At 40.9% G+C, this 66,900-nt stretch overlaps 1 protein-coding gene across 1 annotated transcript; it reads right to left on the bottom strand.

Moving 5' to 3' along the window:
- Positions 1–6,765: 6,765 nt before the first annotated feature.
- LOC146714013 (short transient receptor potential channel 5-like) lies at positions 6,766–56,835 on the bottom strand. The gene is made up of 10 exons (XM_085439543.1): positions 56,715–56,835; positions 53,716–53,914; positions 47,059–47,198; positions 41,497–41,697; positions 35,517–35,638; positions 23,308–23,503; positions 22,659–22,868; positions 13,651–13,692; positions 11,511–11,600; positions 6,766–8,666 (listed from the first exon to the last, which is right to left on the bottom strand). Exons 2-10 carry the CDS (start codon positions 53,768–53,770, stop codon positions 7,638–7,640), a joined length of 2,085 nt encoding a protein of 694 aa, XP_085295669.1. The 5' UTR covers positions 53,771–53,914; positions 56,715–56,835; the 3' UTR covers positions 6,766–7,637.
- Between the last annotated feature and the right edge of the window lie 10,065 nt (positions 56,836–66,900).

Genomic DNA, 66,900 nt, shown 5'->3' with positions numbered 1-66,900 from the left:
TGTGTGTGTGCAGTCATTTGCACACCCGGCAGACAAATAGCAAGTTTTTCTACCAATAACTACACAATTCAAATTGCACAGTCATTCCTATTAACTGGTGTAGCTTTAAGACTTTGTGAGCATGAGGGCAGACTCAAAGATTTTAAATTTGTCATTTGCACAATTAACACCAATAAATTGAAGAAAAGTGTAACACGCCCCAAGTGTGCAGTGGTCTGAAATGAAAATACTGGATATCAACACAAACACATACACTTGACAGCCCTCATAGAATATGTAAGCAATGAAGGTTATCTTTATAGCGCAAATGTTGTTGGTTGATACAGATGATATGATACAGACAAGGTTAAAGATGGAAATCATTTCAAAACAAAGAGCTAAAAGAAGCAAAAAATTGTCTGAAATGTGAAGCAACTATCTTCGCAGTCTTAGATCGGCATTCTTTTTGATCACCAGCAGGGGGCGATACTACAAAAAAAATCTTCAACCCTATAGAAGCCAATGGGGTAAACAGTCCTTGTTCTTGACTTCTGCAAACCTTTCCTGATGAATCATGATGTGCTCACTGACTTCAGGTCATACTAGATAAAACATTACGTGCATTTTGTAAGTTCTGGGGAACCTAAGTTTCAAAGGGAGGGATTATGCATGGTAGTATAAGACATGTCAATCAGCCAATAAGCAGCCAGTTTCAGTGGGATTTCTATATTGCTTGTGACACCTGGTTCCAAATTATATAATGTCGTCTGGGATTAATAAAGTATTCTTATTCAAAACAGGACTTCAGACACTGGTGTGTGATGTCAGGTTAGCTATGTCCATCTTTTCCTGCCTCCCATATCATCTGCAATAATAACAGAATTCGTTTTCACATGTCATATTGTATCATTTCAACAACGAGACAATTGGCAGTTTTAAGTTATTTTAATTTTTGTTACACTAAAATATTAAATAGTTATTTTGTACTTTTACTTCAAATTTCCAAGGAAATAACACTTTTTTACTGATATTTCACTATACTGTGAAGTTTGTCATCAATGACATCAGCTCACTGGAAAAGAAAATGCCCTTCATTAACTTTTATAGATGCCTGCAAACAAAACATAATAGTCAGTATTTTTTTTCTATATTGTCGGAAACATTGTTATCACAAATGAAATAATTTTGAGGCTATGTCACCTAACTGTCTTTGCTCTGACTGAAGGCCAGGTACTAGTTTGCTCTTTGTCACCGGCCTTTGAAGTGTGTACTTTAACAAAAAATGACACAACATTTAGCATATTTAACATTTAAATATGCTAGACATCTCAGGTAAACAACAAATTCTAAATTAGAAGCTGTACTTATTTTATCAGTGGTGTTTCTACGATACTCCCCCTTTCAGTTCAGATCGCTGAGGGTCTTTTAAAGTAGTTTAGTCCAGCCTCTCAAGTGACCACACAGTTAAATCAAGATGTTTACTGGTGTATATTTTGCTCAGTCTCACCACCCTGGTGTTTGCTTTGGGCTTTGCTGGTCCCTTGTATATTTTTAACTGGCCTGAGACAAAGCTCAAAGCAGTCTACATCGGCACAAATAATTATGATTAGTAACTAAAGTTTAAAATTAAATTGTGTGGTAAAGTAGAGAAGGCCGCTGTCAGCTTGTAGCAAAGATGAAAGACTTAAAGATCGCTATATCGCTGTTTGTCTGCAGTGCTGGAATCAGTTTTACAAACCACTTTTGGAAGTGAGCAGGAAAAATGTTGCTCTTCTTCATGTTTAAGGTGTCATGAGGAAGGACTCCTTGAAAAGCTTCTGATTATGATTACATGATTACAGTAAGTATCACTGCTGTTGTCAGCCTTATAAAAAATAAAAAAATGCTGTCGCTCCCCCTGGGTTCACGGTCTCTGTGCTGCCTCTCTGTTGCTTGCTTTGAGTTTATCAGAGAGGAGAGTTCTGCCATAAATTACAGCCCTGCGTGGCAACTTCACTGACATTCATCTTCACTTGCTGTGTTTGCAAGCTTTTCATTGAGAAAAATAACGGCGATCTGGGCTGTATCCTACAATATGAATCCACTAAGAACTATGTCTCTTTCATGGGCTTCATGCACTTTCTTTAATGTGCAGATTTAAAGCCTAACTGTTGGTGAGGTGAGGCTGGAGCTGATGGGTGGAAACTCATTCACCTGCCCTGCTACTGAATCAGCTTCCAAAACACTTCTATTTTTTTAAAGAGGCTCTGTGATATATGTATATATCACATATATACTGTAAAATAGTGTAAAAACAGCATAGTTGGCAAACATAGGAACTACTACAACTCATAGTGGGGCTGCTAACTTGTGCTGCTTTCTGGTGAAGCAGCGGAAACACTGATGTTGGTGGCGATACTCAATATGAATATTACGTTAGTGTGATTAAAAACATGGATGCATCATTTCCATGTATATCACTAGTCTGCATTCAGCCCAGTGTGTGTGAATGTTAGATAGAAAGCACTTGCATAGAAAAACCATAAAAAAGCGCTTGTATGAATGGGTGAATGAGGAATGTTATGTAAAGCGCACTGAGTGCAATTACTAAAACTAAATTTCTGCCATGCTTTAAAGTGGCAACAGACAAATCCTCTTTTTTAATTTATCATTACAAGCTGACATTTTCATCTATTGGGCAGTAAAACATGACGGTGAAACACCATGGGTCCATTTTGCAACACTGCAGTCTGAAGATTGGTATTTCCATCTGCAGTCATTTGTATTTGTATTTGCTCTGTTCTCAGACCAGCACAGAACAGAGCAGGTATCAGTAACAAACAATATGACATTGATTACATCAGACTAGGGCTGGGCGAGATATCGAGTTTTTTTAAAATATCGATATATTTTCATACGAGATATAAGATGTGACAATATCGTTTATATCGATATAGTCTATGTTACGTTGTGGAGCCGCAGGTTTGCCTCTCTTTCGTCCACTTTTGTCTCTACGAAACGTTACTCGGCCTCGCCTCTCCTTCACTGAACACAACTCCGCCTCCCCCATAGCTTCACCTGCAGGCAATGACAAGATGAAAGCGGAAAATCTCCGTTAGCGAGTTACCGCGGATCGCCCCGTGCGTGGGGCTGGACGGCGTCAACGTGTTAGCGAGCTAACCGCGCTAACGACATGCAGCCCGAAGGGGCTGCACGGCCTAAAATCCTTTCATTTTCTCAAAACTCGACAGTGCGCCTTATGTATGAATTCTGGTTGTGCTTACTGACCGCGAACCGATTTTATGTGGTGCACAGCGCTCAGCAATCTGTCAAAAAATGTTTTAATATGACTTTGCTAAGCTAAGGAGCTGCACCGCTTGATGGAGCCGCCTCGCGGAGTGATACGTACTGTGCTTCAACGTAATATTACCGTACTGTGCGTGTATAAGGACCACAAATGGCACCTGTTCAGAGACGTGGTGCAGCTGTGAAATCTGTCTCTTTGTTATTATGCTCAGCTTCTATTAGTTTACATTTTGACTGCACAATTGTGAGCTTTTTGTTATGCACAAAAACAACATTGTTTTCTTTTATTTATGGAGCATTATTATTTAATAAATGCTGATAATTTATTTATGAGTAATTTCTTCATGTACATCTACGCTGTATGTAAAGAAAATGCCCGTGTGACATCTGGGACACAGTGTGACTAAGAACTCTCTTTTTGTTCTTAACTTATGGCTTTTTAAAAAAAAATATTGAGATATATATCTTATATCGCCATGCAGCTAAAAAATATCGAGATATGAATTTTGGGTCATATCGCCCAGCCCTACATCAGACACATCAATTTAAGGAGGGGTTATGAGTGGACAGGGTTGCAAAGCAGCTTGCAGATGTGCAGCAACTGTAGCCAGGCTAAAGCAGCTTAAATAGCACACACTACATAAGATCTGCCAATGGCATGCATAGCAAGGTATCAGCTGAACCACCAGCTGATGTGGCCTGACATTAAGACGAGCTGGTCTGCTGGGGTTGTGGTTGAGCCTGACTTCATGTTGTGCCTGAGTTTACTCTACCAAACAAAAAAATTAGTCTCCTTCAAAAACAACCAAAAAAGGGAAAGAGTGAGAGTGATTAAAAAACAAAACTGACAAAACTAAACAAAAATATCCATCAAATAATGGATTTAGCATAATAGAAGGTGCTGCAGCAGTCTAAAAGACAAACAAAGGCAATGCAAAGCAGAGGAGGATTTAGACTTCGTAGGCATGTAGAGCCTACGATGTAACCATGGCTGACGTGCTTGTGTGCTGCTGCATTATGTGTTGATTACAGCGTGGCCGTGTCCAGATGTTTCAGTGCCAGCAGATAGAAAAAAAGGAACATTTTTTCCCTCCTGTCTTTGTTGCACTTTTTTTTATTCGTTCGAAGGGAAATCATTTTTGTCCCACTCCTTTGTACATTCCCTCACGTCTACTCTGATTGTTTCAACAATCTACCTCCAGGAATCTGCTGTCATTTGTGAATCCTTATATTGATGCTATGTTCATTGTTCCTTATACTAAGAGGATGACTGCTATTCTCTCACTGACAAATTCAAAAACTGCCGTGAAAAAGTAGCCGGAAATGCACGGGAGGAATCGATGGTACTGAACAGGCCAATCACAGTAGGAGCTTCAGAGGTTACTCCTAGCAGACCTTGACGGGCTAAAGAGTTAATGTGAAAACATATCCAAATCCCAAATTGTGAAATGTTTGCTAATTCAAATGAAAAATAAAACATCCTTGTACTTTTAAGATCTAAATGACCAACTGTGTCTTAATTTCTCACAATTACTAAAATCAAACAGTATTAAAACAGTTGTCATGTCATCCTCTGTTACTGGAATGTAAAGTAAGAAGACATTGATTTTTAAATACTAAATTGATGGGCTGGCACTGCTAAGCACTTAACTGTGCACCTGCTGTCCGAGCTCTGGCCGTGACATTATGATTACAGGATGCACAGCGGTTGACGTCGTGACATTTTGGAATGCTGATTTATTGCTGCTCTGAGGCTTTCTACTGCCAGGACAGCTGCCTAACCAGAGGGCTTTTTTATGAAAAAAAGAGGACAAGGACGGACAAAATGAATAAAACAGTCAAATAAGAAATAAGAGGAGGTGATGTCATCCTGCTGAGAGACCAACAAAAACAAGACCAATACTTTTAGCTGGCAGCTATTCATCACACAAGCTGATTTTTAAGTGCGTGAATGTGTGTGTGCTTGCATGTGTGTGTTGCAGGTAACGGTGTTTTTTCTTTTTTTCTTTTTTGATCAAACATGCATAATTTCTCTACTTCACCGCTGACAGTCGTATATTAACCAGAGTAAAATTCAACAGCCTCTGCTCATGCCAACCCTTTGAAGTCGCCTCACCAAGCGACTTCAAGAGAAAAAAAAATCATGATGAAATTCTGGTGAAATTTCCCTTTTAAATAGATTTCCCAGATAGATAGAAAGGGAAACTCATCCCCATTTTAGTCCATCTGTTCCTCATTCAAGCATATCTATGTGCCTTCACTTATTTGCCTCATTTCCTCTCCCTCCATTCGTCCAATCATTCCTCCTGCCTTTATTTCCCCTGACCTTGTTCTTCCTTCCTTAAAACGTCCCGCGTTTCTTAAGCTCTCTCTCCCACCCCCATTTATCCATCCCTCCTCCCTCTTCCACACAATAAATATCTTATTATTCACCAGGTTAAAGTGTACTTATTAAGGAAGAGCTGAACGAGAAGCCAGGATATCGTAGGCAACTCAAATAGAAGCAAAGACAGTGTATAGAAACCAGAATAGTCCTCATTATTATTAATAGAAGTCTCTTATTATTATTACCGTTATTATTATTACTAGTATAATTGTTATTAGGATAAAATAAAGTTCCTTGGCCCTTGTTGGTGCAGAGAGAGAGGGTGCAGGCTATTGACAGCAGAGCAAAGGTTCCATGCTGCTTCTGTTCATCCCAGTGATTCGGTCAAATTTAAATCCATTGTTCCATGGTTAAAGGGGACGTTATTCCGTGTGCCATCTCCTTCCATTCAGCTGAATGTAAAAGCATAGTTCAATTCAAATTCCACTGGTTTTAAGATGATTTAATTCCATTTTTATTCCGATACAGATTCGAAGTTTGGTTAAAGGGAAAGAAACCATTATGTGAAACTTTCCAAACAGGGATATTTCCTTTTTGAAAAGTCACTTTGAATCCTTGTAATCCCATAATAATGATGTGTGTTTTAATCTTTCGGAAAAAAATAAAATGAACTCCTTTGGTCTCATGGTGGCATGTGTGGAAAATGGCAGATGTATATAAAGACAGTTTGGCTTTTTGAAGGTTGTGAAGATCAGACAAAAAGACGGGGACTGCCATCGAGAGGGAAAAATAACTCCTAACAGACCTTCATCACAAAACAAGAAATCAATGTAATTTGTCCAAGAGCTTACACTTAAGTTCAGTTAAGTTCAGTATTTTAGTAGCTCAGGTATACTTAGCTCCATTTGGCAAAGTACTTATTTGGGATGATTGTAACCATCATCCTCCCCAACCCCTTTAATGCGGACCCCAGCATGTCAAAGCACCACAAAATTTTCAATGCAAAACCTGCCTCAAACTTTTCCTGTAATTTACTTTGTCCTCATTTACATCCTCATATTTTTAATTAGATACTTTTACCCCGATATGAAATTCATATTTCCTTCTCTTGTGTTTTATTCACAATTATTCATGAATAATTCATGAATATATATATATATATATATATATAGCCAATTTTAAATATGACATTGTGATATAATTTGGAAACTGTAATAGCGACAGTGAGAAAATGCTATCATCTTACATAGTTTATATTTTGGCAGTTAAACATCTGCGGAATTGGATTCTAGCAATGAATGTTTCTTATGTATCCATGGATGAACGGACATGGATTTCTGTGACACTGAAGAAAACTTGATGATAAATGACATTTATCTGTGTTTAGCTAGGTAGCTAGGCTCTCTTGGAAATTCACTCAATGGTGAACTTGCGTGTTTCCATCTTAAAAAATCCCAGACAATGTCAAACTGGTGATACTTCAAATTACTGGAATGTTCTCCAAACAGGTTTTATTGAGTTCTCGCAAGCAAGGTAAGTCAGCTCAATTAATTAGCGACTTAACTCCAAAACTTTTAAGCAATGAGGTTCATGCGATAGCGAAAGGTGTGTGTCTGAACCCTGAAAAATCCCAGACAACGTCAAACTTGAGATACTTTGATTGTCTGGAATAAGTTTTCCAAATAGATATTTATGGACTTTTAACTGAGTTCTAGCAATTTATCTCCAGAACCTTCCAACAATAAAGTCCACATAATAGTGAAAGTGTCTGTTTAAACCCTGAAATATACCAGACAAACTGTCTCTATGAACATCTGCCACTTTAGGATGCCCTCTGTGGTGTTACCATGACGATCAAGTCAATCCTTAGAACCTGCTCCATTCTCGGGTGTGCTGCATTCTAGAATTCCAGAATCCCAAATCCATCCAGGTAAGTTCTAGAACGGATTCCACCAAATTCTCCGCCCTCTCTCTCTGTCTCTCTCCATCTCTGTATATATTCAGCCATTTTGCAAACAAACAAAAACAGTTTGGTAGTCCCTTTCTTCTATAGCTGTGTAGTGACGGAGTCCTCTATGACCTCGCAGCTGTCCTCAATGACATCATCGCAAGGTCCCACCCAACCGCCCATCATCATCACCCCTCCTCCTCCCCCTCCTCCATCCACGCTGCCATCACCCGATCCTCCCATGCCTCCACCCTGGAAAACGTCCTCACTGGAGTCCAGGAGGCGCGAGCTGGACTCAGACATGTTGGAAGCACAGTGCAGGGATTGGCAGGGGCAGGGGGGCGGGAGGGGCAGTGTCAAAAGCGAGTCTCGCCCATTCGTTCTCCGAGGAGAGAACGACGGGTTACTGATGTCAACAGAATGGCCCATCTCGTTCAGGTGAGTCTCGCTTCTGGTCACGTTGCTGAGTCCGAAGTCGGAGCGGCTGTGGCTCCCCAAGGGGCGGAGCAACCCGTCAGAGATGGTGTAGGAGACTGGGGACTGAACAGGGACAGGCATGGGTGGGGCTTTGCGTTTGGAGCGGGAGAACAGGTAGGAGAGGCGTTTGAAAGAGTCCGTCTTTGCACTTGGACCTGATAGGCGCTGCAGACGGCTCCTTGTACGAGCGAGTGATGATGAGAGTGCTGAAGAGAATGATGAAGATGACGACGGGACAACAGAGGTGGAGGATGGAGAGATGACGGTCGTCTTCAGCCCATTGCTCTTTGGTTTTCCCTCCTCTTCCTCCTCCTCTGTCCCCCATTCAATACCTTCCTCCAGCTCCTCCCCACCTACCCCCCTTTCTACCTGGGTCATTCCAGAAATAGAACGCACCAGTGCAGACACGCCGAGCGTTGGTGTCGGCTTTGTGTCGTCTTCTGCTGGAGTCATGAAGGTCACGCTCTTTGATCTCTGGACTCCCAAGCCTCCTCCGGTGCCTTCACCTGACTCGCTGTCGTCCTCAGATGCCATGGCACCATCATCTTTCGTTGTCTCACTGGAGGAGGAGTAGTTACGCCGAGGAGGACGCCGGTTCCCAAGGAGATCTAGGACCTCGTAGCGGAAACTGGAGATGTCTTGCTTCAGCTCCTAAAGATAGACATGAATTCATAATGTAAATCCTAAGGATATAACATTTCTTGCTATGAGAAGCTAAAATTGAGGTTTAAAAAAAGTAGCACTTCTACTTTTCATTCGGAGGGATGTACTGTTAATTCTAAATCCCTATATCAAAAAATATCTAATATCCAGAGGAAAACCAAGAAGTAAAAACCACAGAAAGGGAAGGCGAGGGTGAGGGTGAGGAGGGTAAGTGGGAGAGATGAGGCTGATGACTGGCTGAGAGAGGGGAGGTGAACCATTAGTTTGTAGAAGCAGAGGGTGAAGAGGAGGGTGATGAAGAGAGGAAGATCAAGGTCAAGAGACATGCAAAAAGAGAGGAAAACAGAGTGGATAAATCCTGAAAGTGAGTGTAAAGAGACTGGGGTCGGTGGAGGGGAAATGACGAGAAGCAAACATTTATTCTCAGTTTAGTTGGCATCAATGAAACTTGTAGGTTTAGTCTCAACTGCTTAACATAAAAGAAGAGAAAATAAAGGTTTAACATGGACAAAATGAGTAAGTCTGTTAACCCAACAGTATTAAAATATCAGAAGCTTCAGGGTTTACTCAAAGTTTCTTAAACTGTATAGCCACACATCTGACACCAAGTACTTCTGTACTGAAGATGACAGTGTAACAAGTATTTATGGCAATGCTAATAGCTAGATAGCCTGCTAGCATTGGTACTGTACTGTACTAATGATATAGCTTCCTCCTGCTGATGGAAAATTTGTTGGTAAAACTGATGATGAAGTGACCAGCGTTCCAAACTCAACTTTTTTGACTGTTATGAATACATCATCTTGGGCAGTAAGATTGCAAGTCAGCAACAACATAGTGCGACCCAACTTTGGGAGACACGAGTGGCAAGAAAGGGGTGAGATAAACTCACTGATGTCTCACACCCTGTACCCGATATCACCTTTGCAAATATCCTATGACCAGAGGTGTGTTATATCTTGCAATACAATTGTAAAGAACAATTCCAGGTGGTATGGTCCAAAGTGTCACTTAGCACTGAGTTGTATTTGATTTTGGGGAATGATACTAGAGCACTTTCTTGTGGTTTTTGTCTTTAATGTCTGTAATTGCCATTGTGTGGCATTGTCAGCAAAATATAATGCTAGATCAATGGAGCAGCTAACTTTCGTTTCGGAAACGTTATTCTTCACGGTCTTTAATGGGTCAAACCCTTAAAACCCTGGTTCTTCCACTTCCTACAAGGTACTCAGTAACTTGAGACCATGAAATCATGATTTATTCTCCACACTTCCAATTTCCAAAGGACCTTGAGAGCCCTAGGACATACCCTCGTGTTTATTTGAACTGTCATTTCTTCTAAAAATTGGTTTACAGTACAATCTAAATCTGTATAGCGACCCAGACATTATGCGATATCTATATTTCTGTGTATTTTCATGGAACAGAGACAAATTAGATCAGTTTCTTCTGACTGAGAGTTCCATCATGTTGTTTGTTTGTATTTTTTTGCTTCAGGCCATCTTTACTTTAAAACAACTGTTAACAGTTTCCATTTGTTTATACTCCAAATCTTTTGCTTATTTGTTTTACAAACAATCTGCATTCGAATTGCTTTGAATTTCTCTTCATCATCCGTATGATGTGGGTCTTCGTACCCAGTTTTCTTACATAATAGCTAGAGGCTGTGGATGGGCGGGGCCAAGCAATTATTTGTAGCTGTTTATTTAGTGTGTATATTATGTAATGTTGCTTTGTTCTTTTTAAATTGAGACCTTTAGGACATTTTTGGAAAATGGGATTCTACATCTAAAAAGATTAGCCTTTTAATCATTTCATCACAGATTAAACGAATTATATTCCTTAAATCAGTTGGTTTCTAGAAATGGATAAGCATTGAAGGGAAGGAATTGCCTCTCCCTTTTCCCCCCAAGAAGAAAGTAAAACAACTATTGGAAGATTTTCACTGTGTTGCTTAGCTCTGAAGCATCCACCAGGGAGGAGGGCTGATGTTTATTCCCATTCAGATCACGTGCATCATGAATTTAGCCTGTAGCTTTAATACAGAAAATTACCATAAATGCCTGCATAAACATGCACTCTGTTTACTGTAACTCGCTGCTTGCTGCATTTTTCTCCTGCAAAACTGAGAGCAACAAGACCCAAATAACTCTGCTAAAAAAAAAATCCTTTTTGTCTGTCTCACCATATGGGATCCAAATGCTTCACTGGGGAGAGTAAAAACTGACTTCAGCATGCACCTGATCTTAGCTATGTGTTTTTAAGCACACAAACGCGCACTTTCTGCACAATTACAACTCCCGTATTCTACATTAGTACACACAGAAGTACACGAGCACACTCGGGGTGTGAACATTGATTGAGTATGATGTGCACCTGATGTTGTTTTTGCATTGAAAAACCCAGAGGAACTTTCCACTTCAAAGCCCAGGCTGGGCTCCAAGGGCTTCATGAGAAACAGACTCGGGAGGTAAAAGCAGCTCAGAATAATTTATGGCCCAGAATATTTTGGAAAGGCAAAGAAGCTCTCTTCAAGGGTTATTGACTTAATGGCTGGTATTGATGAGAGCTGTAGATTTGGGCAGGAGGTGGTTATTAAAAATCTTTTGATAAATCTCAGTAGAGACGAAGAGCAGCTCTGCATCTGGTATCAATGAAACCTGCACTATTATCACAGCACTAACATACATAAACAGTTGCTGTGCTCTGTTTCTGCAGACTGGCCTGTGAAGCTTTTAATTACAGATTTGCTGCAAACCTGAAGAAAGATGGATTTTACACTCATTACTTACAGCATGTGAGAGGTGTTCTGTCTTTATTCTGATCACCCACCTTAAAGTTTTCCTCTGTCAGTCCCTCGTCTGTCTTGGCACTGCGTATCATTGCTGCCACGTACCTCTTCACCAGGTTCCGGATCACTTCCTGTTGGAGACAGGTGCCATAATTTCATTGCTAGCATGTGGTTGTGTTTTTGTGATGGACCTGTCCAGTCTATGCTAACACCTGCTGATAGCTTCACACTCCACCCTCTCTGTACTCTCAACTGCTCTTTCGTTGGTTACAGCCAGTTCACAGGTCATTGTTGTTAATATCAAATCAACCAATCACATGAATTTAGGGCATGTAGAGATTGTCAAAAATCAACAAAGAACTGGGGTGCAAGGCAGGAGGACAATCAACCCCCACCCCTAGGGGAGGAAGCAAGAGTTACTGAGAGTGAGGGGCAAACGCACACTACCTTAAAAGGATTTGGGGGTCAGGGTGTCAGCACCCTTGGCCACTGTACTAGTGTATTTCTATTGTGGGGGGGAGGAGACCAGAGGTTATAACTGTAACTGTTGTGTGGAGTTCTTTAGATCAGCCTTTAGCATAGGACTGCATAGGAGTGCAGTGTGCTGATCTCCAGATGCATCTGTAAGAATAATGGGTAATAAAAGGATTGTGTAAAACATGGAAACATCTCAGCGTGATCTCTATCAGGACCAAAAGAATTGCAGAGACCGGCGTTGTCTCAACAGTTTCCAGCAGCTTGTTGAATCTGTGCCATGAAGAATTAAGTTAAAATGCTAAATTGGGGTTTTTAAAAAGCCGCGAGAGTGTCTTGTAGTTCTTGGACGTTTAAGCTTGTATGTATCTTCTCTGTAAATCCCTCCAAACAAATCGCCTCCAAATCAAGGATGTGCTCCTACTGAAAAAATAATCCCTACAAAGAGAAACTTCACAAACTTACTAAGTACTTACTATACTGGCTAAATCCATCTCCATGATACACTGACTTTTACTGATTTCTAATGTACTGAAAACCCACTGAATCTTTATTCATTCAGATATTATATTGTTGTGCTCTGTGTCTGTCTGAGCTGTGTGAACATTGCAATGCAGCACAATTCAACCCTGTGTAGGAATTTAAATGTTATTGTCTCATTAAGTAATCAGCCAATGAGGCGGGTCACCCTCATTGATTTACAGACCAAAGACAAATTTCACAAGCATTTGGTGCTCAGTGGGTGGCAATTCAAACCCTGACACACTGCAACAGTGCGCGCACACACTAACACACTGCATCCTCCCACAGTCAACACCTGTGCCTGCCAAACAGGACGGTCTGGCATGCTGTCACTCTCCGCCTCTGCCAAGACACACCACACACTCTTGTTAAAATGCAGGACAGATTCCTGCAGCAAACCTTAAAAAACATGGACGGATATCAAAGTAACAATCAGCACTGCCAAATACAAAGTACTGGCGTTCCTGCGTTTGTAGTCCCTGCCAGTGCTGAGGTGTCAAAATAAAAGAGCTCAGTTTTGGTTGATTTGCTCTACTAATACTGAAAAAAATCCCCTTAAAGCTGGACATCAAACGGAGGGTTACAGCTGCCAACAACAATACACGGTTTCGTTTACTGAAAAAGGTGCTCACTGTCTTTGTAACTCAAAGTAGAGCAAAACTCTCAAAACACAAATTCACTTGGATTCACAGTAATCAGACCTTTTGCTATTCACGAGATGAAAAGCACACAAGCTTTTCTCTAGTGATTTTTAAGGCCAAGGGGGTTAAAAAATTCTCAGGTGATAATAGTTACCTGACGTTCAAGAGAAACAGTGAAGATGTTTCAGAGAATCTGGATTACATTGGCCTTATCAGCGAGCCTTTACTGAACCCTACAGCACCCTTGAATCATACACTTTAGAATCACAGATTCACTGGTTTTCAATGTTGAAGCCTCAACATTTGCATTATGGCAGCCAGATGGAAGTACTGGCTTTCTGAAGCCACATGTGGCCATCTTTGGACAAGAGTCAAACAAATGGAAGCGAGACCGAGTAGTAATACAAAGTGGGGACTTTACATATAACTCAGTGACTATAAACCTGAAGGCACTGAGTTTGCTGGCAAAGCAGTGTGGGGAAAAGTAGTAAGGACACTCCTACTGTATGTCAGTAAAGATGAAGACTGTGCAGGAACTACACACCTGGTAGTGCTGATTCTGCCTCAGACTGTCGGCATGACGCTCCTGCAAAGAGAAGAAACGTTGTGTTAATACATGGTTTTCCACATTTAGCAAAAAGTTCTTTTACTCCTGTATCTCCAAAAATGTGCACTCCCTTACAACTAAACTGTACCCTCACTTATGAGCGCAGGGAACGCCCTCTCGCCACCAAAGACCAACAAAGCCTACATAAGGAGGCAAGGAGGCAACAATGACAGGGATAGCTCAGTAGGTAAAGTGGTCGCCCCATGATCGGAAGGTTGGCGGTTCGAATCCACTTAACGGCTACCCTGAGGTACCCCTGAGCAAGGTACCGTCCCTACACACTGCTCCCCGGGCGCCTGCTTAGTGGGCTGCCCACTGCTTCACTGAGTGAATGGGTCAAATGCAGAGAAAAACAAGTAATTTCCCCATGGGGATCAATAAAGTATCCATTATTATTATTATGACACTTTCATCTGGTATATTTGGGGTCAACTCCTCTATGGGACCATTTTTATTAAGGTTTGGCTCTTCTTCTTGCTGCTGTACCCTTTTAAGGGTTACTGCAGCAGATCACCTGCCTTTATCTTACCCTATTCCCTAGCATCCTCTGTCACTTAACCCTTTGCATGTCCTCCTTCACTACACCCATGAATCTTCTCTGTAATTTGGTAGATTGTGTTAAACAGTCTGGTCACTGCCCTCTCTAATTGACTCCATACCTCCACAGGATTGTCATGAAGCATAAAAAGTTGTACAAAATGCTTTGAGTGCCCAGGTAGAGTAGAGAGGCACTATATAAGACCCAGTCCTTTTACCAACCACTCTTCAACATCTTCAAAGCTGCCCTCACTTCCTCCTCACTAATCCTCTGCACCTTTTTATTCACCAACTTTCCTCTTTTCTCCCTCTCATTTTCTTATTTTTCATAAAAAAAAAACACCTGCAAGGTTTTGTTTAGAGTGTACCCTTTAACCAGATTACCCTTCTTAGAAGTTTCACATCCAATTTTTTGGGTTGTCAAAGCAGTTTGGGGAAGCTCTGGCTACAATATTTCGACTTAGCTTCTGACAACAAAACCCAATTTGGAGCGGGTGGGCAAACGTTTCTGCCTGTCACTGTTTCAAATACAGGTAAACTGAAAGAAAATAAACTTTGCTGAATCAAAGGATGACAGCTGGTGAACTGAGCCCGGAAATTTGCTAATGTGTCCCCTCTTTTTGCTCTCCACATAGACTGTTTACCTTTGAGCTAGTCGAGCCTGTTCAAACGCGATTGTGCCACAGAAACGAGACTACAAACAGAAACCACAAATATGCATATTCATATCGGTTTATAGAGATCATCATCAGGATGATAAATCTGACATTTTTATAGAGAGTTTATCTGTCTTCTAGTGCCAAACTGAACCAAAAGCAGCCAGGTAACAAATTGATTTTGGGAATTTCATAAGAAAATTAAGCTTTTACAATCCTTCATACTAGAGAGGTGCCGAATAATGAATTTCATTTAATCATTTTTTTCCACTCAAAACTATTATATATGTAACAGTTTAAAGGGCCAAGTTATGCCCTTCATTCACATTTCAGTGCTGTCATCCAGAATCACAATCATTACAGTGGCAGAAACGAGCAGAAATGTGAATCTCTCCTCTATAAAAGGCTTTTCTCACCTTATCCAATGATAAATTAAATCGAGGCGAGCATGCTGGGAGCATGAAGGTTATTTTTAGCGGGCTACAGCAAACCAAACCTAAGACACAGGACTTGTCACTCTGCTGCAGACTTTGCTGAACTCAAGAAGACAAACAGACATGAATACGTGCAGATTTCGCAATACGATATCACATATAGAATAATAGATAAATCGAGGTGAAACCGTTAAAGGAGTTCAGAAAAAAGTAGAGAAAACATCTGTTTTCACATCAAACCCATACAAGTAACCACTGCACTAAAGTGACAACAGGTTTAAAAAAAAAAAAAAAGCTCAGAAAACACAATAAAATATATGATCGAATTTTTCCTTTTTATTATGAGTCATTTTACTTTATGTGTATTGTGTGCTGATGTTCTTGTAGCTAAGGATTTTAAATGCAGGATCTAGACAGTTATCTGATCACAACAAATTAAATAATATTAATAAAAAACAATAAATCTGCAGTTGGCAAAACACCTCCCACCTCCACCACGACAGCTCCTCACTTTCCTGCTGTGTGACTTCATGTAACATCTACTGTCACATATGTCTGCGCTGCTGTTCTTCCTGCCTCTGGCTTTCCACGTTTGCCTGCTCGGTCCCACAGCAAAACATGAACTAGTCATAAAAAACAATCTGTGTTTGTGATTCAGATGAGTTTGAAAAGAATGCATTTCAAATGGAAATATATTTGTTATCTGCAGCACGTGCACTCAGTGGCCCTTTTTTGGGTACAACTGCTCAATGCAAAACAGCATGGGCATCACATTGAGGAGGAAAGGAGATTAATTAATTAATTCTCTGCTTGGATTTTCCCACACAACCATCTTTAGAGTTTAATGAAAAACTATCCAGTGAGCAGCAGTTCTCTGGGAAAACAGAGCAGAACGGCCAGACTGCTTTGAGCTGATAGGAGCATAAACTCAAACAACCACTCGCTACAACCAAGGTATGCAGAAAAGCATCTCTGAATGCATAGCATGTCAGACCTTGAACCAGATGAGCTATAGCAGCAGAAGACCGGACGCCACTCCTGTCAGCTAGAAACAGGAAACTTAGTCTATTACTGTTATTTCTACCACCTCAGTGAAACTGGACAGAAGACTGGATAATAGCTTCCTGTCTGGTGAGTCTTGATTTCTGCTGAAACGCTGAGATTGTAGCGTCAGAAGTTGGTTTAAACAACATGAAAGCAGTGGATCCATCATGGTTCAGGCGGCTGATACTGTGATAGCATTGGGAATATTTTCTTGGCACGCTTTAGGTCCGTTAGAGCTTTGTTTAACCCATTAAAACCGCTGTGAGCACAAACTACTGTAACTCCTGAACCAATTGAAAAATTTCAGCAGTTCCTGAAAGCAGCAAGTCTGTGCTTTTCAGTGATATGAGAGTCACGGTAAACCCATGCAAGGTGCCTCCTTCCAAATCTCGGCAAATAACACAGGACACAGTAAAAATAATGGTACAAAGAACCCAAAGTCTGTCTCATCGGTCAACAAACCTTTGTCTTCTTGGGGCTGCTGTGACGCCATGACTGGGATTACTGTATTCACCCTAATATCATTGAAAAGTGCAGAGTTGCTGCTTTCAGGAAGCACTGGAATTACTTTAATTGTGCAAATGGTTCAGGAGTTCTGGGAGTTTCGGATGTTTAAAAAAATGTTGCAAAAACCTCTCTGACACCAGCAACAGGTTAGGCTTTAGAGGGTTAAATGCCACAGTTTGCATGAGTTGTATTGTTGCTGATCATTTCCATCCATTTATGACCACAGTGTACCAGGCCTCTGATGGCAGTTACCAGCAGGATAATGCACCGTGTCCCAAAGCTCAAACCGAATCCACAAATCTGGTTTCTTGAACATGACAATGAGTTCACTGAACTCAAATGGCCTCCACAGTCACCAGATCTCAATGTGATGCAGCACCAAACAGTTTAACCCAAACTACGACTTTCCAAAACATGTAGTTTTAATGCTCAAATCATTTTAAATAAAAAAAAAAAGTAAAGTGTTTCACATCCAAATGTAGACTTTTTCTCCTTTTTAAAAGTGGAAAACACTGATTTCACGTAAATGCACACAAATCAGTATCTGACATACGAGAGCGTGGTGTTCAGGGACACGACAAAAGCTGAAAAACTGTGTTCAGAAACATAACTCAACTGGTCATAGGTTGGGAGGATTTTGAACATGGAGGAGCTGTGGTGAGATCCACAAGTTCATTTTACATGGTAATGTAAAGGCTTTATGGGGCAAAGTATCATTTTTTTAACCTCACACATCAACTTTATCACAATCCTAGACACACGAGAAACAGAGAGCTCATTCAAACCAATTTGCTCCTTTTAAAATCTCAACAATATCAGAAAACAGACGAATATTTGGCCGGATATTTGTCAGCCGCAGATGCACGTCAGCCGTAACTCGATGTTTCATTGGCGTCGAGACGACTAAAGGCTCGTCGTCCTTATCAGCATTCCTTCATTTCTGCATCTGTCACACAAACATCCATCATCTCTCTCCTGTTTCGTATCTCGCATTTTTTCATTTTGTTTTCATCTCGGCCCAATCACGGCCGTTTCACCTCTCCGTCTCCACTTCATCTTCGTCATGTTCTACACTTGTCTAACTCGACCCCCTTCGAAACTGTCTCCCTCTCTTTCTCTCACTGCTTGCTGCTAATGCAAAAAACCCGACACATAAAAAACTTCACTCAACCCCGTCCCTTTCTTCAGAGCAATCATTATTCTTCATATCTCACGCTGTTTTTGTGTTTACTCTTAATACACACACACACACACACACACACACACACACACACGCACACAGGCTCTCTCCCTCAATCAGATCTCTGCAGTGCTGTGTGTGTCTCTGTGAACCTATGTGGGCTGGTTGGCTTATATAACTCAGCTGACTTCAGTTGAGGTGAGCATGCCAGCTGCAGTGTGTGTGTGTGTGTGTGTGTATGTGAATTATCGCTCTGCGCCGCGTGCTCGCCGGCTCTCTCCAGCTGACTGGGCTGTTAAATGTGTTTATCTGCCGATGTTCCTTCTGTGATTATAGAAACGCAGCTGATGTTCGTCCACGTGCGGTGCGATTGTATTTGTTAGGCTTTTTCTGTGTTCGGCTCTTTCTTTGCCTCTTTAATCCACCCTCACTGCGAGCAGACCGAGTCCTTCTGCTTTGATCAGGTGGGCGACTGCTCAGAGGTCAAAAAAGCCACATTCACTGCAGATCATTTGGATCTCCATGATTTTATTAATCACAAAAAGAACATCAGCTGACAAGTCCTTCCTCCGCCTCCCCACTCACTTTTTGTACTAACTCTGCTGCTTTATGCTGCTTCTATTTCAGTCGGTACTTCACAGCAAACCAAACCATCAACCCGAAATGTTCAGTCATAAGAAGAAAAAGCCTGGATTTCTGTCAGGTTTCACAAATCTCTGTTACTCTAGTGTATGTAGGCTGATCACAGTTGTCTGTGTAATAAACCCCCAAAATTCAGAGTCAGCAGAAGACAAATACAGTATGTCAAAGTTTAAAAGAGAAATACTGCTGTAAATATTGTGGCTTTTATATTGGGACTACTGTCAAATCAATTTTGGCTAAAAAACCCCCCAAACCAAACCCAAATACATTATTTTAATGGGAGCTTTTTAAATACATGAGGCATAAACTCCTCACAAGCAGCTGTTCAGCTTTTCTCAGCTAATGGAAATGGACTGTTATTATTATCATTATTATTATTATTTAAATTAGTTTTGTTTCTTCTGTGATTCAGTCACACTCGAGCTGGGATGTCAAACTAATTTTACACCGTGGGCCGGACCAGTGAAGCTAATTAATCCCTGACATATCATAATATAAGAAAAACAAGTGCAATCTCAAGAATAAGTCCCTGATTTCTAAATGGCAAATGTGCAAAATAAAAATTCCTGGTAGCTTACTGCCCAGACTGTCCTGTATTTATAGTGGAAAATTCCTATGTTTGACACCCCACTAGAGAACCTAAAAATAGGTTAGTGACCTGATCGCTACTAGGAAAGATTGGTTGTCACTAGGGGTGGGTTTTAATAATCGATTCATCGATTAAAATCGATTCTGGCTTGGATAACGTGACATCGATTCATTAAAATCCTGAATTGATTTTTTAATATAAATGTATTTTGCCCAAAATTCCAGAATCTCAGGTGAAACCTCACAAAATTTCAACAACCACCAAACATTTAAAACTGTAAATGAGAGCAGGAACACGGCTTCTTCACAAAGATGTAAACACAAAGCGCCGACCCGCGGATCAGAATCAGTGAGATGTGACTGCACCTGACGGCACGCACACGGTCGGGGCTGAAAGCCGACAGCTCGCCGATTCTGATGTTTCGGCGGGTCGGCGCTTTGTGTTTACGTCCTTTTTGCGCCGATTCTAAAGCTGTTAGTTTGATCTCTCTCCAAACAATATTGACCGAACCAGCAGCAAAAGAAGATCCAAACTACGCTTCACAAAAACATCGTCATGAATTCACTCTGACTTTTACTGTTTTGCTTCCACCACAATAAAATCACACTTCATGCACAGCTCTCTCTCTCTCTCTGTACTTCAAGAACAGTTTCAGTCTAAAAATCTGTTTTCTGCATTATTCGCTTGCTTGTTACGCACAAGTCTACTGTTGTTTACAGCGCTGTCGGCCGATGTTTTTTTTACTTACTTCCGAAAAGAAAACCTCATTTCTGCCGTTCAACAGGCTTCTGAACAAATGTAAACTTTTTAAAATACAAAATGCCTGTTAGCCGTGTCTCTAATAAAACCGCTGTAACTTCAGAGGTAATGTTCATATGCTGATTAATGGTTTTCTTTCGTTTCTGATGTACTGCAGAATACTTATATAAAATCCCAGGCCAGGAAAATCACCTTCATGTTTTTCTGTTTTATCTTCAGCTACTTTGACACAAAGGCCTCTGCTGTGATGCTTACACCTTTGATAAAGTCTGGAAAGTGTCAGCTTCCTTTTTATAGATACAAAAATATGTAAATGTACTGATCTGAATTATATTATTTCTGACTGTCTGAGGCAAAATTTCCCAGATTCGAATCGAATCGAATCGTGGATCAAATCGATTCAGGACATTGTGAATCGGAATCGAATCGATTCTAGAAATCAGTGACGATACCCAGCCACGCAGTGATTGCACTGAATTTGCTTTTAGAGGCCGATTAGTTGACTAAGTAGTTGATTGATCAAGCATTTTCAATTATAAGGCGATTACACATGAAGACACGGTGCTGTCCGACTCGGGCTGACTGCATTTACTCTCAGACAGACTGGCAAGTCAGTCTGGCGCAGACAGATTGTCAACACATAGCAATCAATGGGAGTCAGTCTGTGCAGGTTAGCAAAACGTACACACAGTGTGCCTTTTTGCAATAGTGAAGATGATTCAGCTGTTTTCAATCTGGTTATATTCCTATATAAATCAAGCACCGGTGTCATTTTGCAGGTAAATAACTGTCCTGCAGCGACTACGTCACTATTTGTGGACAAATTTCTGTCTCGGACATAAGAGGCAGATGTAAGATGGCCTATGCATGCAGCTGGCGACAGATCTGCAAGTTCCCATTTCAACTCTAACAGACAGAGAGTTGAAATCATTGCTGTTTTGCTCCTGCACACAAGTAATTTCAAAGGGAACAATCACAAGTTTATTGGACAAGGTTGCAATAATCTGTCTTCCTTAGTGTGACAGCAGCATAAAAGTCCCCTAAGGAGCCTTTCTGAAGATTTTAGTTGCATCAAAGACCTTTGTAGTACAGTTTGGCTTTTAAGCTTTTCATTCTGATTTACAAGCTAAAGAAGATCCATCTTTTCATTTTCAGAGTCATGGAGGTGTTTTCCACCCATCACAGGGCAAGAGATGAGGTCCACCAGTCATTCAGCCATCCACTCTCACATTCGCACATATGGCCAATTTAGAGTCATCGGTCAACCTATCAGACACGTCTTTGGATGTCAGAAAGAAGGGAATACACACACGGACAGGTAGAATGTGCAAACTCCACACAGAAAAGCCCAAGATTCACTCCATAGCAGTCTGTTGAAGTTTACCACAGTCATTCTTCAGGTCTTTGCCCCTGAAACCGTTGTTTCTCTTTTCTGAACTCAGTGGTTTCTGTCATATTTCAGACAGATTTCCAGTGAGAGTAGTCTCTGCCTCTACAGCTACCTGTAGAAAAACCCAGGAATGATTCCAATGGTCATCAAACCACGACTTTACTGACATACACTGAGGTGTCAAAACTTGTCATTAAGGGTATAGAGAAGATCATCGAATGTAGTCTTTATGAGGGAAGAGTTCAAACCTCCAGCTAAGTTTCCATTTATGGCCTGTAAATTCTTCAGTCTTCAGCCCAGGACAGTTTGTAGGCTTTGCGCACACATAGCATATTAGTTCACACATTAGCAGCGACTCCAGTTTTTTCTCAACGTTGTGAACTTTAAAGGTTTCGTCTGCAGCTGCTGTTCTGAGTGTCTCATAACTGCAGAGTTTTGATCCTGGCAGCTGCATCTTGTTCTGTCACCATCAGTCATTTTCAAAATTCATCTCCATCTTTCCAAATACAAACAGACTAAACCACATTCCTGTCTGGGACTGGAGTGCAGAAGGCAACAAGGATGACACAAAGAATAAAGGAAATAAAACAATACATGTGCTTCAGTACAAACAGTCCATCCTTCCCATCAAATATTTTGTACTTCACTTTTGCAAGAAAACAGGGAAATAGTTATAATTTCCATCTTCCCGTTCATATCCTCAACAAATACTGAACATAACGCAGAGAGGGACTTGTCCAGGGTGGGTGTCTCTCACCCAGTGTCAGAGTTATAATCTATAACTACCGCTTGTCCTCGACATCGTCAGCAAGATTATGAAACAACTTCCAGGTTGAATTTAATTAAACAATGTGTAATATTTCTATCTCTATATTTCTATAAATACATCAAATCTTTGGTTTTGAAATTGTGTCTAGAGAGCAGATTGTGTAGGTTTTTTGGGCTCTTGTTTTATCTGTCTTTTATAGTGTCCTTTTCAATTTACAATTGAAACCTTGCACCACCACAAGGTTGTGAAACCCTGCCCAAGAGTTAAACTCAGAAAAAGCAAATTAGAAAGATGCTGTGCAAACATCTGAACAGACTGTTGATGCTTTCAGTGACAAAATAATAATTTAAGAGGGAACCATTATGGTTAAGCTCAACAAGAATGTCGCAAACAGAATCCAGATACTGTGAGCCTCTACCTTATTCTGCCTCCACTTACCGTGAACTCCCGCAGGTTTTCACATTTGTGCGTCTCCTCCCCGGGCGGCTGCCCTGTCCTGCACAGCTTGTTGTGGAGCCACATGAGCAGGTACCAGAAGGACTTGGGGCTTGGAATGATGTTGAACGGAGGCGGCAGCGTGCCGCCCTCGTCAAAGTAACTCATCCACAGCTTGGTGCGTGCAAACTTCCACTCAATGTCAGCATGGTCCTGCAGCAGGAGAAGGAGGCACCTGAATTTACAAGCTCAAGTGACAAGGACAGACATCTGAAATCTCTGAATTCCTCTTCATTAATGGTTGATAACGTCCACTGAACTTAAATATTTGACTTCAATATTTAACATATCAAATTCTCTTTGCAGGGAGCAGTTCACACCATAGCATGAAATCTTAACTTCTTATAAAAGTAATTTGATGAAATTCATAATTATCATTGATCTTTCAGATTATGGAGAAAACTTGTAGTGTTTTGTAATTTAACATGCAGTGACGGTCGCATCCTGATTAAAACAGAAAGCACACTAACCCTAAACAAACAAACTTCTCACGGTATAGGAACTGAGATCAAGAGTGTTCACTGGACAAATGACACCAAACAAGCTTCCCCTCACTCATTAATCCTTTCAGCACACTCGTGCTTTCACTCACAGCAATGAGTTGGTAGGAGTTGTTCATCATGGCGATCAGCATGTTGAGCAGAACCACCAGTGAGATAACGTTGTACGTCCCGAACATAGTTGCCCCGACAAACTCCGTAAACTCGTGGCGAGCCTTCACGTTGGTGACGTACAGATTTAACAGCCCAAATATGGACCAGAAGAGAGACTGGAGAGTCTCAAATAACCTGAGGACAGAGAGAGGAAACTTCATAAGGTTCTTCAAAAGATCACAACAACAAACTGCTTTTAAACAAAAAGGATAATGCAACAAACCAGAGAGACAACGCATAAATAGCTTTTATCTATATAAACCTGTCTCTAACTCCAAGCTTTAATTTGCGCATTATTTAGACACTCACTCAGTTTAAACCACTCGTCTCCCAGTTATGTGTGTTTTCAAATGCAGCTGACAAGCAAAACAAATTTAGACTGATTTGCAATTTAATAGAAATTCAAATCCAAACTGAACACTCAGCTAATGTTGTCAGCATGATTGATATGAGATTTAAACCACCCACAGGAAATGTCTTTTTGGGTAGAAGCAAATGTTATAAGCTGACAGATGTAAGTTCATTATGACTGGGCTAAGCAAAACTGCTCTCACATCGCTAAAGCTGCAGTGAGTGGAGACTAAAACTTTACCTGCATATGAGTTTAACATTTAAATGCACAAATCTGCAATTGTTATCAGAAAATGGCCACAGATCAGAGTTAGTAATATCAGTGCTGAGTTAAACCGAGTCGGCATTTGTTGGCACAGAACCTGCATCCAGATGGCAACACATTACATGCTGCAGCAGGAGAAAGATGAGCATCAAATACACAGTGAAGCAGTTTTTTCCTGCACTGAGACAATACGGCGATGTGTCCTTCCTAAGGGTAGATTACTGACCCGCCGTCACTCCAATGACCCTGAAAATGATGTCTTCACACATTTCATTTTTGGGTAATTAGACATTTGTTCGAAATCTGTTTGCTTAGTTACAAAATGCACAACCACATTTCCATCTTGGCTCTGAATAAAAACATGAACAGAGAAAGATAACACTGCAATCCTAGAGAACTGGTTCAACGAACATTTACAGGTCAATCCTTTTCTTGGATAATTGACTGACTTTGTACCCCTTCCTGATGCAACCTTCCCATTAATCTAGGCTTGTGACAGCCTGAGGCTTGTTCTGTTTACCCCAAAGCTACTACCTAAAATGTTTTAGCATCCACAGGCCAGACCAGAGCGAATTTCTAAAATGATGAAATTGCTGTGTAAAATCGAGGTTATCAGGTGCACAGCTGTTCCCTGCCTCGGGCTCCCTGGGAGGTTTGTCCAGCTACACCTCACCCATCTACACCTTCACAAAGCTGTGTTATGACGTGCCGGTGATGTGGTTAAGGCTTGGCTTTCAAAAATTATTCTCATTTTACAAAGTTCATTCACCTCAGGTTGCGTCCGTGCAGCTCACGCCTGCAAACTGAGCTCTTGCATTTGTCTTGTGACCTTTTAAGCACAAATGTCACTGTAGTAAAAAGCCCCCGAGGGTCTGCCTGCAATGGCGTGTGCGTTCAATAAATGCTCAGTTTGTCCATGATTAAAGCGGACCACCTGTGCTTCTGCTGAACACTCGTTGTAAAGGCAGAAAGAGACCTGCAAAAAATATGGTTCAAAAAACCAAAAAAGCCTCTGTACCTCACCTCGCTTCTCTGCTTTCTCCTCAAATATGACCCACAACTGTTAATCTTGAACCCAGAAGCAGCGCCTGGATGTAGGTGTGATGTGTGCATGTCACTGCAGATAAACAGCGAACCAAACCTGCTTCACTCGGCTTTGGTTACAAAATTTGGGTTCGGACCTAAAAACAACTCCAGAAGTTTCACTTCTGTAATCTTCACTTATTACCACCCCAGGTTTCCTCTCAGTTTCCATCTGCATTGATTTTTTCCCCACCCTCTCTCTTTTCTCCCCTCCTTCCACCGACTCTTATCATCTCCCTGTGTCACTTCATTCCTCTGTTTACCTCCTTATTTTATTTCCCTTCGCTGCTCGGTCTGTCTCGGTCTCTCAGTCTTTTTTTCCCCTCTGTTTGTGTGACAGTCCCAGTTACAGGGGAGGTTATTGAATTTTTGATGAAATTGGTAGCGGCCGACACTACATCATGAGAATGAAAGAGCGAAAAAGAGCGAGAGAGAGAGAGGTTTTGTCTGCGGGGTGTTATATTTGTGCTGCATAAAATATTTAAGACTCCAGCATTTATTCTCATCGCAGCAGGACTGTGTGTTGTCACCGGCATGTGTGAGTGATCGCTGTATCAATCGGCGTACAGGCTGCGTGTGAGCGATGGTTTCAATGTTTGTGTGCGCGCTCGCTCGGCGCAGAGAGAGACAGAGAGGGCGAGAAACTTCGGAGATTGTGTAAATGAAGAGAGGCGGGGTGAGGGAGGTTGGGGGGTGGGATTGAATCCACGATGAATGAAGCAACCAAGCGTGATATTGCACCACAGTTATGAAACGAGGGGGGGAGGAACGTGTTTAGGAGGGGAATGAACAATGAGCGGGAGGAGGGAGAAACGAGAGGCGGTGAACTTTCAACCGAAGTGAGGAGGAACAAACCTCCTCGTCTTCTCCCTTGAAATTCTCGCCAAGCAACATTTGATGCAATCTCTAGTATCCAGTAATTCATTAGTCCTCCCCTTCTCCACCTTTCTGCTGTTTCCTGTTATCCAAGCTTGGTTTTTCATATCTCTGCTTCGGCTTCACCCACTTGTCCTCGTCCCCTTCGTCTTGCACGGTTGTACCTTTTATTTGATCTTCTCTCTTTCTTTTCTTTGCTTGTTTCTTCTCCTCTCCTCGTTTGCATCCTCTCCCGTCTCATTGACTGTGTCCTCATCTTTCACCTCACCTTATCTATTCTTTGCTCCTTGTTCTCGCTCATCTATTTTTGTTTCCTTCTCTCCGATATCCTTCTGTTTTTCTCCATTCCTCCTTTATTCTCATGTTCAGTTCTTGTTTTCTTCCCTCTTTACTTTAACTTTTCAATCTCCTTTGTTTACCCTTTCCATTCCCTGCTTTTCTCACTTCCTTCCCTAATTTTTCCTTTCCTATTACTCTTCCTCACTCTCACCATTTCCACTCCTATCCTCACTACCATCAGTCCTTGTTTATTCTCTATTTTTCTCATCCCCCCTTTCTCCCCATCTTGCCTCCTTTATGCTTCTGTTCTTTGACCCTTGTGTCCTTATTTGTCTCATTTCTTTTTCACTGTTTTCTACTCTCTCATCATTTCTTCTTCTTTCCACTTTTTGTTTCAACTCCTTGCTTTCTCTCTCTGTCCTCCTGCTCTCCTCACCTTCAGTCCTTTCTCTTCTTTCCATTCTCGCTCCAAATCTCTCCTCTCCACTCCATATTTCTTCCTCTTTCCACCTGCTCCTTCTCTCACCCATAACTTCAGCACTATCAGCCCACTGAATGCCCGTTATCAGTTGTTATCACTCCCATAGGTACCACCAGCAGGCGGCCTGCTCCGGCAGCTAGGTGAGTAAACAGTGACGAGGCCTTTGCCATTACAGCTCCAAATCTGTGGGACAGTCAGCCAACTGGGATCAGTGCTAACATCACCAGTGCCCTTTAAATCTTTTCTGTTATTCAAAGGATTTCATGAATGCTTTATTCTCTTCTTGTCTTTGGTATTTTTTAGCTTTCATCTATAATGTTTTGTTTTAATGATTTCCATTTTGAGTTTGTTTTTTTTATTGAATCTTTTAATCTTTTTCTAAAACACATTTTATGGAACAAACATGTTATATAAATGTAGTTTATTTTGATTCTATTGCGCAAAAACAATCTTATGTCTTTCTGCTGAAAGGGCAAAAGAAAGGTGAGTGTTTCCTCCGTGACAGATCAAAAGTAGTCACACTGACATTGAAAAGAATCCACTGCATAGAGTACTGTGCATAAATCTTGTGCCACTCCTTATTTCTCTATTGTTTGCAATCAAAATGGGAAATAGTTGAAGTTTATTCAAACATATGTAAACACAGAATTACAGTATATGAGGCCGACCCATGACTGAAAGCGTTCCACTGTGTGCCTTTCTATCCAGGTGTGCTTTTACTGAACTACCAGTGTTTGGTGTCATTGTCATGCTAAAAAAGTGAAACTGTCCACCAATCAGATTCTTTCCAGACTGCACGGTGGATCAAAGTCTGATGGTACTTTTATGGCCTCACAATTTAATCAGTTTTAGGATCTCCAACGCACCTCCCTCCTGACCTATTCATTCGTCCTCTACACAATTGTACAAGCAAACAACCGAGGACTCGCTTGATTTATGACCTCAGGAAACACGTTTCCACTTAATTTATGGCCTGAATTGCTGGTTTGATTCTTAATGTATACAAGAGAATGTTTATGGCGTTATTTTTGTGCCACTGTTCTGAGCGCACGGAAAAAAAAATTGCAGGTGCAAGTGTTGCATTTTGAGGAGAAGTTGATTTTGAACGAAGAAAAACTAAATTTGAGTGAATAAAATTTATTGCTGCGTGCAAAAAATGTATTTCAGTATTTGCTATTATCCACACACACACACACACACACACACACACACACACACACACACACACACACACACACACACACACACACAATAGCAGCCCCTCTCGCTCAGTTTTTGCATTTGCACTCGCTCGCAATATGTTGCTCACGCTCTCAACATTTCTGCCCGTGCGCGCTCAACTCTATGTGTACACCGTTATATTTGTGCCACAAAACCAGCCAATCACAGACTTGGATGCAAAAAATCTGACTGGCTGTTCTAGTCTCCAATCAGCTCGAAATGAGGAAATGCAGTACCCCAGAATGCATTTCGTCCAAAACTCAAACGAGGCAGTGGCGGAGGAACACAGAGTGGCAGAGTTTGAAATATTACTCTTTCTGGGTCACAAAATAAACTTTTAAGATATTTTCATGCGAGGATGGTGCTGTGTAAACTTCAAATATCTGCTCGATTTACCAAGACATCACATATTTGCATAAGTGCTCTAACGTTTTCGGAGAGTTAGGTGTTCAGTTTTGAAAAATTTGGTCAATCCAGAATAAAACAGGGTGGAAAATTGAGTATGTCTGCAGTTTTCACACTTTTACACCTGAAGTTTAAAAGCAGTAATTCACAAAGTACTGTTGTCATATCATGGTGCTTACAGAGCCCAGAGTTAAATATACATCAAAACGATCACGTGTTGGAAAGCTCCATTTTCAGTGGGAGATTTTATTATTCAAGATAATCCTCGATAATCTGGCTCACTTTATGTTTATCAGTGATGACAATAAATGATAACACACCTTTTAGCTACAGGAGGGTGTCTGCATGTCAGATGTATGAGAGTGATACCAACTGATAACCACTATTTACTGGGCACGTGCGTCTGTGCGTCCTCTCATACGCGTCTAATTTTGTATCCCAATATCATCTGCCTTTCTCCTCCCTGCTCTCCATCCTCTCTCATCTTTCTGTCCACTAAGCCGAGCAGTAAACTGCTACAGCTGAGTCTCGCAGCCACGCAGTCATTTGACTGTTATAGTTCTGCAGCTGTGTGGGAGGCGAGCCGAGAAAGCGACTGCGTGCGAATGTGTTGTGCATTGTGACACAGAAACGCTGTATGAAGCGAATCTGTGAGAGAAAACAAAGTGTGTTTAGATTCAGCAGCCAGACAGTGTGCAATTAATCAGCGCAGCCTATAGCGCCGCTCTTTCTAGTAAACATGAACCATTTTTAGGGTGTGAGAAATCAAGCAGCCTGCTGGGATTATGAGCTGCCTGATGCTGTGGCACAGGTTATGCGTTCTTTGTTACATGTAGCGCTGTTAGACATGCACTCCTGTTCACTGATCTGATGTTTGCACAATCAAGTTTGGTCAGCAGATTAGACCTGATCCTTCCATCTCTGCACAGTTGACAATGAGCCGGCTAAACAACTGCAGCTGGTTATAAGCCAACTTTATGCCCGCTAGTTTTAAGCGTGTCTTCTAAAAATCCCGCTTTCACTCTGATAAACAGTTTGATTACAGAGTTTATTCATTAAATATCCGATTCTAATAATGCTAGATCCATTCCATTTTCACTAATGCTACCTAACAACAGCTAACAGGAGGTAACAGGAGCTAAAAGTGCCTAACAGTAGCAGTGTTTAATGGCAGAAAAGTTCAGGACATCCTAAACAAATCAACTCAGTGTCATTGTCATCACTGATTCATCGACTTGTAACAGATTCCTTTCACAAAGTTTTACAGCCTCCTCCAGAGTAAACAGACGTGGACACGCATTGATTTTACACATTGTAACTTTAACTCTTCTCAAATTAAAGAAAAGTGACTGAAGTGAGATCAAAAGACACCGCTGACAGACTGTTACCTAGGCAACCGAAGCTGGAATATGGGCTAGTGACCAAAGGCCTACAAAGAAACCACTTCCTGTGCAGACGCCACCTTAGGTCCACTAATTACAGTCAGCGAAACCATTCGCCACTCCCTCGTTCTCTCTTCCCACACACAGACAGCGGTGCGTCTGAGGTCTGAAACAGTGAGAGCCTCACCTTCACCACATAGATGTCCTGACTTTGACAGTCACTGCATGTGGTATTGAACAGTGCTCTAATAAACCCTCAGCCTGCTGTGCCTAAGGACTGTTCTGCCGCAAATCCAGTTTCTCATTCTGTGCACTCGGAAGATAAAGGGTGGTGGCAGCGCTGATTTTTTTAATACATTACCATAAAAGTGACTCTAAATTTAGGAAATTCACATGCTCAATGTGGCAATCTGTCTGAAGAAAAACTATTGTGTTTGTTTGGTTTGTCCTGAGTAGATCTCGGCACAAGTCAACGACTTTTGGTCTGACTGTGCTCGACCCAGAAACGCAGATATGGATATGGGCGATCGTGGCTCAAAGAGCTGGCAGTTCGAGCCCCGCCTCGGACAGTCTCGGCCGTTGTGTCCTTGGGCAAGACACTTCACCTACCGCCTACTGGTGATGGCCAGAGGGGCCGATGGCATGATATGGCAGCCTCACTTCTGTCAGTCTGCCCCAGGGTGGCTGTGGCTACAACTGTAGCCTCCACCAGTATATGAATGTGAGAGTGAATGAATAGTGGCACTGTAAAGCGCTTTGAGGGCCCCAAAAAGTGCTATATAAATGCAATCCATTATTATATATTTTATATATCTTTTTACCTGCACACAAAAGCATTTTTTCACTCACACAAAACAGTCATTAGATCCTCCATAACCTGTTTTTTCCACAACATCAGTTTGCAGAATCATGTTTTTAAAATCCAACATTTTTTAATCAATTACTGAACCAAGTGGAAAACAATCTAAAAGTACTCAGAGTTCCTCATTTGAATCAGGTGAATCAGAAACCCCGCAGCTTCCCATGCTGCTGCCGCTGCTGCTGTGGAAAAGAGAGAGATGCAACGAAAGTGTGCAAATCCGAGAGAGCGCCAGAGTTGTGTGTGAAAGAAAATAGATGGGGGTGTGCAGACTGTGAAAGGAAATTAGGGATTATTTACAACATTTGTGTGAAGGCAAAGAAAAGAGAAGGAGAGGCAGAGACAAACACGGTGAGAGACACACACACAGTGCACAGTGTAATCACGCTGACACATTAAAGGTGATAAGTGTGTGTGAAGTACAGATGAGCGAGAACAGGAGGAGTGGGGGGGACACCTGAGCAGAAACAGGAAGTGATCGTGTGAAATAACTCAGAAATGCTGATAAGTGTGTGTGAATTACAGAGCAAGGGAGCAGAACACACACGCAGGAATGCACACAGACACACACGCTCTTGAATGTTGATGCAGGCTGCGTTGCCCGCAGGGCTGCGATCGCTGTTTGCATAATGCGTCACTCTCAGCCGTCATCGCTGTGATCTGCTCGCTAGTTTAGCTCCAGTGTGAGGCTGATTTCTTTCCCCCCAGACTCTGGATCCACCACGTCAGCGCTGATGTACAGATGAGAAGCTCTGATCAGCGCGACATGTTTGTCACTTTGACTCAAGGTTTGCTGAGCGCGTTTATTCTTTTTAGCGACACAGAGAAGAAGAGTTACCGGTAAAAAAACCCTCGTGACTTTTGCACTTTGACCATCAAATAGCCGCATTAAAAAAAACGAGCCCCCCCCCAACTTTGCATACTGGTTTCAAATGTTTGCAAATCAATAAAATTATGGTCATTTATATGCACAAAGATAAAATAATATACATTTTTAAGCCTTGTCTGAAAAAGGTGTAAAGATTGAGCCGAACACTGTAATTAATTATGACTGCAACTCCTACAGAAAGGTGTTTTGTGCTTTATTTTGCTCCAATTTTTAGGTGTTTATTGTTCCTGGACTATGATGGGATTTACTCCCCCAGAAGAAAATGGACTCCTAATGAGCAGGAAACATTTTCCAGTGATTCCAAAGCAGGGATTGACCAGTGAAAGTAATTCTGACGGCCTGCGATTCATAGACTGCATAGAAAAGATGGATGCAGCCACCATAACATCGTGCCACTGGCTGCTACATCCCTCCTTTGAAGCCACAAATTTGCCATTTGGGCTGACATCTTATGTTATTAAAACTACATGTGCGAGATGAGGACGGGTGGCTTTAATCTGATTGAGAGACACTACACGCTGTTATAATAGCGATTTGTCAAGGATAAGCTAGGCCTGCCCTAAAGTATACCCTGCTTTATCCTCGTTTTGGACTAATGAAAATCATAAAGTACATGTTAAACATCATGTTGTATCATGATAAAGTCTAAAACTTGTGACTGAGACCATCAACTCAGCAGGAAAGTAATCACTGAGCTCATAAATCAAGTGAGACTTTATGCATCTGATATGATTTAAGAAACGATTGTAGTTCAGGTTAAAAAACAAAACAAACACCTTTTATAATAATAACCCCAAGACAGCAACCTCCTCACTGCTTTATCAAAGCTGCCTCCTCCCTTACTTGGGTGAATGATGAAAGAGGCCACACAAAGCACATCCAGTAGTAAGAAAGTGTCAGAGAGAAGTTGTGTGCTACAGGAGAGAAAATAAAAAGTGACTCCTGACTTTCAAACATGTGAGCCTGCTCTGCTGTCTGTGAGTGTCCTGTGTTAAAGGTTTCGGTTAATAATTTGCTCTGCTGACAATTTAAACCAGATACAACCAGAAGAAATCTAAAAATCCCTGAAGATTATACTAGAAATGGCCACCTGCTGTGGTCTTCTACAGTTCTTAGCTGTGAGGAGTTAATATTACAACCAAGGCTGAGTTGAGCACATCTTCAAATAAACACTGGTAAGTAAGAAGCGACCATGGCTCAGGGGGTTGAGAATCGCATCTGTAACCGGAAGGTCGCCGGTTCGATCCCTGGGCTCTCTGTCCTGGTCGTTGTGTCCTTGGGCAAGACACTTTACCCTACTTGCCTATTGGTGTTGGCCAGAGGGGCCGATGGCGCGATATGGCATCCTCGCTTCTGTCAGTCTGCCCCAGGGCAGCTGTGGCTACAACTGTAGTTGCCTCCACCAGTGTGTGAATGCGAGAGTGAATGAATAGTGGTGCCGCACAGCAAGAAGGTCCTGAGTTCAATTCCACCATCAGGCCGGGGTCTTTCTGTGTGGAGTTTGCATGTTCTCCCCGTGTTTGCGTGGGTTCTCTCCGGGTACTCCGGCTTCCTCCCACCGTCCAAAGACATGCAGCTTGTGGGGATAGGTTAATTGATTAATCCAAATTGTCACTAGGTGTGAATGTGAGTGTGAATGGTTGTCTGTCCCTGTGTGTTAGCCCTGCGACAGACTGGCGACCTGTCCAGGGTGTACCCCGCCTTTCGCCCTATGACAGCTGGGATAGGCTCCAGCGCCCCCCGCGACCCTGAAAAGGATAAGCGGAAGCGAATGGATGGATGGAAGTAAGAAGCCATCTATGTCCCCTGTGAACGAACATCTTTGAACAGAGGCGGTGGTTTACAACAACTACTGTCTGCCGTCTATTATCCAGTTTTCAGATACCCACTCACATCCTGGGACATTTGACCTCAGGAAATCACATGATAGTGTGGGGCTTGGTCTTACAATGGGTTCACCAGAAACGTTGGCTGCTTGTGACCCACACCCATTTTCACACCTTGGCTCATATGATTAGATAGAGGATCCATAGTGGGTCCATGACCCTCTTGGGGGGACACTCCCATAGGGCTCAAAATCTCCATTAATTGCACTTAGAACCGAAGAAGCTTCTCAGATGAGAGGTGAAACATCTTCAAGGAAACTAAAAGAAAGGCAGATGTTTTTTTTCTCTCCAAGCTCCTTAGACTGGAAATGACATGTTCAGATTTATTTGACTTGAAAGTCTTGGTTAAAATGTAATTGTAATTGTTAATTCAGAGGGTCAGGAACTCCAGTCAGTTTCACTTCAGGCCACTGCAGTATTTCTTTAAAAGACCCACTCTCTTTGCCCAACAAGATAGACACCCTAAAAACAAACTTAGCTAAGGTCACAGTTTGACTTTTCAGCAGAAATAAAATCATTAGCAGCGTCCTGGGTCAAACTTTACTTGCATGATAATCTGTGGTTGAATACATGGATATCAAACATACCTCTCTTTTTACCTTTAATAAAAGCAGACAAAGTTTAGAGTGGGAGCTGTTGTTTTAGCATGGTCCTCACGGCCCTATCATTGTACCGAGGACTTTACTGTAATGGAATTGATCGCGAATCAATACAGCTATTATCTAAAACAAACCACTGCCTTGATCAATATTCAGACCACTGACTCATCTTGGCTTTCACTCTGTCTCACTCAGCACTGAGACTCTGGATCTCTGCTGAGCCTGTGAAAAGCTGCTGTATGAACAGTAACTCAAACTTGGCCTCTCCGTGAGCGAAACCTTGACTTGCCTCCACATTTACCGACCTCACATGCAAAGAGAACACGGTATTAATATTCCCCAAGTTCACTGAACAAGCCTGAGCTTCTACTCGACACCAAAAAAATCATTTCCATATCATTATCTGGTGCAACGATGCACAAGACGAAGGTCTGCGCGAATAAGACTTTGAATTGAGATCAATGTAGTACTTCTACACATTTGATGTGTGCAATAAAATAGTCACACATACATCTAGTGCAACTTAAATGGATGTGTACATCACTGTAACCTGATAGTTTCACAGTTCATTTTTATCAAACACTGAAGAGCAGGTTTAAATAAAGGTTTGTTTACAGAAAAATGACTAAAGAAATATCATTTATATTCAACTTAACACAGACAGGCAGGGCAATGGGTTTGTTTCTTTGCTTTAATTAAAAAAAAGGAAAAGTAAACCGGGTCTAGAAATGTACGACCATCGATGGAATTACAGAACGCTACAAAATACAGTAAGTACTTATGTTTTAATCTAAATTTCAAATAAGTTTCATTTTATTTATAAAACAATGCATTTGTTTTCAATTCTGACAGAGAAAATATCAGCTGGAATCAGATTTTTAACTCCCCGGGGTCAATCACATGACCGATTTAAGACGACACAGCAAGAAGATGCAGCGACCCATTTCAACTTGGGTCGACAGTGCGGACTTCAAACTATATACCAGTTTAGGCCTGTGGTGTACTTTGTTGTTTGCAAAACTTGTGTATAATTTTTTAAAAACCATTTCTATTTGCATTTCAAGTTATGAAGATGATTTGTTAAACATGTTTGTAGTTTTTACAGTAAAAAAATAACTTTTTCTACTCAGATTTTATGTTTGTTGTATATCAAAGGGTTAAAACACTGGAAACTGGTCTTAAAAATCCCATACTGGTCAGACTCTAGGAAATACCATCAGCTTTCTGACATGCCATGTTCACCATCTTAGTTTGCAGTGCTAGCATACTAACATTTGATTTAATTAGCATTAAAGACAATTACCAAATGACAATAGATCACCAAATTTAATTCAGAACATCAAACTTTAAATTCCTGGTATTGTTAGCATGACTAAAACAATAAAATGTGACAAGAAAATTATGGAAAGGCGGGAAAATTTAAAGCGCACTTAAAAGGAAAAAACAAAACAGTTTTGCAAAACCAAAAACCAGTATTTATACCAAACTGGTGCAGTTTCAACCCTTTTTCACTTCCTAACAGACTCTACACGTACTCAAGTACATGCAGATATAGTTGGAAATGGTACTCACGTTGAGAAGGCGTTGTTCTGCCTCTCACAGCGGATGCCCTTGCAGTTGTTGGGTTCCTCTGATGCCTTTGTTTCATAGTAGAAATACAGCTGGTTCAAACCATTAGCAAATGCTAACAGGACCTACACATAATGAAAAACACAAGACAAAACACATCAGCGCTGCACTTAAACACCTGATCTAACACATACTCTTAGCAACCACGACACTCCACCCAATGATTTTGCGCCGTCACCTCGAGACTCCACACATTAACCACCAACATATAATGAAATATAATACTGATTTCTCAATATCTGAAAGAAAAAACCCTCAATACTTTTTCATTTTGAAGTGAAGCTCTGCAAATATAACATTTCACTTTTATTACAGGGATTGACCTTTAGTGCCTCCAGGCCATTTTAAAACGCAGCTTTCATCTCAAACAGGAGAGAGCTAACATGAGTAGTGTTACATAAAGCTGCTACTGTGTGAACATGAAGTATTACGGCGTAGGTGCCCGGGGGTTGCTGGGATTGGTTTTAAGACTGTCAGGAGCAAAGCAATTCACACGTGGATTGTGTTGTACGTTAGGAGTTCCTTTGGGGAGGAATTAATGAGTTTCAGATGTAATGAAATGGGCTTGTAATGTCCTTCTACCGCCAATCAAGGATGCAGCATGCTGAGAAATTTGCTTGCTTTCATCATCATCAAAGATGCAGACAGTACTGGATAAAATGGAAACTTCAAAGCTGCTTAACAAGAAACAAAAGAGGGGTGGCCTGAATTCAATTCCTACTGACAACCCGATTGTTGGATGTCTTCCTATCGTTGGGAACGTGTAATAGGCTTGACAATGTTCAAGGTAAATCTGGATGTTTAGCACATGTAAAAAGCAAGTAAGACATCATACTGCCTGTGTAGAAAGCCGGATTGACTGAAATGTTGCATGTCTGTTTCATCGGATGTGTGTGTGTCTGTGTAGACACAGAACCACTTAAACATTCAGACCACACACGCGAGTATCATATTTATATCACGGGAGAGGGGGGAGCAATACAAGCACCACACCAAGGTTATTTCCCTCCACCTGAGACTGAAGAGTATTGATCTTGGCAGGAAGCTACAGTACAGGGAGTGCAGAATTATTAGGCAAATGAGTATTTTGTCCACATCATCCTCTTCATGCATGTTGTCTTACTCCAAGCTGTATAGGCTCGAAAGCCTACTACCAATTAAGCATATTAGGTGATGTGCATCGCTGTAATCAGAAGGGGTGTGGTCTAATGACATCAACACCCTATATCAGGTGTGCATAATTATTAGGCAACATCCTTTCCTTTGGCAAAATGGGTCAAAAGAAGGACTTGACAGGCTCAGAAAAGTCAAAAATAGTGAGATATCTTGCAGAGGGATGCAGCAGTCTCAAAATTGCAAAGCTTCTGAAGCGTGATCATCGAACAATCAAGCGTTTCATTCAAAATAGTCAACAGGGTCGCAAGAAGCGTGTGGAAAAACCAAGGCGCAAAATAACTGCCCATGAACTGAGAAAAGTCAAGCGTGCAGCTGCCAAGATGCCACTTGCCACCAGTTTGGCCATATTTCAGAGCTGCAACATCACTGGAGTGCCCAAAAGCACAAGGTGTGCAATACTCAGAGACATGGCCAAGGTAAGAAAGGCTGAAAGACGACCACCACTGAACAAGACACACAAGCTGAAACGTCAAGACTGGGCCAAGAAATATCTCAAGACTGGTTTTTCTAAGATTTTATGGACTGATGAAATGAAAGTGAGTCTTGATGGGCCAGATGGATGGGCCCGTGGCTGGATTGGTAAAGGGCAGAGAGCTCCAGTCCGACTCAGACGGCAGCAAGGTGGAGGTGGAGTACTGGTTTGGGCTGGTATCATCAAAGATGAGCTTGTGGGGCCTTTTCGGGTTGAGGATGGAGTCAAGCTCAACTCCCAGTCCTACTGCCAGTTTCTGGAAGACACCTTCTTCAAGCAGTGGTACAGGAAGAAGTCTGCATCCTTCAAGAAAACATGATTTTCATGCAGGACAATGCTCCATCACACGCGTCCAAGTACTCCACAGCGTGGCTGGCAAGAAAGGGTATAAAAGAAGAAAAACTAATGACATGGCCTCCTTGTTCACCTGATCTGAACCCCATTGAGAACCTGTGGTCCATCATCAAATGTGAGATTTACAAGGAGGGAAACAGTACACCTCTCTGAACAGTGTCTGGGAGGCTGTGGTTGCTGCTGCACGCAATGTTGATGGTGAACGGATCAAAACACTGACAGAATCCATGGATGGCAGGCTTTTGAGTGTTCTTGCAAAGAAAGGTGGCTATATTGGTCGCTGATTTGTTTTTGTTTTGTTTTTGAATGTCAGAAATGTATATTTGTGAATGTGGAGATGTTATATTGGTTTCACTGGTAAAAATAAATAATTGAAATGGGTATATATTTGTTTTTTGTTAAGTTGCCTAATAATTATGCACAGTAATAGTCACCTGCACACACAGATATCCCCCTAAAATAGCTAAAACTAAAAACAAACTAAAAACTACTTCCAAAAACATTCAGCTTTGATATTAATGAGTTTTTTGGGTTCATTGAGAACATGGTTGCTGTTCAATAATAAAATTATTCCTCAAAAATACAACTTGCCTAATAATTCTGCACTCCCTGTAGTGAGGTCAGCAACACATAGTGATGTGGTGGTGCAGAGACTGTTCTGCTAATCAAGCTAACCGTGCCATAAAAGAAAAAGAAATTAAATCTGCCTTCGAGAGAAGAAGGCTGAAGGGTTCAAAATTCACTGATGAATTCAAAGAGCCTGGTTCAAGAATTTTCAGCTACCTGCTAGCTGCAGCTTTGTCCTTACTTCTACTCTGCATGGTAGTAAGGGTGGGAAGGTGTGCTGTAGAACTGACAGATGGGTTCAAGGTGGGGGTAAGATTATATCAGACATCAACTCTGAGCCATTCTTGTTTGCAGTGGTGATGGAGAGGCTGACAGATGAGGTCGGGAAAGAGATTCTGTGGACTCTGGTTTTTACACACAACACTCTGATCTGTAGTGAAAGTAGGGAGCAGATGGAAAAGTGGCTGGAGAGGTGGAGGTATGTGTTGGAGACACGAGGAATGAAAGGCAGTAAGCAAGACAGAAATCATGTGTGTGAATTAGAAGAAAACAGATGGAAAAGTTGACGTGTAGAGTGAGTGAAGGTAGAGGAGATTAAATACCACTCAAAGCAGCAGCCTTTTAGATAAAATTGAAGTGAATGCTAATGTGGGTTCTTAACTTCAAAATGAACTCACTAATACAATTAGAATTCAAAAGACAAAGGCTGAGCATCCATCTATACATATTCTGTTTATGCAGTTCAGGGTAACTGGGGGACTGGAGCCCATCTCAGAGGTCAGGACGGGCTCCATCCTGCACAGAATGGTGGGCGATCGTGGCTCAAAGAGTTGGCAGTTTGACCTTCTTTCCTCCTTTATGTTGACTTACTTCTGATTGGCTGCCACTCATAAACCGAACATTTGAACAGAAGGTAGGTGGGGCTACTATGCTCATAGTCAGGGATGTGGGCCTGAGGGTGCATATTAGGGAGATCCCCTTTCAATACATAACATTTACAGCAGCCTGAATCCTGACCTTTGGCTTACAAAGACTTTTGAATGCATTTAATATGAGCATCCACCACTCAAACAGTGCATGTAATAGAAACTCAGTACTGTTGCTGCTGCAGTAACTTTAATATTCAATATTTTTTCCTTCATTGTGTGGAGCTGGAAAAGAGAACATGATGTGTCCTTGTAGCAGGGAGTGTCCTGCTACAGAGTGAGTCAGATGTTTTCTAAGTGAACATAATTACATTATTCTCCTCTAGAAAATAGAAAAAAATATTATATTGCTATGAATTATATAAGCTGCAACCAGTACTAAAATATAAGATGATTAAGTGATGGTACAGTTTATTAGATCACTGGCTCTCTCAGTCTGCATGTCACACTGTCCTTGGAAAAGATGCTCGAGCCCATGGTACTTGGAATGTATCAGCATGCAAATGTATGACATAAATAAAATGCTGTTTTGTTGTACTATAGTTTTCTGAGTGCTCACTAGAATCAACACTTCACTGCTCTCTGGTCAAGGCCCTGCTTATTTAAAATGATAAAAACCCCAAGCTTGAGCCTTCTTTTCTTAGCAGACACACACCAAACTTGTCATGTATTGCTAAGATCTTAGCAAAGGCTGTGGATAAGGAGCTTATAGCGGTTTTAGATAAAAACTGTATTCTTGATAAATGTAAATCTGACTTTCGCAGCGCTCATTCTTCTGAAACAGCTCTTTATACAGTGTCCATGCACAGTGATGCAGGAGGATGTTCTGTTTTGCTGATGTTGGACTTTACCTCTGCTTTTGATACTGTTGGACATCACATCTTGTACAATAGGGTAACAATAATAGGGTAATAAATCACTGTGTGGGTGCATCAGGATCTGTGTTGAAGTGGTTTGCATCATAGCTGCCTGAACAACGCTTTTCTGTGGCAGTTTCTCATACAGATCCTTGTTTTCTTCTCTTAGCGACAGTGTGCCACAAGCTTCTGTTTTTTAGCCCTTATTGTTTGTATTACACCTGCTCCCTCTTCAGCACATTTTGAGCATCTTTAAATGCATTTGTTACCGCTGCTATGCAGATGACATTCAGTTATGTATCTTTTTTACGCCTCAAGATGTCTCTAAGCTGTAGATCCTGAATAGGATCTATTAAAAGTTAGGTGGCTGACAACTATCTCCAACATAATGAAGGAAAAACTTATTTCTTTGTGTGTCCCTGATGTATTTGTGATTAAGATAAGCTCTTGGACCCCTTGTGACAATTGCTAAATCCTCAATGGGGATCCATGGTTCAACTTTATACTTGTTTTTAACACTTAAGTGTCACATTGTGTTCCATTTGTGTGGAGATTATTATAAATGCATTTATAATTGGTGTACTGTAATTCAATGTCTGCTTGTCTAAGCAAAAACTAGTTGAAATCTCTGCAGGTTGACGTTGACCTTTCACCTCTATATGCCCCAAATAGGTCCCTGAGGTCATGTGATCAGGGCCTCGTAGGAGTACATCATTTGAGGCTAAAAACTAAAGGAGAGAGCTTTTCTAAAAGTGGCCCCCAGACTGCGAAACTCTCCACCTCTGAGCTTGACATCTCTGGATTCAGATCAATTAAAAAAATGAAGACCCCCCCCCCCCCCCCCCCCCATTTAAATTTGCATTTAATTAAGGTTTTTTTTTTAATGCATAACAAAAGTAATTTTGCATAAATGTGCTACAGAGGACAGTTATTATTGTCAGGTTTATATTGTTCATTGTCATTTATGCTTAGAAGTATATAATCATTTGTAGATTGAAAGAATGTCTCATCCTAGGAGGTCTGTAACAACTCTGTGTAGCATGAATAGGGGGGTGCGTTCACTCCTCTACAGAGTGTTCTAGCATAGATCACACACCTCTTGGGATCATGAGCAAGGTTTTATCTTTTCTTGCTGATATATGGTAAAGCAAACACATCTATATCTGTTTTAGTATAAGTGCCTTTTGTTTAGATGAACTGCTGGACTTCCAGACCAGCAGGTTTAGGGAAGTCGTTTATAGGGTCACATTCTGACCCCCCGCCCCCCCCCCCACACACACACACACACACTTACACAACGCACATGCAAGGTACTCTTTGTGTGTATGTAGACGTCATATGTTAATAAACCTATTTATATTCATGCAACCTCAATAACAGAGCAGTGTTATGGGGGAGCGGACGAGAGCGACTGGGGTCAGGCGAAGGAACGGCGCTTGTCCAGTTCCCTCCTGTGCACGAGAAACATGAAGAACTTTGCCTACTCGTGTCTTGCTCTTGCTGTGTAGTAGACCTGTCTTGAACGTTCCAGCGAATAGGTTTAAGCTACAAACCCATCAATTATGTCTTACCAGACAGTAAATGAAGAGAAATTTGAGGATGTCCAGAAGCATCCTTCCTAAGGAGATCTGCAGTGGCCCGAGGTGGGAGTTGGCGGTGAAGAGGGAGATGAGTCTGAGAGAGCTGAAGATGTTGGCAATGGCAAACAGAGCCTCGGCTATCAGCGTCGGGTGCCACATCTCCCACTCCTCCCTAGGCCGAGAGGAGTTATACTGAAAGAATAAAAGATAGGAAGGAGAGTGAGGCAGGAGGTGAGAGGAACAGCAGAGGAAAAGATTAATAATATATATATATATAAATAAAACATTTTTTCCATAGTAGCTGGAAGAACATTAGATGGGAACAATGATGTAAGTTTTTTCTATCCATCATAGAGGGTTTAACCTCACTGAGCTGAATGCTTAAGAGGCTTTTCATTTGCCTCTACCCCACATCTCAACTAAGTTTTATCTAAAATGACTTTGTACTTTTGTGTGTGTGTGTCTAATCTCACAAACATCACAGAAAATGTACCTCCGCCTCCACTCTCCTTTTGGCAGAGGAATAAGACCTTTAATGGTGTCCAGTCTCTGTGCTATATTATGCTAAATATCTCCAGACTGAGTCAACCTTGTGTAAAATTGTTATTATTATTATTTTTTCTGCAAAACTGGAGCACAAACGCAGGACAGAAGAGGCAGGTAAACTGAACAAAAGACAAATGATTTTCTAGTTTGCAAAGATCCAGTAAAACAAAGTTCATCTTTTAAAGTGAGAAATTAAAAAGAGTAAAAACAACACAAGGAAGACGCAGGACTTTTTATACACACGGTGACCTAATAGGAAACTTTTCACAATTTCCAGGGAAGCAACTGAAGCGACAACTAATGACAGCACAGGATACCATCGATTGGCATAAGATGTGGTCGTAAGTAGCCTACATTACATGGTTGCCTAGGCAACCAGAGCCTGTAATGTCTGCAAGCCTGACCTGCAGTCAGCTTCAAAGCGATGCTCGACAAGCAGATCACTGCCAGCGTGGACGCAGATTAAAAAACATCAGGAGGGTGATCATGAAGCACAAAGCCTTCAGTGTTTCCCCACACACACACCTGACATGATTTTCTTGTTTAATCTACCAAGAAAACATTCACATTCACAGCTGCTTCACTAGTGGAAAATCCACTTGCTCTTATTTTGAAAGTTAATTTGCTGCTAACTATTTATCGCTTTAGATGCAGAGAAGATGCTGTCTTCTCTGCATCTTTCCCCTTTTCCTCTGGTAGAGTCGGACTCATCCAGAGGAAATATTCCTGTTTACCCTCAACTTTCTCAAGATGTTTGTCCACTTCTACTTTTTTATTTTTGGGAGCTGATGATTGTTTTTGGCTGTGAGAATATTTTATGTTTAATTTTTGTTTGTTGTTTATATGGTGAATGGAGTTTTCAGCTTTAAAAAAAAATATTACTCATTTCCAGTTGGTCCTGTATATATTTAATCCTTTGGATTTAGAAATGTAAAAAAAGTGATTATTTTCTAACATTTCTTTTTCTACCCTTGTCAGTCAAGTCTGAGCTTTATTTGTATGTGCCACTGTATATGTTCAGTTATTGTTCGTTTTAGCTACTGGGGATGAACAGTAATTGTATGTCATTCTATCGTGTCACACTTCCTGTTTTATTTGGGTAACAGGTGTATTCCCTTGTTCCATTTCCTGTGTTATCCTAGATTTTTGGACTAATCAGCATTAAACACTCATGTTAAGTTTGATGCCGGCGTTCTGTGGTTTACATCTATGTCCACAAAAAACTGCTCACACATCCGACACACGACTCAGGTGCTCAGGTGCTGTCGTTGATATCCTTCAGCCTCTTCCTGAAAGAATAAAGGTTGGGACTGTTGTGGACTACGATCCTTTTTCTTTGGCTCTAACAAGTCTAACTAAAGCTGGACGAGAGGTCAGTGTCCTGTGATGCGGTGCTCTTCGATATTATTCAGCTGTCTCTCCAGTGAGCTTCACGTTCAGTCATTTCATACCCCAACTCCACTTTCTCACTAAGGCTGCACATCGGAAGAGTTGCTAACCTCACTGGTGTATTGCTTTGTACACTTTGTATACAAAGTCATTCTATCTGGGTTTAATGAAGAACACTTTTTATAAGGTTCTACCAAGTAAAATATATTTGCATCTCCACTTCACTTGCAGTGGTCTCTCTTCCACAGCATGTCTTTTGTCCCCACTGGTCGCGGCAGATGGTTGCCCCTCCTTGAAACTGGTTCTGCTGGAGGGAGTTTTTCCCTTCCCACTGTTACTAAGTGCTTGCTCAGGGGGTCGACTATTGATTGTTGGTGTTTTCTCAGTATTGTTGTAGGGTCCTTACCTTATAATATAAAGTGCCTTGAAGTGGCTGTTGTTGTGATTTGGCACTATATAAATAAAACTGTATTGAATTGAATCTCCTCACTCTTATTTTGAAATGTCAGTCACTGCCAACCAGCTAGCCTGCAGCTTCTCCCTGTCTCATGTTTCTCTACTGGTGGTTTGCTGGCCTGGGTTGATGATGTGCTGGTTCCAGTGATTTGCTGCACTTTGGGCTTCAATTTCATGGTCTTGCCAAGTCCTCCAAAGCAGAACAAGGAGTGCAGTTGCTAACCACTCTTCAAGAAGCTGGAATTGGAGAGACTCACAGGACAGGCCTCCACTGTCTATTTGTTACAAAGCGGACTTGCTGTATTTACAGAGGGGCACCTTTTCATGACGAAGTTGTTATCGATTTCTTCAGATTTTAGGTGCAACTCCTTTCACAAGAACACACTACTGCCACAAACAGAATCCAAATTTCTGATAAACACCCCGTCTTTCAGAAGACAGTCCCATGAATCATTTTGTGAAGACCACACGCATGTTATACAGACAAAACAGACTAGAGTGACTCTGATATCACACAGCAGTGCAGGTATCCAAAATGTAGGAGCATTCCTTGAAAGATAAACACGCTTTAATCCCCAGGAGCTCCCTCAAGCTCTCAGCTGAGCCTTTAAATCTCAACACAGTTCACAGTCGAGGTCCTGTGTTTCTCTTTTTGCTGTTCCTAAGTCCACATTTTCCTCTGCCCCCAGCTTTCCGCTCAATCCTTCTTCGTGCCACGTGCTTGCACATCTTCCCCGTCTCCTGCCATTTGTCTTCTACTTTCACTGTTAATCCCTCTCTATCCTAAGCTCTCTCTTCAAGCCTTTATTCCCTAAAACCGTGATAAATAACCATTCATTACCCTCTTTCTCCCCCACTCCTCCATTCTCTGTTAGTGTTACCGTTTCTTGCTTCACTCATTTCTGTGACTGCTTCCATCCCATTTGCACAAACCTTCTGCACATCTCTCCCTCTCTCCCGGTTGTCTCATGCTTGGCTTCCACCTCATTATAAATTCAGCCATTAGAGTTCCACAGGACTTGTGTCTCGTTAACTCTGCCTCGATTAGCATTCACCGTCCTCTCAAACACACACACACACACATACATGAAAAACACGGGCCAACCAGAAACAGAAGCATGCACACAGTTGCACTCTCATTAATTTATGGACTCTCTTACACCATCTCTCAGATGTGCTTGCTCTGTGTGTCTGTGCATCTGTGTGTGTGTGTGTGTGTGTGTGTGTGTGTGTGTGTGTGTGTGTGTGTGTGTGTGTGTGTGTGTGTGTCAAATCTTGTGACTCAGGAGGATTTTAAATGTTGATGAATATTTAAAGGAAAAATGAAAAAAAAAAAAAAGACAGAAAACTAAAATATAATGTGCCTGCAGCTGCCTCTCCCTTTGTGTGGGCATTCATTGTGTATGACCGTGTGGATGTTTATTCTTGCATGAATGCAAGGTTACATGCAGATGCAATGTGCACAACTGTATGTGCGTGTGTGTGTGTGTGTGTGTGTGTGTGTGTGTGTGTGTGTGTGTGTGTGTAGGACCTGTGTAGGAGGGCCACCCGCCGCCATCAGTGACTCACAGCTGCTGCAGATGGCCCAGCCGTCTGGCGTGTGTGTGTGTGTGTGTGATTACACTATTTGCTCTTAATAAAAGATAAATTGTATATGCATGCAGAGTGCGCAGCTAAACAAGGTATCATTAAAGCTAAAAGCTGAGCTGTGAAAGAAAATCACTGAGGCCATTCAAGTGAAACTGTGAAATATGTAATATGTGCGACCCTCGAAGATGAACAGCGACAAAGGCAGGCTCGTGTTTTTAGGTCAAAGGAGTTGCACTTCACAAAGGGCGTGGTTCAAATTCTTTTTATGGTGACGAATAAAAGGAAAAAAAAAAAAACAGTGGCTGGCTGGATGCTACGTTTTGTCTCAATTTGACATCCGTGTCTATATATTGGTTTTACTGTATATACATCCATATCTATCTAAATCTCATGTGCTCTCAGCAGTAAAATCGAAACATTTTTAAACAGCAGTTTTGCCAATACATTTTTCCAGAGAAGTTTTTTATTTTCATTTTTATATTTTATTATTTTCTCATGACACATTTGCACAGCCAATTTGTCTTTTAAATGCCTCTGTTGGCACATTCATGCTTTTCCTTGATAAGTTGCCTCAGCCAGCCGTTGGTGGAATCATCAGCAGGACCCATGTACATGTTCACAGGTGCAAACATGTAACCCACTCTTGAAATCGCTCCCCTATGGTGCCCCATATATGTGTCGGGCTGTGCTCTCGCCATGGTCTCTCTTATGGTCAGTTAATGTTAACATGTCCTATTGTGCATCTGCAAACTGTCATTTCTACTATTTGAGTGAATGTATGGGACACTGCAGCGGGAAATGGTTATTGCATGACCAAAGCCATAAAAAAGAAATGCTTTTATGCAAAGGGGTTTTAATAGAATAAATCTTATCCGTTTCTTTGTCTCCAAATTCTTCCTACAACATCAAGAGTTGAGCAACCAAGCTTTACAAACAGGTAGATTTTAAGCTCCTGAAACTTCTTTCCATTATCAGACCTACACCGTTATATAAAAGCATTATAGGCATAACATAACCGCAACTTCTACATTTTATCCACAATACTTAAATTATGAATGATATACACCATCTAGCTGTCACCTAGCTAAAAAGGACCTTTTTCTTTACGCACTGTGGACTGTGGGGAGTTAGGAGGTTACGTTAAAGCCTTGGCGTCTTTTCTGCTGGTGGAGATCATGGCTAGCATTTCAATGCAAGGATTTCCCATCACCACATTACTTACTCTCGCCTTCTATGAGTGTATTTAATGCTATGTCTGAGCACTGTAGTGCTGCGACACTGCTAGCAGTAAAATCTCCACATTCGGATTGTTTAACAGTCATCTTTCTTCTTCCACACAATGCAAACAAAAGCGTTTAACAGACATTTGAGCTTTGCCTGTTTCCTGCTGTTCCATGAATGCATCATTACACAATCAGCATGTTACTCAGTATCATTTTAGTTTCATCTCCCAGCAAGAACATTAAGCACTGATTACCTCATAAACTGACTGACGCTTTATATCTTTCACTGTGCCCATCATCCTCCTTCCTCTCATCCTCCTCTCTTTCTAATACACACATTCAACTTTACCTTCACATAGGCCACTATCTTCAGAGATATGGTGGCCAGATAGAGGGAGTTCATGGCGAAGTCCATCAGATTCCACCAGTCATGGATGTACTCTGTGAATCCCCCGTCCCACATCTCCTTAATCTCTGCCCAGATGAAGCCTAAAACACACATGCACAGTGTACACAGAGCTGGTTATTTACATGCACACACACAGTTGTGTCTATATGATCATTTAATGTCATCCATCAGCGGTTTTTGTTTGCCTCATTTCTGCAGTATGACAAAAGTTCTGCTGAATATTCCCCTTTGTCAGCGGCCTTGGAGCAGTAAGCAGAGAGCCATCATATTTGTTCTGTATGACTGGCTTTAGATAAAGTAAATAATGCACAAGTCATTTTCTATTTAATACTCTCTCCCTGGAATATCTGGCTCTTGGTTAACCTGGATCCCAAGTTTTCACGTATCAGTTTGCCTCTGCGGCACGGTGGGTCAGTGGTTTGGTGTGTTCCAGGAAATGTGACGCCAGAGGAGCTTCCAGTTGGTTCTTCCCAATTAGTTCCGAATTAGACTGGCCGTTACTACTGCCTAGTAATGTTTAAAAGACAGAGCTGGCGTGTGGTTCATTATCACTGCGGCCATTTAGAGAGATGCTGCAGAACTGCAAATGGAGAATGAAAACTAAGCAACGGTTATTTCCTCAGTCAATCTTCTGGGAGTTTTAGGGGTTTTTACAACATCTACGACTCTCTTCCTCTTTCATTGCTCACTGCGTTCTTCTTATCTGTGAACACAAACTCTGTCCTAGCAACAAATCCAAACATAGTTATTATTCTCAGAAACAACAAACAATATTTCCAGAGTGGTCATAGTCATTTAGTGGTGTGAAACAGATCCAACACAATGGATTCTTGGCTCTTGGTTTTGTCGTAAAGCAAAGTGAGGATGATGTTCAAGTATTATGTTATATGTCAAGTGTAGTGTAGAATGACCACAGATCCCATGATAAGATTTACATTTACTGGAGCAGAGCGAGTATCCTGATTACCAATATTGTGTTGCTATGAACTGCAATCAGGGTTTGTGAGTATTCTGTAAAATAAACAAATAAAACAAGCTGACTTTACAGTATTGTTGTATCTTAATTATCATTTAGTCACATCTGGACACTCCAAATGTCATTACTATACAAAATAAAGTAATGAGCATAAAAAGCAGAAGGGTTATATTTTTATGCGATTCAAATACAAGATGTTTACATTATTTTACATTTACATTATAAACAGGAAACATCTACAAAATTACTCTATTAAGCCCCAAATTAAGAACTGACATTCAATTCGTTTTTTAATCATTTCTAATGGAAGAAGTTTAATTATTCTGAAGGTAATAAAAAATGTTTTAAATAACCTCATAAATGCAGCCCTGTAACATATTTGGGGACAGGAGACAGAATCATTTAATCCCCCCCGCCAATTTTGCTGTACACGTACAATGACAATAAAGGGCTACTCTCTTCTATTCTATTCTGTTCTGTTCTTACAGCATTACATAGGTGAAATAAGTTAGAGCAAAATGAACAAATGGACCTGCTGTGAATACTGACAGCTGATCAGTCATATTTTGGAGACTTTTCAAGCGTTCCCTCTTAAAAGTAAAATTTAAATATAAATCAACTCCAACACATTTTAATTTCTGAAATACTTCTACAGATTTTTGCAATTCCATGCAAACAGTTTTAAACGAATGCAGTGATCGATTCAGAGATATCCAATAACACAAGTACTGTTATATAAATGTATACAGTCCACCTTTAATATAGCTTTTGTCTCTCCCATAAATAACATTCTGGTAGAGCGTACCTTACCATACTTTGGTTTTTGACAGCAAGAAAATGTTATTGCTGCTTATATTTCATTTAATCTAAAGTTTATTCCAGACGAAGGAGTTTTTGAAAATAATTTTTGAGCTACCTGTTGCTCATCTTTCAGTCCCAAGTCTTCCAAATCTTGTTATTTAATTTTACTTTAAAAATTATGTTACTTTAGCTTTATTTGTTTTTTAATTTAAAAATTAACATTTTAATGGAGTCATAATGTTCCAGAAAAACAAATATATTAGAAATCACCTAAAATAATGAAAATTAAAAACCACTGTGCTACAGAAAAACATGGAAGTAGTATTGTGTTGTACCTAATCTGAACTTAAATAAATGCATGCACATGTTTTTTAACATTAGACAGATACATAGACGAGTATTGCCACAGACTGCAAGAATGACAGACATGCTGAACTTTATTTTGAATTCTGGGGAGAAAACATTTAACCCTTTAAGACCTACCATAGAACCAAGTCCGCCAGAGCATTATATTTTTACATGCTGTAGTGCCATTTTTGGGAGCATTTCAAGTTGCTATACATCAATACAACTGTTATAGCCCAAATTTTAATAATATGTCTGCATTAAGTGCATAGTAATTACATAAATTGCAAGAAAGTGCAATAAACTACAAAAAAATTTAAAATATATTTTTTTAACATATATTTGTAGTTAGAGAAATTTAAGAGGCTTATCCCTCAAAACTGTAAATACAAAAAAGTTGCACAAAATAGTTTCCCACCACAGGAAATTTAATTTGAGTGTCTTCATAGTTTTATTTTTTAAATACACCAATTTTTATATACTGCAGGAAAAACGAAAATAAATATTATAATGCAAATTTGCAAAAAAGCAGCATATGCATCAAAATAAACTATTTCCAGCAGTGCAATATGAGTCCTAAGCATCCCAGAAACGACACAGAAAGTCATAAAGTCAAACATAACTTTTAAAAACAACAGTATAGGCTCAAAAAACTACATTTCCGCGAAAATGACGTCACTTCCGGTTTCAGACAGGTAATGGCAGACATGCGATAGTTCGCGCTGACGTTGGAAGTGTTATGAACAGCTGATCGGATCGGCAAAGCTGTTTCTGGAATATTATGTTTTTGTTCCTGCAAGTGCTTTTTATGCAGTTTTTGCAAAGCTATATGTGGAAGGGAACTGTGACCGAGGACAAGCTGATGGCATAAGATGTAAGTACAACTCCTCTGATTTCATATGCAAAAAAAATTATTGCGCTAGCTTACATGGTTGCAGTTCTACAAGGATTTAAAAGTAGTTGCGCAAAACGGAGCGTGCCCGCTCTGACCGGTTTTGAAGGGTTAAGCTCTTTTGCAACTATGCCACAGTGATTCTTTGGTATTTAGTGCAGCTCTCATCTGAAATAACTACAAAAGGAAGCAACAGAAGGAAATGTTCCAGTTTTTACCATCAACATGACAACCAGTTAATGGTAAATCATGTTTCTTTTTGTCAAACATGTTTTGTAGCCGAGACTTTAAAAATGAGAAGAAAACAAGCGGAAGAGACGATGGAAGAGAGCAGATGGTTTTGTATTTTTCCAAGTGATTATGGACTGCATTTGGAAATGATTGGTGTCAGCTCTGAGAGAGAAGATGGAGATGTAATCACTCATTTCACACCCACCCACCTACCCACTCTCTCTCTCTCTCTCTCTCACACACACACACACACACACACACACACACACACACACACACACACACACACACACACACACACACAAAACCAACTCCTCCACAGGCTTGAAAGCAGCCGACCACGCACCCCCACATCCACGCACTTTTACAGACACACTCCGGGGCCTCTTGATGATTAGCAATCAAACAGAAAAAATGAAGCAGATAAGTTTGTCTTTATTAATTTAAATCTGGTTGTTTTTTTACTGTCTGGAGGAGAAAGTCCGGCTTCTTGCCGGGCAGTGACTCATTCAAGACTTTAAATGTGAAGTTCGTCGTTAGAGCTCAGCTTAGAATAGTTGATATGAGTCACTTATTAAAGACATATGAAGGAAAAAAGTGTGACATATTTCGTTTGTCTGTGCAAAATGTTTGTAAGCGCTGTTTAAATTTAGAGAAAATATACTTTCAATAACAGCTGAAAAACACTCACAAAACTAGTAGTTTCCTGTTGACGTCGGTTGTTTTGAACAGTCAAATGTTACTCCACTGACCCTCTCCATGCACCATTTCCTGAGCCAAGTCCCAAAGTCCCCTAACTGTCAGTCTGTAGTTGGCAACTTTTGAAACAGATTCCCATAAATCTTCCTCCAGCCTTGTTGTTCCCTCTATACTGATGTTTTAAAAGGTTACCCAGCCCATTTCTGTAACACCGTCAAACTCATGACAGCTGAAAAAAAACCCGATTCAAACTGAAGCAGCAGAGCCTGGAATCTTTTTTTATATAACTTCCAGTTCAGCTTCATCAGAGCCCGCTTTCCACATTACAGACAATAGCAGTGCAGGCATGAGCGTTTTTGGACATCGCCTAACAGAGTTGTTGAATCCGATGCAGTTGGACCGGACACTGAATGGTCCTTAATCTCAGCATCATAGCTGGCAGTTCCAACCCAATCATGCATTTCAGACAAGGTCAAAAAATGTTTAGTGTTTTATGCATGTTTGTTAGAATCATTATAATCTTTGTTTTGTGACTGTCAAGACTTGGGAGAGCAATTTTGTAAAAAAAAAAAAATCAAAACAAAAACAAACAAATAAACACAGGGTTAATTTTAGGGTAAAGGTCAGTGAAATGAGACTCTTTGGAGGACGGCTTAGTACAGCTTCAAATGAACTCCAGGGTGGTTTAATCTATGGTGTGAATGTAGACTTGTAGTCAAGACCGCCTAAACCAGGACCAAGACAATACCAAGACCAGAGGGTATCGAGACATCCAACTCTATATGAATGCGATCTGACCTTGATCCGAACCAGCTACTAGCAGTACGTTATAAGTTCCAGATAAACAAAAATTTCTCATAGCCATGTATGCTTAGTATTCTGGGGTGCGGCAAGATACTATAGATGTGCAAAAGTATGTACATGACTAGCAAATAGCTGTGAAATGAATGTAAATTCTCCAATAGTCCAGAACACAGCAATTTCTTCATGTTTTTCCTTTTGATGGTCCCAGTAAGTAGACTGGACATTCTCACGTGGTTTGAAGTGACGCATTTAGTTTCACTTGGAGTCCACTTGGATTTTTCTCAGTGTGGAAAGAACCCAAATCTAAGGAAGAACCTAAAAGTTTGAAAACTCAACAATTGATTTGGACCTTCGAACTGTAAGTGTGAAAACGGGCTTAGACCTCACTAGGTTTCCTTGCCAGTTTCCTGGTAAAACGTGTGTCGACATGAGAGCATAATCTCTGAGGAATTCATAACAAGCAGGCATTTGCCCTGTGTCCTCCCCCCTGCATGCCTTGCCCAGTCAACACCCCTGGCTAAACCCAGCTGAGGACTTCTAACAGTGTCAACACACCTATCATTGTGAGAAAGTCCAAGTGGAACTGAATTCATGTGTGAAAATGACTAATTTACCGTGACGCTTTTGCCTGAGATGCTGCTAGTTTTGCTGAGAGCAGAGCCTGCAGCAGTGGTGGAGGGGGCTCCACCGGTGTGGTGAGCCTGCGTCACAACACCACGCTGTCAAACTGATTTCAAATTTCAAAACTGTCAGACACTTGAGGACATTTATCAGGTCTCTCATTTCCCTGGGGTGGCGCAAGTCTTTCTTCACAGTCTAATTCATAAATGGAATACATTCAATTTTCTACCTCTAGGATTTTACAGATTTTATGAAAATTCTTGGAACTGTATTAAAAATAAAAACAAAAAACATGTACACATGTATTCATAGCTTTTTTTTAGTATAATGATGCTACGAGGTTAACACCTATTTTCTGTTTCTTCCATAATTCTTTGCAGAACCTTTTAAGCTCCATCAGGTTGATAGGGACGCATTGCCCAAGGAACAGCCAAGTAACAAACAGGAAGCTAAAAAAAAGTCTTTCTGTAAATAACGCAGGGCTGGCCAACTCCAGGCCTTGATGGATGGTGTCCTGCAGGTTTTAGACGTGTCCTTGATCCAACACAGCTGAATCAAATGACTAAATGACCTCCTCAACACGTCCTGAAGTTCTCCAGATTCAGGTGTGTTGACCCAGGGGGATATCTAAAACCTGCAGGACACCGGCCCTCGAGGCCTGGAGTTGCCCACCCCTGAAATAAAGCTAAGCTGAGGTGAAAACATCACCATTTACCAGGATAAATGCAAAGTTGCTTTTTGAAAAAAAAAACCTTTACCATGCTGAAACTCATTGACTGTGTCACAGAACTATTTTATTACATGAAAACATGTCTTCAAAGTGTGATTTGAAGTGGCTGATGGCACACATTTCTCACAACACACAAAAAAAGCAGAATAAACAAAAAAAAAAAAGAGTTACTGTCCCCGTCTGTAAAGTCTTTAAGTCCAGTAGAGAAGAACAACAAAGGCTCTAAAAGCTGGATTTAAACTTTGTTCTTGCCTTCGGCAGAACTTGGTTTTGTAGGCAGACAGAAGACATCTGTCGGATCATGAAAATCTTTGTAAAGATGCAAACCCCTGTTGGATACCAGCCAGTGTAAGGGATGCTATGTGACTGAATTACAGAGAAACTTCCAACAGATCTGAGGTCAGAGCTGCAGAAAGGCCAGCCACAAACAGAGCAGATCATTTCAGCAGGTACAGAGTTTTTAAGCACAATCCTCCGAGGAATACTCTGAAAACTTACCCAGCACCCACGGCAGAATCATCCACTCCACAATGGTGGGTGGGGGTCCCTGCATGTGCAGGTTGGTGCGGGCGATGTGCTGCGAGGCCAGCAGCAGTAAGAAGAGAAAGGTCAGGTAGGATGCCGTGTGACAGATGAACTTGATGAAAGGCTTCTTAATGAAACTTCCCAGAGCACTCTTTGGAGCCAACAGGTAGATCTGAGGAGGATGGAGAGAGGGAGATGGACGGGGGGAGAATGGAAAAAGAAAGGATTTCAGTAAGAGCACAAAAGAAGAAGGAGAGGCAAGATAAGAGGGAGCCTGCTTTGTTATTAAATGAACTTTAATGACCAAAAAAATTTATTAAAATAAAATCAGCCGATGGAAGTGGCTTGAAGGCATAAAAACACAGGACTGAATGTCTGCAGAGACGTGACTCTCAAAGCATAGCAACACAAACAAGAAATTTGACATTATGTAACGATTAATGAGTACAAAAAACATCACCTCAGATGCTTGTTGATGCCTTAAACTGATTTTGTCCTCTCAAATATTGTTCTTTTCCCCTCAATTTCAGCTCAACAGGGAAGAAAAAGAAGAAGATGTATGTAAGTCGATAAATGTCCATGCTCAGCCACCGTCACCTCGTGTTTCATCTGTCAGCGCTGTTATTGTTATCGCTGGCGTTATTGCCGTTATGATGCTTGTTTACTTGCTCTGCTCGTCTACTTGCTGCTGGCAACCTCGGCACACTGAGTCACGCCAGTGAAGCTTTTTAACTCGAACTGAGTCGCACGTCGACAGACTCAGAAACAATAAGGCCGAAAGAGAGCGAGAGGGAGAGAGACGTGTGCTTAAATACACAATTAAAACATTAATAACTAACCCCACTGCGGCACCACTCTGATTATTGATATGTAAGCACTTTATGTTAATTATCTCACTCACATCAGCAAAAACATGCAGTGTAAATAACCTCAATTAAGACCAAATTACATGTCGGAGTCTTTGAAGACACCACAAAGGTCACAGTAATAAACGAGAGGAAAGAGGTGCAAATATTTTCCCCTTTTCTAATTAGTCTTCCTTCTTAAGCTTTATAGAAAGACAGAAAAGTAAACTAACATTAAAAATGAGCTAACAGCATTCATCTAAGAAGGAGGACAATTTTTAAGAAAGCCTGTAAGATGGCTCCGAACTTCCAGACCAATTATTGGGTTTAACAGAGTTATGTTGAAAATGTATCCCTGAAATGTGCTGCAAACAAATGTTTTACTTTTCTTTGGCTTTATGTGGGGAATCAGGAAACAAGAGCCAGTATGTAAGTTGACTTGTATTTTGGAAAACTGTGCCCTTTAACTGTCATGTGACTCTTCATTTTAGAACCGCCCATCATTCCTGCCAGGCTGTGAAAAGCAGCAGCACATGGCAGTGAAGGCAAGCACCAATTTTCTTTAGAAAACTGTCTTTGGCTCGTCAAAGTACAAATATCTAAAGCAATTAATTCTCCTGAAGATATCAAGTTTGTTTTTCCCTCTTGACTGACTTGTGGTTTTGTCCCTTTGCCTCAGATCTCCTCCTTGTTTGCATATCTATTGAGTTTCCTGCTGCTTCTTGAATGTGTCAATAAATCATTTAAAGTATTCCTGGAGTTCAGAGCAGTAACCCGGACGACCAAAGAGATATAATCTCTCCAGCGTATCCTGGTTCTATCTAGGGGCCTCCCAGAACATCTTCCCCAGGAGGCTTCCTAATCAGATGCCTGAACCACCTCAACTGGCTCCCTTAACGTGGAGGAGTAGCAGCCCAACTCTGAGTTCTCCCAAATAAAAATAAACTCTTCCCCCCTCCAGGAGGCATCAAAACCTGGAGAAATCTCATATCTGCTGCTGATCTTGTACTTCTTCCACCTTCGATTGCTGCATGGTTGACAAACCCCTGCTTCGGTCAGATAGACCCATGCAGCATGTTGGAGATTAGCCCACCTGGACCCTACAGAGTGATCAGGTGCTCATCAATTAAAGGCTCGCCAAGATCCATGACCCAGGAATGGAAATGAATGTGCAGTTTTGTACAGAATTTTGTTTATTTATTTTAAAATGGCCTGCATTTGTATAGCGCTTTACTCAGTCCCTAAGGACTCCAAAGCGCTTTACACTACATTCAGTCATTCACCCATTCACACACAGGTAATGGCAAGCTACGTTGTAGCCACAGCTGCCCTGGGGCGCACTGACAGAGGCGAGGCTGCCGGACACAGGCGCCACCGGGCCCTCTGACCACCACCAGTAGGCAAACTTGGGGTTAGTATCTTGCCCAAGGATATTTGGCATGCAGCCAGGATGCAGCGTGGGATCGAACCACTGACCTTCTGATTAGTGGCTGACCTGCTCTGCCACCTGAGCTACAGCCACCCCATGTTTAGAGAAATGTTTCTCAATTTCTCTAAACTCAAAGGTTTTAAAGATGAACAAAAGCAGATCTTTATCTGCATCCCAGCATTAATGACTCAGCAAGTTAACACATTGGCTCATAAGTTGGCTGAAGTTCATCTGTGTGTATTTAGTTGGCTCATATTACTGCAGTACCAACAGCATAAATAGACATTTTTCTGAAACGAAATCCTTTAAAACATAAAATGACCAGATTAAATATATAACACAGTCCGTATGTCTGTGACATCTGTTAACTTCCAGGTCCTCTCTTCTTCTCTTCCTGTCTTGCTTCTCGAAATCTCGATCCCCCATCTATTGTCATCTTTTTAGAAAGAAAGAAGGTGTACTTTATTGATCCCCGTGGGGAAATTCCTCTCTGCATTTTAACCCATTCACTCAGTGAAGCAGTGTGCAAGGACGGTACCTTGCTCAGGGGTACCTCAGGGTAGCTGTTCAGGGGAATCGAACCCCCGACCTTCCGATCACGGGGCCACCACTCTACCTACTGAGCTATCCCTGCCCATCCTTTACCCACTTTCTTCAAATCTATATACTCCATCCTCCCATTATTCTTTTTTCCTTACCAATGAGAAGACCGGGAACAAGAGTCCGATGATAAAGCAGGTGACCAGTTTAACCGCCCAGTGTCGTCTCCTCCAACCCGGGAAGCCATCATACCACAGTGTGGCCAGCAGCTGCTGGCAGTTTGGCTGTGCCACAAACTGGAAAGAGAACAACAGGGAGAGGAAATGCAGTTTAGTATTTGTGAAAAAGCCCTGAAAAGCCCTTTTAAACGTAGTTCATTAATCATACAGAGGCTTTTTTTTTTTGTGGGGGTGGGGGTAGGGGGGGGTTCACTTTAAAAAAATGTGATCACCCTGACTGCTTAATAAGTTCATGGAAACATTTGCCTCTGCCTGCTCAGTGGTGTTTATTTTGATGCTGATGCCATTACCAAATTATCTCCTCCTTCTTCACTTCATTCATTTTTTCTTAACTCCAGGAGGCTGCGGCCCTTTCATCTTTTCTCCCTCTTCTATCATTCCATCTATATGTAATTAAATCATTTTGTTATTCACAGTCACACATTCCCAATAGAGTAAAACACGAGTGGCTCTTAGCGTGTCCTTTATTAGTAGTAGTCGGATATCAGAGTGAACTGTCATCTTGTTAAGGTCCATTTCCATCTCGACTGTGACATTGACTCCTCTGTCTGATTTCTACTGGGATTGGGATTTGATTTCCCCTAACCAATCACAAAAGAACAAGGTATCCACCTGAAGCTAATGTGATTAAACTCGACACTGCTGCACAGCAATGCAAACATACAGTTTTTTCCCCAGGGATTTAGAAGCAAAGAACAAAGTACAGTAAAAAGAAAAATAGGTCTTCAAACGAGGTTGCTGGTAAACACGTAGGAGATAACCTTTGCAGATAATTTTCCAGGGTTTTTAGAATCCTTATCTTGTTGTATCCACTGGTGCATCAGTGGATTAAGCCAGGCACAGGAATTAATTAATAACTGAAACCTTTTAAGACTTAATACCGGACAGTTAAGGACACTCAAACAGACCAGACTCACGTCTTTGACAGCCAGAGAGCAGAAAAAAAAATCAGAACAACTGAGTCATTCAGCTACACAACATACATTCATACAGACGTGGCAGAAGCTCAAACTTAGGCATATAGACATAGCCAAGAAGTTTAAACTGAGAATCAGAACGAAGAAGAAAAGTTATTCTGAATGCACAACATGTCAAACCTTGAGGCAAATGTACTGCAGCAGGAGAAGACCACACCGGGCACCACAGCTAAAATAGGAAAAGGAGGGTACAGTTCATCCAGGCTCAACAAAAATGGACAATAAGAGTTTGGAAAACGTTCTCTGGTCTGATGAGTCTCGATTTCTGCTGCGACATTCAGGTAGTAGGATCACAATTTTGTATAAACAACATGATAGCGTGGGATCAATCCTGCTTTGTCTGAACACCATTATACCACCAGGGTGCTGCATGTGGTGTCGTGGCGTTGGGGATGTTTTCTTGGCACAACTGGATTTTTTTGTAACTACCACACCCTACCCCAGTTGTTGCTGCCCATGTCCATCCCTTTGCTACCACAGTGTATGCATCCACTGATGGTTTCTTCCAGCAGGATAGCACACCATGTCACAAAGCTCAAATAATCTCAAACCGGTTTCTTGAACATGACACAGAGCCTTGTAGAAGCCTTCTTCAAAAAAGTCCTGCTACATTCAAAAATAAAAGCCCCAGCTACTTTTTAAGGAATAAACACACACACACACACACACACACACACACACACACACACACACACACACACACACACACACACACACACACACACACACACAGAAACTAGTCCTAATGGCTTTTTAGCAGCAGGAATCCCAGCAAGGACTGTTCTTTTCTGCCTAACTACAGTGCATCACAAGATCAGCACCAGGGACAGCTCTTTCCACACTCTATACTACAGGATGCTGAAATGTTTGAAGCAAAGCTGGTAAAAATTCAGACAGTCTCATAAAAAGAGCTTATGTTAAGTTATAGACAGTGCATATACAATGCGCCAGGATCAATTATCTCCAAGCCCACACTTACAGAAAAAAACACAAGGAAGTGAAGAAATCTGCAGTTATCACCAAATGTTCAGCCGTCAAAAGTTGCAGAAGATAATTTTTGACTGACAGTTTCAGGTGTCATCCTGTTTTTGTTTTTTTTTTCCTGTTCTTGTTTTCCAGTTTTCCTCTTCAATCTATTAGCTAAATGTTTGGTTCATAACAGTTTCCCGTCCTTGTGTGAAGGTGGATGTGCCAAATTGAGCTGGATGTTTATTTAGCTCATTTATCTAAAAGGATGTTTGTTTAAAGGAGAAAAACATTATTAACATTCTCTTATACAGATACAAAGACACACAGACATGACTCGAGGTGATTGATAACCTTCAGTCTCTGAAGCCTTTTCAGAGTATGAGAGTAATTTACAGTCCTGGGATTTTTACCAAGATTAAAACTAATCACCTAAAAGCAGAAATGAGAAGGGAGGAAGTAAATAAATTGAAAGGTACTGAATGAAGAAAGGAAGAAAATGAAAGATGGGCCTGGCAAGAACAAGGAAGCAGAGGAAGAGAGAAGAAAAGAAAAAGGGGGACACAATGGGAGAAAGAAAATAAGAGGAAAAGTCAGACAAGAAGGAAAGAGGAATGGTTCTTGGTGACTCAGAGGGCACCTGAAGGTCTGATGGGGACAAACAGCCTTTGGCGTAATGCCAACAGTATTAGCGGTTGAACTGTAATGAGATGTAAATGGAAAAAACAGAGGAGCTACAAACCTGTCAGGGCTGAAAGTAACCTTTGGTTTGTCATAAAAGCTCACAGAGGAAGATAAAGCCTCCCCAGATTTACCCGTATGATGCTTGCTGTGGAGCATTTCTAAGTGTAAAGATTACACATGATTCCTTTGTCAGGACTCATGTCACCATTTTAATGGAAACAAAAAGGTTCACATTGTTTGCAGGGTTAGTGTATGTCGACAAGCAGCAGCAATTGCTACATGTTTTTTACATTGTTGAATTATTGTTTAAATCACCAAGATAAATACTACATATTAATGCTATGAAGCATAACAGTATGCAAAGTTCTGACTAACTGTATGGATTTCAGCTTATTGACTGTTGCTGTGATTTGGACCTATTTAGATAAAGCTTTAAATGTGATGTACAACACAAATAAGAATAAGAAGATTTTCTGATTTTTCCTTTTTCCACCAACTTAGCATGTTTTGTTTTCTTCCACCCCTCAATTTCTTTCACCTCTTTGTTAAATCAGTTGTCTTTGCTACATCCCATTCTCAGTGTTTTCTTTTTCTTCTCTGTTCTACATCACTGAGCTTCTTTTCGTTGTCATCTTGTGTATTTTCTTTTTCATTATATGACCCCCAATCCTCTTTACTTCTCCCCTTCTATACATTGCATCTCTTCTCAACTGATTCTCCACCTCCTCTGAGTTTGGTCTCCACTCCCGTCCTTCTCACTTTGTATTTGCTCGCTTGTCTTTCTTTTCTGCTCAGTCGCATTTCTTCTCCTCACCCCTTCTTCCTTACCCTATCCTCCCCTCAGCTCCAGCATGGTGTCCTGTTTCCATGGCAGCAGTATGCTAATGAGCTAGTTGATCTTTTGGCTTCACTAAACTACAGCAGTCTGCTCCTTTCTCTTCTTTCCTGTTTTGCTGTTGATAAATATGCTTGTCATGGTTTACTGTTGACACAAAAACACTTGCTGACGTAACAGCACCATTTGAGATGGCCTCTAGACCAATCAGAAAGTCAGAGCAGATCAGGAAGGAGAAACCTAAGAAGCAAACAGATCTCAGGCATAACTCTGTTTTTGGGATATATAGAACAACGTGAGACATCACTGAAATAACTTATAAACTCACAATGAATCAGAATAAATTACACAACACTCTGGAAAAGCTGGGGTGGTGGGTGGTATAATTTCATCATCAGCGATCAGTCAGCCAGTAGCATGAAGATGATAGAAATACATTGTCTGGATCCAGGCAGTGAATGGTAAATGACTGTGGTGGGTGACTCAGGTCAGCTGAACTGGGGACACAAATGACATCATTTTCCGGTCTGAACCTACATTAGGTTAAGAGATCTACATTTTACTTGCATCAACATTGAGACATGGATGAGTGGCAAATTCCAGACAGTCAAACTCCTACTGAAGTGGAACAAATGAGAATAGTGGCAATTTATGCCCTGATGATCAGTTTATTCTATTCTATTTATATTAAATTCTATTCTATTTAGCAATATTCCCACAGATATTCTCTTTTGATATATTATTCTTTTTTATCTTTAGAAAAAAAAAAGGTGGCTAGGTTGATTTAAAAAACATGCAGCAGCATCATTCATCATTTTCAATATATCTTTAACATGTCGTCATGATAGGAATCTTTTTTACTTCCTAACGATCTCTTTTCTTTTTGAATGAAGAATAAAATGGTTAAAATACATGGTTACCTAAAATTGATTGTAATTTGGCCAAATTGCACTAGCAGAAGGGTGTTAATAAAGTAAGAATTAAATGGTCATGTTATATAACTTATAACATGTGGTGGTACCACTATAAAGCTTAGCTGTCGTGTGCTCTGGAATATATTGTTAGCTTAGTAACTTGTCAGACGCAGCAGCTGAGACACCTGCTCTGTATTAATATCAGGCCTCCAGCTTGATAAATTTTCTTGAAATACTGACAAAAAAGGAAGCAGGCACCATCAGTTTTTTTAGTAATTTAGTATTGCCCCCAAAACCAGACTGTTAATATGGCCCAAATGTAACTGCCAGCTCTGGGACCCGTTTTTTTATTCCACTGTACAAGTTAATAATTTTCTAAATTTAACTGATCCAGAATCCAATTTGCAAAATAAACTATCACATATTACAAAATACGAGCAATGGACAACACAAACAGCTGATATATTCACCCGACTGCCAAAACCTATAGTATACATTTAAAATGAGCTCATGTTTAATGGCAAACAGCAACCACACATGGATACTTATCAGGTTTTGCTGTCTTGTACTGAAATTCCTTTTGTCTCACACTCTCCGTCTTTCATGCTAGCACTGGAAAAGTGTCACTGCGCCACCATGACGAATTTCCAGTCCAACTTAAATTGATTACCACGGTCTCTCTCCGGCAGCGCTTTGCCTCCTTCTCCCAGCAGGCTGGGTCAGTGGTGTGAAAACTGCAGAGGATAAAGTCTTAAACTTAATCTCAGTGTGCCTGCAGCAAAGAAACCACACTCTTTCATGCTAATCCAATAGCAGCTTTACATAACACACAGTACTTTTACTGGTCGGGGCAAGAGAGAGTTGTCTGAAAATGACTTTAAGGGATGTAAACATGGGGGGGTTTCCTGTAGAAATAATTTAGCGACCAATCCAGGGAAAAAAACCCAACACAAAAAAAACAAAGCAAATCTAGCCAATGTAAAATTTCTAATTTTAAAACGCCACATCTTCAGTGTTTTGAGAAATATACAGATGTTTCCATGGTGAAATGTGGGGGAAAAATTAAGAGGTGGGAAATTTTGGACTTGGATATAATAAAATCTAATGGGCAACAGGGGGCAGCATTTCTCGATTAAAAAAAACAAGTCTAAATGTATGCCGTGCCAAGCCACTACCAATATGAGTGCGCAGCTGGGTGTCTGTAAAAATGTCAAATCTAAATGTGAAAAAACAACCTGTCTTCCTGACTTACGATGCTCACTACAGGCCAGATCTTTCTGGAAGATCATCATAAGATCAAGTTACATCGCTCAAAACATTTAAGAGAACTCAGGAGACCGTTGATCTCAGTATAACACAAAGTCAGTAAAACATCAGGTATATTAGTCTGTCTACTTAGAAACCATAAATCATTGTGAATCCAGTTCAGCTGCTTTTGTGCAAGTGGAAACAAGTGCACTGAAGAAGCAACACTAAAACACACACAAATCACAAATGGGATGATTTCTGGAGGTGGTAGCCATGGACCATGGCTCTCTCCTTATCCCTCCTGGATAATTTTTATTACATCCTAAATCTGATCAGTTTAGTGTTTGTGTCTAATGTGAAGAACAGAAGGTTCTGACAAGACAATGGCTCAGGCCACAAAATAAGATATTAAAAATATATATTGTATGTGCTTCCTGTGGGCCCAGATCTGCAGCATTAACTAAACAGTTTTTATTTTATTTCAGGGGGGCAGAAACCAAAGCTTCCAGGAAACTTTACTTAAGCACAGGAACAACGTGCAAACTCCAAACAGAAGGCGTCTCGTGCTAAGAGACAACACTCTCAGTACTGAATCACTGAGCTGCTTAACTAAACTATAAGAGTGTATTTAAAAAAAAGTTACACTGAAGGCTTATTTTACTTATTAGTATCATAAAATATCATTTTAAACCTCAAAGTTACTGCTGCAAAACAAAATGCTTCAAAGGCACTTTAAGCTGTAAACTGAAGGACTGTTTTCTTAGATCATTTCTTGTATAATGACCACACAATATCTTCTAATCTCTCAAAGCATCAACACAATGTAACAACAAAGATTCAAATTTCCCCCCAAAAAAGAAGTAAAGTCAGCACTGATCAGGCCTTTTTGTCACTGTATGTATTTTATGCCAGGTTTATATCGGGACAGCTTGTTTATCAGGATTTCACTGTCTCTATTCTTTCATAAAACATTTAAAGACCTGAACAGAGATTAAAAACAAAAAACAACTCACGCCCACGCAGCAACACATGCACCCACAGCCGCACACAATAACAACAGCAAGAAAAATATACCATGAAATCTGCACTGCTGGCAGCCCACTGAGTCTCAAACGACATTAGCAAAGTGAATGGAGAAAAATGCAGGAATGAATCACAGAGACGAGCATTAATAGTGAATTACAGGGAAGCGCAGTGGCCAGTTAAGACTCATGTTAGATAAGCATTCCTTATTAAAAGTCTTCATTCCTGTTAGCTGTGATGATAAGGACACAGACTATGAAAAGAAAAAAAAAGAAAAAAGTATTTTCATCACTAATAAATGCACCGAGTCATCCAGCAGATACTCCAGGGAGCTGGCACAGACAAGGAAATTAGCAGAGTGTGAAACCAGGCTCTCCAAAAAGGACCCAAACTCCTTTTTATTAAACTCCTCGCAGAGAGAGGCTCGGTCGAGTTGTGATGACTCATGTTAACCTGCTGAAAGGAGCAGCAGCCTGGAGTGCTGCGAGATGAATAGGCTTTTACATTATTTGCATTTCCGCTTGTTCAGGAAGCCTCTGCGGGTTACGTGATGGGCACAGCAACCGTTATACAAGAATTCAAACTTGACTTCTGTGTCCTACTTTAGCCCACAGACGAAAGATCTGGCAAATGTGCCGAAGCACTATCTAGAAATGCTCTGAATCTTTTAGTCATGTACATTACTTGTCCTCACTTTCCTTTAAAGCTCCCTTGATGGCTGGCAGCATGTTCTTCTACTTTGTTCATCTATTTTGTTCTTTCCCTGAGTGGGTCTGTGTTCATTGATTGGTTAATTTGTTGGCACACCTGTGCTGATGCAAACAGGACCAGCGTGCAAGAGATCAGCACCTCTTATGTGACCTGAGGAAAGGAACACGAAGAAGTGGTTCTCAAACTTTTTCCTGACATGGACAACTTGTGACTTCAGCCTCAGTCACATAGACCTAGAGACCGATTAGAGACCCACTATAGGCCCATCAGTTACTAGGGAAAATTGTGTAATTCCAAATTGGTTGGTGTGTGATTAGGCACAAACTGGCTACCAAAGCTTTACATTAAACGTAATTCCACAAGCACTGTGTTAGTGAAATGCAGTGAACTGATCACGCTCCAAAGACTCCTCTGGGATCCTTTAAAATCCAAATGTAAGAAAAAAAGTCTCAGCCAATGCAAAAGAAGCTGAGCTAACCAGTTCATTGTTATCACACCCTCAACATGTTTGGGTTACTGCTTTTACACACGCTACCATCCAGCTAATACAATTTCAGTTGTCAGTTTAGTCACACAGGTCTACAGACTAGTCGGCAAAGCCATGGTAACCTCTTGCTGCTAAGGAAGAATATGTTTTCATAACGTGTTGATGAGCGATTCCCGGAAATTGCTGGGAGTTGCTAAGTGAAATTAGTCACTAAGAAGTATGGAATATAACAACTTATCTGCAAACACTCACCAACTACTTGCCAAGTGGTAGTAAAACTAAAAAGTGTGTTTCCAGACAAGTCTTTGTCTTCCATGTGAACTGCAGGCAGCCAATCCCTTTTTCTCTTTACTAATATAAACCAAAGAAATCTTAAGATGTTTTTTCAGTGCAGCACTGCACTGAAAAAACATCTTTGCAACTAATTTCTCTTAGCAACTTCCAGCAACCAGTTGCCAAGGGACCAGGGTTGCACATTTAGTTTGAGTGGTCTGCTGAGCAGTCTGTAGGTCAGTGTGACTAAACTGAGGGCACAGAGACTAAATATAAACCAGCCACAAAAAGTTAAAAAAAAAACACAGCTAAACTAAATAATGACAGTGGGAAAAGACCCACTGGTAACCACATAACAAAGTAATCTGTGGAAAAATTATATATATGTAGATAGGGAACACAAACAAACGGAGGACTCACAGTGAGAGATAACTATTAAAGGGACAGAAGAAAAACTGAAAACATGGCAATGTTTACTTCTGATGTCATTATTTTTTGTTGTTTCTTTAGTTCTGTTACTTCTGGGGTCCCACTTATGCTGATGCTGGGAAATAAGAACTCCTGGCTACTTGAATCACAGCTAAGTTATATAACCAGACAAAGCAAAATAGGCCTCCTAAAAATTCAGCCCGCATTAAGGAAACACAATGTATGACTGGCTGCTTGTGTTTTTTAGTGCAGGTTGCTGATGCTTGTGGAGATGTTTGGTAATAAACACAACTTGAAGAACATTTATAAATGATTCAGCACTCATCTTCCTTTCAGTAACATACCTAGGAAAGTAATTTCCACTGAGAATCCTCTGCTCACTGCAGCTCAGACTGTTTCATACTGAATAATGCAACGTCGTATTTATGACCAATGCAGGGAAGAATCACACAGTCATTAATGAAGCAAGATGTTTCTTCTCATCTTTCCACAATTGTTTTTTTCCGCATTTCTAACCCATAGTTGATAAAATAATGTAAATATGGGCTGATTATGCCCAATTTTATAGTGTTTAAGATCATTTAATCATTATTAGGAAATACAGATAATACACTCAAACTGCAGATGTATTGAAGACATAATGCAGATTTTGTAGCTGTTAAACAACACCCATAAATAAATAAATCCATAACATTAATAGTCGCTAAACAAAAACTATTCTCCTACACTGTAGTATCATTTTGATCCACTCTGCAATACCATCTATCTGACTGATAAGAGCTTCATTTGTCAAACATGCTACTTATGCAGAAAAAGCATTACTGAAACACAGTGAGATTATCTTGACAGAGAACAGAACAAAAACACAGCATCCAATGAAGAGCTTTGAATGTCCTTCAAGAAGCCTGGAGAAGTATTCCTGAAGACTGAAGTTCAGGCTAAGAATAAAGGTTTTCATATTAAACGCTGATTTTAAAGCTTGTTAAAAATCCACAAACTCTGTTTTGTCCTCTATACTGTATTTTCTTGTATATTTGCACATTTCAATAAACTGCTTAAACTATTTCCCATTTTCCCAGCAAAATATAACAAATATCTCTGTGAAACCATCTTCTATCTGACTGCTTCTCCCCACAAACACTGCTGGTACTTCAAATGATAGTAAACATCCTCTAATAAATGACATCATTGCCCACCTGCATGTAGCCAGGCTGCCGTACACAAGCTATCAAATCTTTATATCAGACTTTGTTCTCCAAGCACTGCGACTACAGGCAAATGTAGTCAGTGGTCCAAAGAGTCCTGCCGTGTCGTCAATATCAAAGTGCGATAACGATTTTCAGCCAGTGCAAAAGATGCTGAGCTAACCAGTTCATTCTCCCCCCCCCACACACACACACACGCGCGCTTGGGTCACCGCACTTCCTCCTGCTTCTGACACTAAATGGCAATCTGCTACACAAACTACTTTCCAGCTAATACAATTTCTGGGCATTTTGCCTCAACCGCTAAACCACTAAGAAATATGCTAACCGCCGCTACACAGCAGCAGTTAATT

The sequence above is a fragment of the Copadichromis virginalis genome, linkage group LG3 (assembly GCF_057382275.1).
Source record: "Copadichromis virginalis isolate Kocher_CV1m ecotype Utaka linkage group LG3, C_Virginalis_male_GT1.1, whole genome shotgun sequence".
Classification (NCBI taxonomy): Eukaryota; Metazoa; Chordata; class Actinopteri; order Cichliformes; family Cichlidae; genus Copadichromis; species Copadichromis virginalis.
Note: the sequence above shows the minus strand (reverse complement) of the source record. Positions and strands in the feature narration are given on the sequence as shown.

Bases quoted from the DNA above. Each gene is read 5' to 3' on its own strand.
- LOC146714013 (XM_085439543.1), bottom strand. From the start codon at position 53,770: ATGCAGGGACCCCCACCCACCATTGTGGAGTGGATGATTCTGCCGTGG. The intron at 47,199-53,715 runs GTAAGTTTTCAG...TGTGTGTTTTAG, and splicing joins GATTCTGCCGTGGGTGCTGG to GCTTCATCTGGGCAGAGATT. The intron at 22,869-23,307 runs GTGAGTGAAAGC...CTCCTGCTGCAG, and splicing joins ACTCCTACCAACTCATTGCT to GACCATGCTGACATTGAGTG.